General features: G+C 42.9%; 1 protein-coding gene across 4 annotated transcripts; it reads right to left on the bottom strand.

Annotated features, from left to right (window-relative positions):
- Nucleotides 1–13,381: 13,381 nt before the first annotated feature.
- Nucleotides 13,382–64,618, bottom strand: CPEB4 (cytoplasmic polyadenylation element binding protein 4). 4 transcript variants are annotated; one of them, XM_081134544.1, is made up of 10 exons: nucleotides 63,005–64,480; nucleotides 48,559–48,640; nucleotides 31,430–31,480; nucleotides 22,603–22,626; nucleotides 20,692–20,865; nucleotides 19,498–19,587; nucleotides 19,010–19,128; nucleotides 18,386–18,500; nucleotides 17,088–17,269; nucleotides 13,382–14,741 (listed from the first exon to the last, which is right to left on the bottom strand). In XM_081134544.1, the coding sequence occupies exons 1-10, from the start codon at nucleotides 64,127–64,129 to the stop codon at nucleotides 14,514–14,516; spliced, it is 2,190 nt and encodes a 729-aa protein (XP_080990670.1). In that variant the 5' UTR covers nucleotides 64,130–64,480; the 3' UTR covers nucleotides 13,382–14,513. The 4 variants fall into 4 exon arrangements, with proteins under 4 accessions (XP_080990670.1, XP_080990671.1, XP_080990672.1 ...); XM_081134545.1 differs by lacking the exon at nucleotides 22,603–22,626 and having other exon boundaries at nucleotides 63,005–64,618; XM_081134546.1 differs by lacking the exon at nucleotides 31,430–31,480 and having other exon boundaries at nucleotides 63,005–64,605.
- Nucleotides 64,619–72,089: the final 7,471 nt, after the last annotated feature.

The following is a 72,089-nucleotide window of genomic DNA, read 5'->3' as shown; positions in this document are numbered from 1 at the left end:
AGATGTGATTGTGTGAGTTGTCCATCATGGAATAGACCTCCATTTATTCGTCGGTTCCACAGCTGATGGACAGTTGGTTGTTTCCAATTGGGGGCCATTGTTAATAGTGCTGCTAGGAACACTCACATATACCTTTTGTTGAACATGGGTTGTAGGGTATGTACCTCAGTGCGGAATTGCTTAGGGTGTTCATATGTTAGGCTTTACTTGCTACTGACAAACATGTCAAAGTGGTTTGTACCAATTTACACTCCCACCAGCAGAGTGTGAGAATTCCAGTTGCTCCACATGTTCACAACCATTTGGCTGTCAGTCTTTTTCATTTGAGTCATTTTGATGGATGTGTATTAGGGTTCTCCAGAGAAATGAGACCATTAAGACATGTATATATCTAGGAGACATATATATGTATATACACACACACACATATATGTATATTACATACATATATATGGGGGGGGGAGGGAGGATTTTAAGGAATTGGCTCAAGCAATTGTGGAGGCTGGCAAGTCCAAAATCGTCAGGATGGGCCAGCAGGCTGGAGCCCCAGGGAAGAGCTGATGCTGAAGCTCAAGTCTGAAGGCCATCTGCTGGCAGAATTTTCCTTTCTTCCAGGGAGGTCATTCTTTTTCTATTAAGGCTTTCAACTGATTGGATGAGGCCCACCCACATTATGAAGAGTAATCTGCTTTACTCAAAGTCCACTGTTTTAAATATTAATCTCATCTAAAAAACATCTTCACAGAAACTTCTGTGACCAAATATCTAGGTACTGTGGCCAAGCCAATATGACACAAAAGTTAACCATGTGGTATTTCTTTCTTGTAATTTGCATTTTCCTGATGACTCAATTGGCCATTTGAATAGCATCTTTGATGTTTTAATCTCTTCTCTATTTACATATGGGGTTCTCATTCATTGGGAGGAGTTCTTTATATATTCTGTATATTAGCTTAGTTGTATTGCAAAAATTTTTCTCAGTTGTGACTTACCTTATTTGTGCTAAGCATTTACATGGAGTATGTACTTTAATTCTCACGATCACCCTGGGAAATATGGACTGTTGTCAGCCCCATTTTACAGATAAGGAGGTGAAGGCACAGGAGAGGTGTAATAGGTCAGCCAAAGTCACAGCAGGGGGGTCTGAGAGCAGGGACTCAAACCCAGGCTGTATGGGCCCTGCATCCATGCCCTTAGCCCCTACTCAAGACTGTCCCTATCACAACATCTATCACACTGGGTGATAGCTGTCCCTCTCCTCCCTTTCACTGAGCGCCATGCCACCCCCCCCCCCCCCCAACTGACCAGAAGAGAGAAGAAATGAATGGCTGACTCTTTCAGAAGCCTTTTTAGTTGCTCAGCTAATATCACCCACCAGGTGGCAGTCACAGCTCCCAGATAAAATTGCCTCTCTTCCCCTCCCTTCCCCACCTTTACGAAAGAACTCAATTCTTATTTTTACCAAGGAATAGCCTGAATTCCAGCCACAGCTCTTTCAGGCACTCGGAGAGCATGCATTTCCAACCCATGTGCACCTGGGGGGGGTGGCCCCAGCTGCTGGTCCAGGGCGCCCGGGTGGGTGCAGGGCATGCTTGGCTGGTGCAGGCGTGGGAAGACCAAGAGCAACTGCGCCAGCTGCCATTTCAGTCCACAAAAGACAAGATTTCCTCCCCCCCCCCCCCGCCCCTCATCAAACAGCTGCAAGGGCTGCAAGGAAAGAAGGTGCATATTCCTAGTCCTGATGTCCACGTGGCCAGCAGCAGGCATGGATGGGGACATATGGTCCCCCGAGGAGATAGTCACATGTGACTGTCAGAAAACGGCCTTCCCACCTCCCCTGCCCCTGATGCTGATCCTTCACCCCCTGCTGGTTCTGCCACTGGCTTCTGGCAGCTTCCACCCTGTTCCTGAGTGTGGGGAGGGGACTGATTCCAAGGGGCAGGGGCTGGAATGGTCCTTCCTGCTAAGCTGACTTCAACTTTCAAAACACTAACCCCAGGATTTGTCCGAGAGGGAAAAGGGCCCAGGCCAATTCCACGGTTGGGGTGGCAAGAGGGGAGGTATTTTTTTTTTGAGTGAAGAAATTGTGATATATTTTAAATTCTTACATTAAACAAATACATGCTGTTAACTTGCACAATACAACAGAACAGAATTAGGCTTTTTTCAAGAAATTACAGCAGCTTGGGGTGGTTTCATATTGAGGTATAATTGTTGTATGACATTATATTAGTTTCAGGTGTACCACATGAGGATTCAATTTTGCATATACTTGGGAATGATCCCTACAGCAAGTCTAGTCAACATCCATCACCACACATAGTTACAGTTTTTCTTTCCTTGTGACGAGAACAGGGCTTATTTTAGACTGGAGTCTTGGTGCGTCACAAGCAGAGGGTATGAGTGTGGCGCCCACGCCTAAAGGAACATCTGGCTCCGGTCTATCGGGACACCTGTCGGGGTGTCCATGGCCATTGCTTAACCTGTGCATAATGTCAACACACTCCGTTTTCTGCCCTTTGTGAATGAGGGGACCTTGGGCTCCCGGGGACCTAGCCTGACATCGAGTTTGTTAGGACCGAATGGATGGGAGGAACCCACCCTATGGGGAACTGAGAATTCTCTAGACCTGGTGGCAGGGAATTCTGTCATTTCCTCCTTCCCCTGCTGCCTCACACCACGAAACCAACACACACGTGCGCTCACACACACGCACGCACACATGCGCACACTCTCCTAGCCCCGGGCTTTGGAGTCGCACGTCTCAGATTAGGCGGTCTGCGCCACCCCTCTATCCTGCCTTCCTCCCCAAGCCCCTCCAAATCAGAACAAGGCTCCATCAGAATCAGAGCCCGGTCAGGCATCTCAGTACCCACGCTCATGCCGTGTCACAGCCTGGTCTCTCCTGCCCGTTCCCTAAGCAGAGAACTTCCAGGGCGGCAGAGGCCGAGAGGGGGCTGGGCGCAACCTGCCTGCCTCCTCAGCAGCTCCCTGCGGGGTGCAGGCGTCACGTTTCACTGGGGCTCAGGGAGCTGAAATGACTCACCCAGCTCACATTGGCGCACATGCACACACACCTGTGTGCACCCGCACATGCATGCACATGCACACACGCACACACAGGCACTCACACACATGCACCCACACCCGAGGGCTCAAATCCAGGTCCTTCTCCAGAACCTAAATGTCAAGAGGACAGAGACTTTGTCTTTTCCCCACAGTATCCTCGGGGCCTAATATTTGTTGCAGAAATGAATGAATGAAAGAGCAAACTCCTGGTTAGAATTCTCTCTCTGGGACTAAGGAAAATTCTAAAACATAGTCTAATCCAGCCTCTTGCACTCTCTGGCTGGTCTGCTGGGGTGTCAGAAGGACCCAGCTCTTTGCTGCCCCCTCACCCCCCCCCCCCCCCCCCCCGCCCCATCCCTGCATCCCAGCACCTTCCAGTTTGGAAAGTGCCCCCACAGCCCAGCCGGGCTCTGATCTCCAGGCACCTACGCTCACCCCATCCTTGACCCCGAGGTTCAGAAACCGAGCTTTTCACAGGGACTGTCCTCACTTCTCCCACATAGTCTGAGTGCTTTGGGTTCACCGGAGAGCCTGTGAGAAATGCAGAGCCCCTGGTGCCCTCTGCGGCTCCGGCCACCTTTATCAGGCATCCGATCTCCATCCGCTTCTCTGTGAGATGCCTGCCGCTTGGGCCCCACTAGCTGTCAGGCCGTCCTCCTGAAGCACAGCTGTCCCCTCAGTGGCCCTTTGAGAGCAGGGCCAGGGAAAGGCACTAACGTCCGGATCCTGCGAATCACTCATTCAGCAAACACTTATTAAGCACTTATGATGTGCGAGGCACATGACAGGCCCTGAGGACACAAGCTTGAGTCAGATAATAATTGTCTGCCACCCTCACCATGAAAAACCAGATAAAGAAATGGCATACAGCTGATTACACTGTAGTAAGGGCCAGTCCGGAGGAGAGCTGCTGATAAATTGTGATGATGGTGTCATGGGGTGGGGGAGAGGAGCTTGGAAAGGGTGATCCAGGAAGATTTCCTGGAGGAGGTGACCTCTGAGCTAAGTCCCAACCAAAGGACGAATGGGGAGCTGCTCTGTTCTGAGTTGCAGAAGGGGCCTTGCAGTAGAGGACAGGAGAGCGCCTCACGCCCAGTGACTGGAGTGCAAGAGGGAGCGAGGGAGCGACAGGAGAGTGACAAGAGGGAGGAGAGTGACAGGAGACAAGGTGGGGGAGCCAGGCCAGACCCCGCAGGGCCTCCGGGCGGGCTTGGGAGAAGGTGGGAAGCAGATGGAGGATTTCAGCCAGGCAATGGCAAAGCCAGGCTTCTGTCCCACCCAGGTCCAGGGGACAGGAATGGGAACTGCAGCTGCGTGAGGGGCTGGCCAGAGGCTCTGCTACAACCCTGCAGGGTACGAGGCAGTCACCTAACCTGATCCTGACCACGGCCCTGGGAGCCTCGGGTCATGGTCCCCTGCCCAGGAGACAGCGGGGCGGGGCTTGGGTGGGGTATGGAATATCTCAGAGAGGGAGGGCACTTCCCCAGGGCAGTTGCGGCCAGTGATGGCCAGATCTGGGGCGGTCATGGCAAAGGTAACGGGCACCTCTGACGTTCGTTGTTTAAGGGTCTTTTCTCACGATGGCCTCACCCAATCCTCACCCCAACCTGACGATGGACATTATCATTTGCCCTTCCATCGACGAGACAACTGATGCTCAGAGGTTACCTAACATGGTCAAAGTCATCTGGCCAGAGGTGGCGAAGGGACAGAAATCCTGGGCGTCTTACCCCAGTGCCATGCCACTAACCCCATGATCCCTGTGCTTGGTTTGGGGGACAAGCCCAACTTTGACTGACTTCAAAACCTGAGTTGCCTCCACTTTCCAGGCGCACCTTGTCCCGGTCCACCTCTGTCTACATTGGCTGTTTATATGGGGACATAATTGAGAACTGAAAGTCTGTTTCCTAAAAGGCAGCATAATTGAGCTGCCAGCCAAGGGGCTCAAGGCCTAATTTCCAACTCCCGTTCCTCTTTTCTTGCTTCTTTCCCCAAAGAGAGAGATTCTCGGCTCCTCTACAAGTCGCCTGCAAACGGGAGTCCCCGGGCAGTCTTCAGAGGTGGTGCTCACGTTGGTAGCACCCCGGGGTTGCCCACCACGGAGGTGTCCTGCTCCTGAGACGGGAAGAAAGATAGCAAGAAAGGGAGTGGGCACCTGGCCGTCTCCACGCCTTCTCTGCCACCTCACGCAGGCTGGATGGGCAGAATCCGGAGGAAAAGGCCACGGGGCAGAGCGGCCTGAGGCACAGGGACGCTGTGGCCCACTCCTGCCCCACCCCAGAGGAGGGCTGCTGGTCCTGACTTAAGCAGGACACCTGAGGGGACTAAATCTGAGTCCCATTTGCATCCTTCCAATTTTAGACTTTCGTCTTTGTTAGATTTGACTCTATCTGGCTGTGGCCTTAATATCTCCCTCGGAAGGACACGTTGCCGCAAATCGGTGTTCAGACATTCTGTGTGGGTTCTCCCAGGCTCCCCAGTGTCACATCTGTTCCGGGACAGCTGTTCTGCTGCGGAGGTGACCAAAGCCACGTGGTCCAGAGCTCCGGTGCCCTAAAAATGGAAGCTTCTCTTTCTAAATGGATGTGTATAAATAATCAGGCATATAAATTCTCAGCAGATATCTATTTTAATGATTCTGACTTCTTTGCCCGGAAGCTAACTATTCAAGGGCTGTTTACAGTTCACCGGGACACACCAGCAAGGCGGCCTCTCCCCGCCCCGCTCCATTTCAGGGCTGCTTTTCTGAGATCACAGAGAGCCAGTGGGCAGAGGCTCAAGGCCGAGATGCGCTAGAAGAGGCCTGATTTCTGCAGAGAATTTGTTCAATTAGAGTTCTATAGAAAGAAGTAAAACCCTTCCTTGGTGGTGGGGTTTTCCTTGAATCTAAAAAAAATCATATATATATAAATCTGCCTGCCTGCCTGCCTACCTATCCACTCACCCACCCACCCACCCACTCATCCATCCACCCACCTACCCACCCACCCATCCCATCTATCCACTTACCCATCTACCCATCTCTGCCTCTACCCACCCTCCCACCCACCCACCCACCCACCCCTCCCCTCCATCCAGATATTCTTTCTTGGCACCCATGTGATTTTGGTTGGTAGGTATACTTCTTACCCCCCTGACAATTTAGTGGACGACATAAGGACCACAAGGACTAGCTATCACACCGTTGTTAAAGACATCCAGGTCAAACAAACTCCTGTGTAGGGAAATGGTGTTCCAAGGGGTTTGTACAATGGTATGTATCCTTTCAATACTGAAACTTCCATGTGCCTGTGTTTGAATCCTGGCTCTGCAGATTGGTTAACTGTTCTAAATCTTGGCCACCTTAAAAGGAGCACAGTGACAGTACCTATTTCATGGGGGTGGGGGAGGTTGAAGAGAGCAGCTCTAGCATGATGCCCTGTGCTTGGTAAACACTCCATCGACGCTAGTGGTGGTTATTGTTGTTATTATTATTCTCACTCCCAGAAGTGATAGTTTCTGAAATCTTGGGGCTCACAGTTGTTGTTTCCTGCCAGTGAGGCCAATAAGAACTGTAGAGCTAGACCTGAGCCACCCCGGCTTGAAAAACCAAAGAGCTTTCTTCTGGCCTCTTTCCCTATGACCTTGAGCCAATCCCATAACCAAAAATCAGTTCTTAGCGAGCAAGTGGCCTCCTAGAGGACTCATGTTCTCTCTAGCAGGCTTTGCCTCATCACCCTGTCTCTACAGCTCCAAATGTGATAGCCTGCACCCAGATGAAGTTTAGAAATGAAACTTTTGTTTTAAAAATAAACCCAACCTTAAAACCCACCTGTCCATTGCTATTCCAGGGGCAGGGAGGTGGACAGCGGAAGACCCTGGGTCTGGCGGGTGGGGACTGGAATCCAGGTTCACCACAGACCAGGTGTGTGCCTCCCAGGCCCCCAGCCACTCCGTGAGATAGTCCATATTCTGTTCAGCACACCAGGTCCTCAGATTACGTAGTTTCATCCAATGTCGTTCTGTTATAATGTTGAGGAGATGCCGTAGGGATTTTAGCTCTTGCTTATATCAAGGAGCCTATGGTAAAGGTGGTTTCCTGATACGGTTTCGCTTAGAGTCGCAGAACCTACGGAGGACACTGAGGACTCGCTGTACCCAGGGGGCACTAACGGGCCCAATGCATGAATGCATGCCAGTGCCCGGGCACCAGCGATCAGTGTTCGTTTCCGCTTCCAGAACCAAAGCAGTCGCTCACTGCAGGGAGGAGAGCTGAGACCCCCAGCCCACGAGGCCACCCCACATGCGCGCAGCGGGTCAAACCCCCCACCAACAGCCAAGCACACGGGGCCGCTCCCCCTCCCTTGGACAGGAGTGGGAGTTACGCTCCATTCGCTCCAATAAGGAGCCTCGGGCCTGGGATCCTGCCTGAACCCTTTCGCGTGGCTCCCCAGCCTTCAGCCGCCATCTCCCTCCCTGGTGTTTCAGACCTAGTTTTCACCGCCCCCACGTCTCTAGTGGGTTCCAGGGGTCTATCTTGGCTATGGTGTGTGTGTTTTTTTAATTCTCTCTTTTGGTGCTGCAGGGGGGTGGCAGAAGAGTTGAGAATAACCTCTTTAAGTGGTGACATTTGCTTGATTGCACTGTTTTTCTGGTAGCACAGTGTCGCTATGGAAATAGAAGGCCACTGGAAAGGATCAAGACAGCTCAGCAAAGCCTTCGCGTTCCTGTCACTGCTCACGCCCTCGCCCCAGCCACCCACGGTCGTTTTCTGACACGCCACCGGACCAGCCGTGACAGAAAACATGGGTGTTTGCACACATTGAACTTGGATGCTGCCGTTCGCTTTCAACTTCCTTCAGACAAACCGTACGTTTCCAACTCAGCCACCCCACTGAGTCACAGAGTAAGACGCTGTTTTTCCAGCCAGTCAACAGCGACACCCAATTTGACCAGAAAAAGATTGGGACTTAAAATATCCCGACAAGACACAGGAGCGCCCAGCCCACAAGTTCTCTAACAAGAGTCCAGTTGGGCTCCGCGGGATAAAGAGTGTGTAGGGGGCCACAAACGCCTGCCTTCTGCCTTCTTGAGTTTATGCGAAGCCAGGGGCCCCTATTCTCAGGGCATGGGGGTGGCTGGGGCACATTTGCAAAGGAAAAGTTTGGAGGGAAATGATATGAATATGAATGATCAGGGACAGAAAGGGCGTCAGGGGATGGCGGGGTCAACGCACAGGCTGCCCGTGTGAGTGGGATTTGTGGCCCGTGAGATAAGGGCCGGGCTGGCCAGGGAGCAGCGGATCAGAACAGCTCTGGCCAAACCAGCCGACCGTCCATTCTGTGGGGCAGCTTCTCTTCCCTCCTGTGGTGGGAGTGGAGGGAGGAGGGAGTTGTGCAGCTGAACTAGAAATGGGCCAGGGTAGAGCCAGGCAGCCGCATAGAGCCCCAGTGGGCAAGGCACCAGCTCTGGCCGGGACTGGGACCCCCGTGGGACCAGCGGGAAGCAGGGCTCTAGGGCTTCCTGACCCCGGAGACACATGATGGAGCCCGTTACCTGTAAACAGCCTGCAGTCAGGACACTCAGGGGAACCCTTTAAGCGGCCAATGGTTTCCGCACTGCAGGCCCCTCACAGCCTTCCTAACCCAACTGCACATCCCGACCTTCCGAGACACAGGGCCTTGTCTTCTAAGCGGATTTCATGACACGGCTTTTTAGTTTTTGTCATTTCCTGTAGTAAGGACTATCTCAGTGCTCTGAAGATTATAATCTGGCAGATAAATATTAGCTTTTTGCTGTTTATTATTCTGACATTACATACTTCAGAAAAAATTACCCTGGAAATGTTTTTCAACTCATTTTGTTAGTTAAAATCAGAAATTTTTGGTTCCTTAATTTTTAAAATCAGGAACTTCCTTTTCCCATGACTTCTGATCAGACTTTAAGAAAGTATTTCTCAAACTTAAAAAGAAAAATCCCTAAAAAATTTACTTATTTTCTTCCTGAACTGGGTGTGGATACAAACCCATTACCAAAAAAGGTTAAGAAATACTTGATTATTAAGAATGGGCAGAGGGCTTTCCCCCAGGCGGGTTTAGGTGAACTCCCAGTGAATGAGGCCCAGGCAGCTTACCCCCCTTTCCAGACTCACCTCTCCGATTCCAAACACGAGAGCACTGCACCTACAACTATCTCAAGACGCAGTTGTTACCTCACTTAGAGTTGATAGAGCACTTACGTAAAACAACTATTTCCTGAAATAAACTAAATCAACTCATATCGTGCCGTCCACGTCCCCCCACCCCACCCCCACCTCCGTCCATGCTGAAGTCATCTTAGGATGCCCTGGAATATTATCACCTGGTGACCTAATGCCACAGATGCCACCCACATCCCCAGTGTCCCCAGAGCTTCCGCGGCGGCCTCCACTGGACTTTGAACATAAATTTCGCTACTGCCAGCCAAAGCTTCTGCCCTGGCCCACCTCGGGGATCCAAGCGCTGCTGGATCAACCCTCAGGAAGCCCACAGTTGGAAGAGTTGCATATCAGAAAAGAGAATTTAGAAGCAGAAGACCGCTAAGTCCATCTATCTCAGGACAATTACTGCTCCTTCTAGTCTTAAGAATACTATATTCAAGGTAGAAAAGAGCAGAAATTAGATTTGACAAAATGGGACATTTCCAATGTGATGCTTTCTGTTATAATAAATCCTCAAGTTCAAAGTTTGAAAACGCAGTTTAAAATAGCAATACTGACACATTGTAGTACTCAGCAGTCCACAATTAATGAACTATAACAAAGTAAGCCTTCCAACTCACATGCCATAGAGATGAGAATCCCCGAGGCCACATCCTGTGAGTTAGCATCTAGGGAGGAGCTGAAAGTCAAAGGAGACTTGTTAGCCAAGGGCCTCCTGTAGGGTGGCCAGAAATCCAGACTCCCCATTGACAAAGACCCACAGTGAACCTCCCGGACACTGGCCTTCCCTGTCAAACAAACACCTGTCCCTCACTTTTACTGGACAGCTGGCCTCAAGCAGATGACTGAACGCATGGATTCCAGGCTTAGGCCTCAAAACATACTACGGACTCCAGATACAAAGACATGTGTGGGGCCCCATGGGAACTGACGCACAGGTCAGAGGCGCCACTGACATTCACGGGCCCACGTGGCTGCGTGCTCACCACTAAGGCCCATGTGACTGGGATCTTTTCTTACCACTTTGTTCTGTTGTGGCCCAGGAATGTATTCTTCATATTTTTAAAATGTTATTTTCCCAACCATGGCAGCATAACCTACTTACGTTGAAAATAAATAAGTATATTAAAAGGAAGCTGAGTTAAAAGTTTTATTCATTCAACATCTCACATTACAAATATTTAAAAATTATATGCATACTGGTATAAATAGTCATTTGCAAACTATTTAATAACATTAATTTTTCCACTAGCACTTCAACAAATGAACTCTTTTAAAAAAGGAACTGTGTTATATAACTTAAGAGTAGAACATACAAAAATAGGAACTTAACGTGAAAATGACTTTAATAAAAAATGAATTACCCTTATTTAAAATGCTATAATAAATACTACAACCTCCCCATACACAGTAAAAACTATATGGAAATTCAGCCAAGTAGTACAATTAACTGACATACTTAAATAACTTTTCCTTCTGGTAATATGAGCAATACACTGGGGAAAAAAACATTAGGGATTAGTAAAAACTAGACACCCACTTGCTAAAAGTTTCACTTCCAAAAAATATAACAAAAATCTGATGAAAATTATAAAAACTAATTATACTTTAAATTTTAAAAATATAAAAAATAAAACAGTTGAATACAATATTGTCCCAATTCTTACAATGCTATCAATCACAGTAGCTTTAAAATAAGATAATAAAATAAAGCAAATGACCAAAACCTCTTTTATTCCATTTTTAAAAATAATCTCAAATGTACATTAGTAGAAAGATTGATTTCTGATTCTTTTCTTTAGAAACGCCAGCAAGAAAGAGGATTACTCTTAACAGTAGAAAATGACATTTTTAAATGTCTGCAATTAAAAACAAAGAATCACACTGAAAGATCCCTCAAAGGTCTGAAATAAGTATTGCACATCACTTGAAGTTAACTTGCCACAATTCATCACATTCAAGTTTCAAATCACCTAACAGAAGATTCAACTCTTCAAAACAAAAGGGGTGAATTATCAAGTCTTTCCAACAGCACTCTCATAAAATGCTCAATTCGTTCACTGCAAGTTTTATTTTGCATTCTGCAGAGGTCTGTGTATGGAGAAGTATATATTATACCAAGGCGTGGGGACCAGGGGGGGAGGGAGAGGGCTCCTTTACATAGAAAATAATCAGAAACACTTTATTTTACATTGCAAAAATAACCATGTAATTACTCTGTAACTACATTGTAAGTACATGGCTGGTGCCATGCTAGTGCGCTAGAACTACATGCTTGGTAAATTGAAGTGATACCCTAAAATCTGTAAACTAATTACATGTTAATTATGTTTTGAGTTACATGGTAACTCCCAACTACAATCCCATGTAATCTGAAGGACATGTAATCGATAGAGTTCAGAGTAATAGATAATAATTGTTGATGCCCTGTAAATTGAAGTGTAACCAAATAATCTGTAAACACACTTGTCACACAATCACAAGTAAATATTAGTAGAATAGCGATTTCTTACATTAGTCATGCATGCTAACATTACACACCTGGCCCACGCAGGCTGGTTGTTTCTGTATATATAATTTAAAAGAGCAGACATCTCTGAATCAAACACTTAACATCAATTTATTAATATTAAAAATGGCTAAACATTCACCAAAAAATGTCTGCGTTATGAATAATTTTAAAAACTTAGTAAGAAGCTGTAGACAATTTTGTCATTTTAAATTTCTACCCTATGCTTATGCATTTAATTTTTTTTTTTTTAGGAACTACAGTGTTATCTGTCATTTTCATGCGAATTTTTTTCATTAATTTGTGACTTTACATAGACTATCTCTTAAAGTCTAGGTCCACCAGTAGCTGGTGCTGGGGAAGGATGTTTAAGCAACATGCTTTCTCTTTTCTGCAGACTCTAAAATAGCATTGCCAGTGCACAACATTCATAATCCAAAATGTATGCAGAGCACTGAAATGTATAAAAAGCAGAATATAAGAAAATAAAATTTATTAAAATTATTTATATTAAAAAATGAAGTATATGAAGATCTCTCAGTAATAAAAGTACAAAAAGCTACTCTTTGCAATATGAAAAATTGAGGTATTGCATAAAGAGATATCCCGTCAGTGAAAAGTGTGCCTAAAAATGTTCACTGTTGGAAAAACAAGATATACAAAAGTAGTGCATAACAAATATACATTATGTGCATGACAAAATAAGTTAGCTACAAAAACACTGTACCGAAATTCAGCAGGTCATGTACAAAGGGAGAAATTATTATTCAAAGCTAGTTCTCAAACAGTGTTATTTCTGGTTAGCTCATCACACCTGTTTACTGAGTGGGACCAGCACAACAGCGCACCCCAAGCCACCTACAAGCGTGGAAAAGAAAACGAGGCAAAGGAACATTCCACTCAGGACTATGGAGCTCAGGAGGAAAGGAGAAAAGTCCCTGGGCAGCTACACGGGAGCGGCCCCCGCAGGGCCGCCCGCACCGCGGGGCTTCCCGAAAGCAGCTCCTGCTCGGCCTGGACTGCTGGCCAGCGAGGCCTGGGCTCCGCCCGGAGCGCCACGGGCATGTGGTCCATTAAAGCCTGTGGGGGGAAGGCTGCTCTTCCTAGGGAATGGGCAGGGTGGGGGGCGTCAGCCAGGCGGCTCCACCGGAGTGCTGGGGCAAGTCTTTGGTTTTGAAGGATCCCAGATGGTACTGTTAGGTAGCACAACTAGCAAGATTGCCATTAGATTTTTTTTAATGTTTTGCACACTGATAATAATCCTTTTAATGGTGGATAGGGCATTTAATAAGATCAAGTCAATTAAAATCAAAGTTACTTCCATGAGCAGGGCTTCAAGAGACTATTTTAAATTCACCCCTGAAGCATACTGTTCCACACATAAGAACGCGTTTCCAAGCTAGAATTTTATTTATGAGGAAGCATGCATTACTCGATGAAGGTGGCACTCCAAACACTGACTATGTCCCATGCTCGGTTCGGAAACTGTAACGGTATTTTATTGTATAGGAAGAGGGAGATAAACATACGGAGCTTTGCACAGATTTACACAGTTACTTAGTTCGACAGTGCAGAACACTTTGCAACTACTCGACTTTTTTTTAACTTTTTTTTTTTTCATTTTTCTATGTTACAACTAAATTACAGGATACCCAGAGTAACTTGAAATCTAAAGGTAAGCCAATCAGCAGCCAATTTGTGTACTGATTTTGTCTTCCAGTTTTGGCTACAAGTGTCCTATAACACAGAATCAAAACGAAATCCTTGAGGTATCTCCAGATCTGGGTGGGTTGTATTTTAATGTCAAAATGGAGAGCACAGGCTGACACCTGATAAGCGTTAGTAAATTAGGATATAGAGTTTCTATAGAGCATCAAAAATAAATGTATGCATTTGTTCTTCGGAGAGGAAATGCTGGTTTTCCCACCAGTTGTCGTCAACTCTAGCTTTGGTAGGTTTCCTGGGGCTGTGACCAGACAAGTAAGTTTAAAAATAAAGAAGTTCACTCCCCTCAGTAGTCAATTTCCCCAATTTTTACATTCTGCATTTTAACAATTGTTTAAAAAAAATAAACCTAGCTCTGCCTACTTGACTGTTTTGTTTCTGACGTGGAAGTAACTTGAGGCAGACTGAAACCACACTCGGCCTCCAAACCCTCACAATGAGCGACAGCGCTGCTTCAATCTTGCTTGTGCACTTGCGTTTGCTTGAACATGCTCCCTCCTGTTAATAATTGTTAACTTCCTCCACTGCTGTTAAAAGCACAAAAAGGGGACGGAAACGGAGAGAGGCAACAGAGACGAAGGAAAAGAAAGAGGCAGAAGCGTTTCCCTGGGGGACAAACTGTGAGGATAGACTAATAGTGTTATTGTTGCATGGTTATTTTAATAAAAGTATTCTTATATGTTATATTATTAACAATAATTTAATTAAAAACCCAAAATACTCTATTGTTTCATTTCTCTCTTAATCTCTCTCTCCTCTAAGAAAGTGTTGCAGGGAGTTTGGACCCTCTTGCGCTCCAGCAAGAGAATCAAACTTCGCAGCAACATGACGGCGACAGGAAAAGGAGGTCATACACATTGTTTCCAGTGACACAAGAATCTACAAAACACCTATATTATAGGCCATTCTTTTCATTATACTACTGGTAAGTTAGGGCGGCTACAAAAGGGCATGCCGGCGTGAAGGGCTGAGGGGCAGGGCTAACAGAAGAGGGCACTTCTCCGAGGCTGGAAGCGAGCCCTGCGCTCTCCTCTAGGTCCAGCGGAATGAAATATGCCGGGGACGGTCGCCGCCCTCCTTCACCAGGGGCTTGTGGAACTCCCTGCCAGCGCGAGAATGAATGGCAGCCCAGCAATATTCACAGTAATACTGCAGACAGGTAACATTAGCGCAGAAAAATGGAGCAAACTTCCCCCCGCAACGGGCCCCCTGACATTCATCACACAGCTGATCATCCAAGACGTATGGCTTCACTTCCACCTGCAACCAAAATAAAAGGAGGGAGTTGACATCCCAGCGCCTGGACCAGCTGCTCCTCGCCGTGCGCAGTTCCGTCCCCGGCTGAACGCCTGTGCCAGGCGCCCAGAGGAAGGGTCAAGGATTCTCTTACTGAAGTTAAGAGAGTCCACCTTTTGAGAAGCTGCTCAGGTTTTTATACCCATCATTTTACATTTTTCTCATATTAAATCAACACTTTTCAAAGGAAAAAAGGATTACACCAGAAATAAAGTGAAGGCAGTGAGCATTATGAAAGTAAATCCACGGGAGAGTTTTCACAGACACAAACCAGCGTTTTAATTAGTGCTGGATGTTCGTTATATGTGGAATTGTAGTTTAAACAACCCCAACTAAGAGCTTCCTGTTCCACAAAATAGCACCTCCCTAGTCAGATCCTGACTCCACAGCGCAGCTTCCAAGCTATGATCAGCCTGGGCCGTGGTTTCCAGTCAGTGCACACATCTTCAGTCAGAATCACAAAGCCACGACTCTGGGACATGAGCTGCAGCCATATTGCCCACAATCCCAAACCCTGCGCTCTTCCTGTCAGTGAGAAGGGTGTGCTTGAGTCTAAAAGCCAAAGGGGCACTTAGGAAACTGGGCCTGTTCCAGTGCTCAATAGGCCGACCTGTCATTGGAACCTCTCAAGTATTAAAAATAGCCTGGCCATTAATTCGCCCAAGAATAGAATGGTTGTTTTTAGTCTTGGAGAGACTCGGGGTTGAAACCCCTCACACCAGACTGTCACTAGCACTGTGCCATCTGGTTCTGATGAGGAGCCCTGAAAAAGATGAGCTGGGAGAGTGACGTGGAAGACAGAGGGGCAGACAGAGCTGGAGCACCATTAGGCTTCTGGCACCAAGGCCCTTCCAGAACTCTCCAGAGAGGCGAGGACACTGGTGGAAGATCTGGGTCGCAGAGGAGGGAAAATTAAGCCTGAAATTCTAAAGAACAACCTTCCAACCCTGAAACCTGAGTGGAATGCACAGTGAGGCCAGAGACTGCTGACTCAGATGAACGTAGTTTTTAGTGTGAATGAAACATAGGGGGCATGTCAACATCCACCGTGGCTAACGCTGCACCTTCCTCTGTGCTCACAACGGAATCTATACCTTTCCTTAACCCGTTCACAGTACAGCACAATGGCCACTAGGACCTTAAGTCCTGCACTGCCACTGACACAGAACATACATGAAATGAAGTGTAAGCTGTGCATGTAAACCGCTACCGACTTCACAGTTTCTGCACTGACTCGGGAACAGCACAGTCCGATCAGTCGTTTCTGAGCGCAGAGCCTCGGAGCGCTGGATACTCGGCCAGTGCCGTCTACCCTGAAACAAGGAGCCGACGCGAATGCACGTCGACGCATTGCTTCCTCCACACCCGCAAGGGCTGCCTACGAGAATGTGAGCTGAGCCCAACACTGTGCTTCCTCATGTGGCCGACCCACTCCGTGTAAACTCCCGTCTCACCGCAAACTAGGAACCAACCAGATGGCCACTGGCAGGCAGTCACAGACCGCTCTACTGCCAGCCAGTGAACTCTGAGGACAGGCACTTCTTGTCCTTGGCATGAAAACACTCATTGAATGCATGGAGTACAAAGATAAGAAATCAATCTGAGTGCAAAGAAATGAGATACATACATAATGGAGAGTTTCAAATACAGTGCATCAGAAAACAGAGGGAAGCCATCTTTGAGGTTCTCTCCAGCCTTTGATGCAGAAGATAAACCCAACAAAGAGGAATCTCAAGTGCTAAGAACGGTGCCGACCAGCTCCTACCTAGTTTTAGGCAGCAGGATAGGCCACAGATGAAAAGGTTGTGACTTCTACTTAATCTGTTATAATGAAGTATTTCTAAGCCATGCAGACCTAGAAGCATATTTATTCAATCATTTGTTACCTAGTGCCATTGAAAAATAGGGCTTGCTGAGGAAGTCATGTCCCGGGGTGAAAAAAAAAGGTCAGGAGACCTCAAGGACATTCATGTTTGTATACTTGATATCACACAGTAGAAAAGATTTGGTAAATATTGAATGATTGACTATCTGAATAAAAGAATAGATGTAGGTGATAGCTTAGGAAAAATTAAATTGACTCAAGAAAACTGATACAGTGATCTGGTTAGGCTACTCAAAAAATGAGGTGACAGAAAAAATTCCTAGGAAATTCCCAGATGTGTTACAGAGCATACACCTAATTGGTCCTATAGGCGTAACTGTCAGCTGTCAGTTTATTGTCATATAAAATTCCCCCATTCCAATCTTGGTAAAGACATATTTAGAAGGCCATTCCTAGAACTTCCCAGAATGCAGTCTAGGACTTACCCGTTTATCTATCTCTCCATGCTGCAGCTGAACAAAGCGGGCACTGATAGCAGCTATGTAGCTCTGTTGATTAGAGAATGCGACTCGCCCGGCTCCTTTTGGGTATTTCAGCTCAGGGTCCGTATCGATCCCAGCATAGCACACGCCTCCATACAGCCGATCCATTATCATAGCAAGTTCCACTAAATCAGAAAGAGGCAGAGAGGGGATCTGAAATCAGGGAACCTCACCTGGCTCCCCAAGGTTTCATCAAAGCAGTTCATCTGTACTCAGAGCTCAGGTCATTATAATAATTATTAAAATCAAATGTTAATACAACCACTTGTCAATTTATCTTTTAACTAAGGGCGGGGCTCTGCTGGGTATGTTACTTATGTTCTCTTTTAATCTTCACAGCAACCCCATGAAGTAGGTAATAATTTCCTGGGGAAACTGAGGCGCAGAAAGGATGACCAATCTGTCCAGGTCACAGGTGGCTGAGTGGTAGTGCTGGGCTTGGCACCCTGGTCTGTCTGCTCTATACCATGTTGTTGCCATATATTTACTGGTTAACAATGTATGGCTAAATATAAATAATCATTTGTTTGGAGGTCCTTCTAGCTTATTTCCATCAAAATCTTGTTACCTTTCTCCATAGTCTAGCTCTTTGCCAATTTTTCTTATAAAAACTTGAAATAATAAATGTGTCATCTATTATACATTACAATTCTGAAACTTCACTCTTGTTCATTTTCTGTTCTTTATCTTACTTACACTATCAAACCTCAAATGAGTTGATTGGGGATGAAATTTCTTCTGTGAGTATTACGCTAACAACACAATACGCTGCTGAGAACCACATTATGTTTCAGAGCCCAGCAAACAGCTGACAAGCAAGCGAGGATGTGGAAACAAACAGTAAACATCTCCACCCAGCATCTATTCTGGAAGGGTGGTGGTGATTTTTCAGATGATGTTGAGAGTGATGGTCATGGGAACTATAAGAAACTGTACTAAGGACTTCGCATTGGTTATCTCACTTAACCCTCAGAACAGCTCTATATAAAGTAGCTACACTTATTACACCATCTGACAGATGAGGAAACTGAGAATTAGAGAAATTAAGTAATCCGTCCAAAACCACTCAACTATTAGTTGAGAGCAGAGCACATGAATTCAAATCCAGACACTCCGATTCTAGAGCTCTCACTGTTAGACATTAATTCAAATGCTTACGGAGACGTTGTCCTGAAAAACTTTTGTAAAGTATGTCTTATGCTAAAAGATAAAGAGGGTCTTTGTTTGTTTGTTTAATCTACCTGCTCGTAAAGGTCGAGGAACACCACCAACAAATATAGTTTTCCGTGGGTCGAGAGGTTGGGAACCATCCATCACAAAGTCACTGTCACTGAGGTTCCAGGGCCGAATCTGTACCTAGGGAGCATGCAAACCCAAATGTCTCACTCTCAGCACGGACAATTTATGGGGAAAAAAAGTTTAAAGTTGTTGCAGAGTATTTTATATTTTTATTTTAAAAGAAATAATTCACATCATTACGAAGCAATAAAGCTGTAAAACTAGAAAAGGTTTAAAATTAGGTTTAAAAAAAGGTTCATTTCATTTTTAAGAGTAAACTGAACAATGGTGGAAATGTAATTGCCTATTATAAGCTAAATCTATTATTCATAGAAAACTCAGCTACTTTATCAAGTGAGTCTTTTAACAGTAAAGATTTTAATTAACCAAAAATTCAATGTCAAAATAATATGCACAAATATCCAGAAAGTCAATGTTAGGAGCCTGACAACAGTGACAAAACTTCACTTCTAAGCTCCTTACAAACGTGTCAATGAACAGGAACATCAAGATATCTGGGGGGTTTTCAAACGGAATAGAGATGGGGGCAGAAACCAGAAGCTATTCTCATGCCAGAGTGCACTTACTGGCTTGTCTTTGATAGTGGGACTTGATACACACAGGTAGAGCTTTCCATCTTCTTCAATGCATGCATCAATGAGAGCCTGCACCGAGCTTTCATCTTGAAAGAGCAGGAATGCATAGCCTGGTGAAAAGGGAAAAAAGGATTATATGTTCGCCTAATTTTTCTTGTAATTCTTCAAGAGAAAGCAAACAGAAACTGAAACTAAGGAAGGAAAAAGGAGTTAAAATTTTTAAAAATTAAAACTTAATATTCCTACCTAAAGTCTGATGATCTCAACATTAAGTTCAGTTTGATCTCTTGAAACATTTTTTAGAGTAAAATTAAGTTGGAATTGAAAGTACATATTAAGTAGAAATTTTAAAGGCACTTTGGGAAAAAAGAAATTTAACAATGGGAAATTTTACATTGAAGGTAAACATTTATTTAAAAAATGCTAAACATTAAGCCATAAACCATACACATACATGTGCAATGCATCTTGAGAATTACCTTTCGGAGGGAAGTAGGATTTGCTCTCTGCCTTATGAGGCCAATCCACAATTAAAGGTCCGAAGCGACGGAAACTAGCTGTGATCTCATCTAATAAACAACAAGCAAAGGAGTCGATTTCAATATTTTTGTGGTCACTTTGGGAAGTAGTTTAGAAAAGACAGTTTCAAATCTCCTATTTATAAGAGCAGTAAAAAGAACTCCATGTCCTTCGTCTCGATGCCCCAACTGTTAATACTGTGCACATTGCCTCTTTCCCCTTCCCCCTCCCACCTGTACCTCTGCATGTCACTCTACCTACCAGTCTGCCTACCCACCTGTCACCTTCTTCTGACATGATGTTCTATAACCCACAAGGCAACTGCTGTTACCTGCTCAAAACAAGGCCACTGCCTTATGTACTGCTACATAACCCCCTGATCAGGGAAGTCAGTGTGCTACAATGCCCAATTCACAGACTTTCTCCAAGTTTCAAACTACCCCAGCAGCATCTCTTTTCCTTTCTGCCCTAGAACACGAGCTGTGTTTCGATGCCATGTCACTAGGGCATCGGTCTTCTTCAGTCTGGAACAGCTCCTCATTCTCTCCTGTCTTTTGCACGCTTGAGAGTCTTAATGTGTCGGTTATTTACTCCGCAGGACGACTCTCATCATGGCTGTACTGTCTCCTCACAACATACTCATGCCGTGCATTCCAAGCAGGGTTCCCTCCATAATAATACTGTGTCATCCTATTCTCGCTGGGCATGTGAATTTGATCACCTGGTCAAGTGGGGTCTGCCAACTTGGTGTGTTATCCCCCAACATCACGTTTCCTCACCAACCTTGGCATATGTCAAAGACGTTGGCCTGTACCAGCTACCATGAGAGTCTACATCGTTTTGGAAAATACATAACTGAATTTGGCTGAGGCAAAAATGCAGTTAGCACTTAGGTCTGCCCACAACAGAATCCTTGAGATGATTTCCTTTGGTCCAATCACTTGCTTCCACTGGCCCCCCAGTCCTGTCCCCTCCCTTCTGTGAACTAATCTTACAGGATGTGACAGGAAGATATGGCAAGAGACCAAAGCAGTCAAGATGAATACCTGGATCCAGGTAAGACTGTTGTTATCTTAAAAGTAACCTCTATCTATGCACTTCCTACTGTGTGCCACAGTCTGGGCACCAGGCCTTGGCGCTCTTTCCAAATATACCTTCATCGATGTCAGGGGGCAATCCGCCCACGAACACCTTGCGGGAATACCGCTCCACTCTTTCTCCATTCTGGTGCGTGAAGCAGTGAGGAGAGCCCAGGCCACTAGGAAGAGGCTGATCCCCACGGCCATCATCCAAGAATCCATCTTCCATTGGAAACAGTGAAGACTGACCTGGAACAAAAAGCAGGAAAGAAAGCTAACAGAAAATGTTCCTGGCTGCGGGTAATCTTGCACAACAAACAAGGCAAGCAGCTGATTCAATAAAACTGCGCTTTTAGTTTTCTAGCTGAATAACAAATAGGATCCCTGAGATATGCTCTTGAATTTCCATCACCTTCAAGTCCCCACTGAGCCAGGGAGAAAGGACATGGTTAAAGAGAGGGCTGCTCAGCTATCCCACTGGGATCCGGAAACTTCAGCGAGGTCAATGCAAGTACAGAGGAGAGAGCACTCCTTTGAAAGCAGCTGGCAGCACACGGCGGTGCCTTGGCAGGGCCCCACGGCCACTGGCAACCTAGACACGTACATAAGTATTAGATTTGACTGTCAGATGCTGGATCACTAAAACTTTTTAAAGCATCCAGTAATATGGCCTGCATTATAATCTCTAAGAATGTCCTTAAAATGAACGTGTCCATTTTAAAGTGAGCACTCATCTTAGTTTACATTAATTAATGGGAAACAACCAAAACCCATTAAATGCTGTTATCTAACTTCGCTGTCTAGCCTAATAGAATTTAAGATTTTTAGGCATGCTGAAGACATATTTTCTTTCAGCTGAGTAATAATCAGCTGCTACAGTGCTAATTCTAACAACTAGTCATTAAGTTCAATGTTTGAAAATCCTACCATCTAGAACATAGAAGCAGAAAAGACCAGAAATGCCAGTATAAGCTGTATTCTTTCCAATTGACCTGACAGCAAAACTCAAACTCTGAAATCATAAGCAATGCACAGTTACAAATAAGTGCAGGCTCTCTCCAGCACCGGCGCTTCTCAGGCTGCCAGTTAGTGCAGGTCCCCCCGTACGAGGGCCTCGCTGATGGACCTGCAGAGGTGACCTTAAGTGCTCTCCCCTCACGGAAACACCCCAGTGTCCTTCGGTTGCCACCTTCTCTTCCTTCCAACTTTCACTACTAAACACAAATAACAGTATATTTGTCACAAATTCATCCTGTAAAACCACAGCTCAAAGGACTTATATAATGAAGATGAAAACATGACTATAAAATTGGAGGCTATCTCCTGAATGATCTTCGAAAATCACTTACATTTTGAAGCGGAGCTATTTAAAATTGTTTTAACTTATTTCCTTGTAAATGGCAAACTAATACAGACGGCAAAAAATAAGATCTATTCAGGCACCTCTAGGGAATGATTCCTTAAAATTCTCTATATTTCTAGAGCTTTCCCTCAATGTTTGAAATTTATTGGATTAGCCATTTATTTAGCTAATCTCATTTTAAACCAAATATATTAATGCTGACTTGGTAAAAAAAAAAAAAAAAAAAAAAGCAGAGAAGGTATTCAAGTATAATTGAACCTCTAATATAATCAGGTATTTTGAGATTATTTGGGGTGTATTTTCCTTTTTAAAGAGTCTTAAATTTTTTCTCCTAAAAAATTCCTTTCAGAAAGAAAAAAAAAGGAAACAAATCTTTAGATATAGATAAATTGAGTTTATAATATAATATAGGGAAATTATTTTGGTTCAAATCCAAATCCTACCATTGTGACTCCTTGAAATGAGAACGTCTATAACGTTAACTACAATGAGTCAAGTACGTATGAATCAAACCTGTGTTTCATTCCCCCAGTCCCCCTTCCCCATGAGGGTTAGAAATTGAGCAAACTTGGGTCCTCTCCAAATACAACTATACATTTGAAAGTTAGAAACAATAATGTTACCTCTCCTTCGCCCATATGTCCTTGCTGCATGTCAAATGAGAAAAAAACACACAACTTTTCAAACATTGTCAAAAGAATCCATTGTGATTTCATCTACCAGCTTTTGAAATTGAAAAAATTTGGCTATATATAATTCTGTCTCAAAAACAAAGAATCTGGATGGTGAGGCCAATCTAATACTTTCTTTCTTTTTAGTTCTTCAAGGACACTTGTTTTAAGGGAAGCTTTTTTGCTGTAACTGTCACTCAAGGTCCAAACTAGTAGGAAACTAAAGGAATATGTCCATGATCTAAACCAACTACTATATTAATCTTATTTTCCCTCAGATTCTCGGCTAACTAGTAATTCAGTAAATATCACAGTACTTAATACTTGGCTATTTCACCACTACAAGATAAACAGCAATTTTATACTATCTCTCAATTAGTCCCTAATAAAGAATATCATAATGAATGAAATCTTAAGGCAGTTTATAAACTTCACTTTGGCCAAAGGTTTCTTGACCCTAATCAAATCTTCCACCATGCCCCAAATGTTAAAAAGCAAAAAATTTTTGGCATTTTATTGCCAAGCAGGTTGCAGCCAAGAAGAGAAGTATATAAATAAATTTATATAAGTATATGTATTTCCCTGAATACTCAGGAAAAGGCAACATAAACTTTAAATCAGAAAACTCTTGAGAAAATGTCTTCCCCGAAACAAACTGGCATTTATAAGGCCAGCCTGTGCAAAAACCTCAGTTCTATTCAACGAATGCTTCTGGAGTGCTCACCTTGCAGGGCACTATGGATAAGCATACCCGGCCCTGACTCCACGGCCAGGGAGTAAATAACGAGAATGCAGCGGGCCCGTTTGCTGTCATAGCTGCGTGACAGGTGCAACGGGAACAGAGGTGGAGGAACAACCGGTTTCAATGAAAGGGGCAGAGAAAGGGGTGTGTGGCATTGGAGATGAACCTTAAGAGAAAATCAGAGAAAGGCACTGCAGGGTGGCAATGCTGCAGACAGGGTGCCGTATGCTCAGGGAAGGGTGCCCAGAACAGAAGCAGATGGAGCAAATGGGGTCTGGGCTGGAGATGAGGTTTACCCAGGAGGAAGCGGAGCCAGCACAGCTTGGTGATACCTGAGTTAGGAGTGGAACTTAGTGGTACCACATGCGTCTTTTCTGAAATGGAATTACGTCTTGCAGCAAAATACATTTCTACCATTGCTAGATAACACTGGACCACACCAAAGTACTTGGGCAAATGAATTAAACATAAAATCCCCATCAGCTGTTAGGTTTTCCTCTACTAGATTTTAAGTTTGGAGAAAGGAAAGGTGTTCTTTTACTTAGTCAACCTGACAGAGGTTAAAAAGACAGACACCACCAAAGCAGATGCTTGTTCAAGAACATTCTATTCCTACAGTTAACTGCTCCAAAGACACAGGAGTTTGGGGAAACGAATGATTTGAAACTCTGGGTTGTGTCCATCTTAAAAAGTTGACTGATGTTGCCTGGATTTCTGAGAAAACAAATTTGAAAAGAGTAGGCTTTTAAAAGCTACAAAATTAACTTAAAAACTTCATAGCTTCCATTATTTCAAAAATAGTTTCAGGAACAATGAAGGCCACAGATCAAAAGCAAATTCAAATACTCTCAAAGTCTTCAAATGTGTACTTCCAAACTTTGATTTTGTGCCACAAAATTAAGCTGGTTAAATTCTGATATTAAATCCTGAAAACTATTTAGAAACATTTTCCCACATTAAGGGAAAATCAGTTATAGGCATACGATGTTTATAATTATAAAAGCTGCTCATTCAACTAGGGAAATTAATATAAATGAGTTCCAAAAAAATAAAACAATGAGCAGTAGCTGGTTTGACTCAGTGGTTAAGAGCGTCAGACTGTAGGGTTCTGGGTTCGATTCTGACCAAGGGCATGTTGCAGGCCCAATCCCGGGCCCCAGTCAGCTTGTGAGTGGGAGGCAACCAATTGGTGTGTGTGTGTCTCTCTCACGCTTTCTCTCTGCCCCCTTCTACTCTCTCTGAAAAGTGATGGAAAAAATATCCTCACTTAAGGATTAAAAAAATTAAAATAAAACAATAAAACGAGATTCTAGAGCACAGAAAATGGGAATGTTTAAATGTTTGAGCTCCACTTATTATAATGCTGTTAACACTATACATTATTTTTAATGTAGATTTTGACATATGAGACATATACAGGAAAGTACACAAATCACAAATGTACAGTTCAATTAAATTTCTATAATGTGAACACACGTATGCAAGCAGAACCCAGGTATTAGCAGAATGGTCAATGGTGTGATGTCATCTCGTGGATGTAAGACAGACGAAGCACCTTTTCCTCACCAATTCCAAGTTATACTTGGTGCAAACACATCGTGATGAAATACTTGTGACACAGATGGATCCTCACCACTTTCCCAAGGAAGCTGTCTTGTCAGACAGATTTCCAATCTCATGATTATCAAGTGTTGCATATTTTTGATGTTTCTCAAACGTTCAGGGAAGTAGCAAGTAAAAAAAATTACTTTAAATAAGTTTTAAAAATCCACATTTGGAAAATGTCTAAGTCAGCTAAAATACACTGCTCAGAATTTTCCTTTAATTACCAAAGAGTACACTATTAAAAAATTTCAAAAATGCATGCTATTGAATAAAAATCTTCTAGTCCCCATCAGGGTTAAAATGAATACTATTTATTTATCTACTTTCACTTTTATTTCTTAGTTTTGATGTATAAAGTCCTCAATAATTTAATGTTTAGTACTAACATGATTCAAGAATATTCTAATGGGCTGGAAAAATTATGGCTCTAGGTTTTTGTAACTTCTGGACACATGTTGTTATTAAACCTATTAATAAATACTTAATTTCCAAAATGTCTTTACAGGATTACTTAAAAATGTCCTCTATTCATTATTAAATTCCCTCTAGTAAAATATTCCACTAGTTTGGGATGCTATACTTACAAAGAAGATACAGAAAGACTTAGGTCTTTTTTCAATATACTACATATATATCATGATATACAAATATACAATATATAAAATATGTTATTTCATTATAAAATGAAAATATTTATCTCTTAAAAGTATCTTTTTCTCATTTGTTAAAGTCAAAAAAGAAACGAAGTATCTGCAATAGTGATACATTTGGAAGAAGAAACACATAGTATGTAGCCATTGAAAAATTATGGCACATATTCGGGTGCTGATACTAAAGCTAAGATGTAGTTTGCATGAGGTGCCTAAGTGTGTATTGTATGATTCTTATTGTATAAATTCAAAAATAAAGAGAATATAAACAGATGTGGGAATACACTTGAATCTTTTCCCTAGAAACAACCACAAGAGCCTTTGTGGGGAGAAACTGGGATGGGAGAAGGAAGAAGGGTTTTACTTCTTGTTTTATGCCTGTGTGTACTATTTAAATGTATTACTATCGTGTACACTGTTACTATATTTATAAATGGACCCTTTTTGGTTTTCTACTTGGTACTTATATCAAACACAAATGATCCATTTGAGAAAAAGCATCCTCTCCTCCACAAGAGCATCCAGTCACTCTGTAAACAGCAGGACTTCTGGCCACGAGGGATCAACTATTCCTGGGTCCAGTGGGCAGTGGAAGGCTGGTCCCACTCAGCAACTCGGCCACCTCAGGCTCTCCATCTGCCTCTGGGTCCCCACGCTGAGAAGGCAGAGAGCAATGCTCTTTGGCAAAACAAGGGGAGAGGGCTCAGAGGAAAAGATGCTATCAAATAACTGATTTTTCCAGAAGGACTAAAAAAAGTATGTGGGGAATTAGTCAAATTAGCAAATCAGTTAAAAAAAAAAAGTAAATCAAAGGCTGGAAGCTAACAGAAGTTAGTAAGTTAACAAAAGACTAAACATGGTAGATCCAAAATGCAGACAACCATTTCAAAGACCAGGGCACACAATTCAATGAAGATGCAAAAAATCATTTTTAAATGATTTTATACATCAACCCCTAACTTAATGGGCCCACTGTCACAAAATTATTTTAGATTTATGCTTAATAGTTTGAATCTCCTGTATCACACTGACTTGCATTTACTCTAGCTTATTGGTACAATCCTCATAGAATCTTGATGAGCTATATGTTCCTATTTGTAAAGAGCTATCTTAGAGAAGGGCGGAGAATATAACTCTAGTTTCTGCATATTCCAAACCCTGTCTCTCATTTATAAAAATGGAGAGCTCATGAGAGAGTTAACAATACCATAGATGTATATAATGGTTAGTCAAATGCTCAGTAAATAATAATTTTTTCCCTTCCTCAAAAGTAAACTAGTATATATGTGAGTGTGTGTGTGTGTGTGTGTGTGTGTGTGTGTGTGTGTGTATTCTTAGGTTAGTCTTCAACAATTTCTCTCAGCTTTTCATTATATTCTAAGGCTAACAATTATAAAGTACCATTAGAGTTTACAATATATTTCCCATTATCTTTCTCATGAAGGAATCTTTCAACATGCTCCAATTGTAGCAACTAGAACCATATTATATACATTTTCAGTGACTATAATCTACATCTCTCCTCGGTAAATTATACCCTCCATTTTCACAGATTTCTCCCCTCCACCCCAACCCTTGAGTGCACAATCTTCCTCCTTCCATTCCGCAGAACTCTAATTAAGAGACCGTGTTCTATGCTAACCTTGAAAAGATCTCTTACTAATCTGCTCTGAGACAAGCACATATTTTAGTTGATGCTTCTAAGTGCAAGATATCCACAGAGGGGGGGAAAACCATACATGAGCCTGTTAAAACCTAACGTATTTTGTTGTTCTAGAACTTTCCCTGCAGCAAGGTTCACTTTTTCCCCTCCAAGGTTCATTTTTGAAGCAGCTAATCCCGAGGGCTAAAGCAGTGGAATGGAGGCTGGAGAAAAAGGGACAATACACATGCACTTTTACAGGCATGGTGGTGGCTGCGTGCTAGTTTTCTTAGGCAAAATGAAGCTTCAAACTGGGCAAAGGAAAAGAATGATTTAATCTGTCTCCTTTCTGACTTAGCTGAGAAGCTGAGTAGATTTTAGGCTTGCTTTTATAAAATGGATATTCTAACTATAGCCCTATTACATTAGATTTAGGAAATCTTTTCCTGTTATGTAGGAAAAGCCATCTGTTATGAGATAAATTATTTCTACTCCTCAAAATCCCTGTGCTGAAGTTCTAACCCCCCATTCCTCGGAATGTGACTATTTGGAGAGAGGGTCTTTACAGAGATAATTAAGGTTAAATGAGGCCGGTGGGGTGGGCCCTATTCCAACATGACTGGTGTCTTTATAAGATGAGATCAGGACACAGATATGCACAGAGGAAGATCATGCAGACACACAGAGAGAAGACAGCTCTCCACGAGCCAAGGAGAGAGGCCTCAGAAGACATCGACTCAGACTTCCAGGCTCAGGTACTGGAAAGAAATTTCCATTCAAGCCCCCCAGTCTGTGGTACTTGTTAGGGCAGCTCTAGCAAACTAACATGTATCCAAAAAGTAGCTAGAAAGCTTATTCGTCTTTATACATTTAGAACTCAAGGATTCCCCCTCAAAAAAATCTCTAAAACTAATAACCCAGAAATAAATTGAATACTTCCCTAGAATGTGCACTACAGCATTCTTTGCACAGTTATCAATTATTATTTGTTGAATTACACTGGCACTATCTTCAAAAGACATGAGTGGTACAGAAAGGTCACTGCGTAGAATGAAAACTGATGATTGAGAATGGCAAAAAAACTCAAAAACAAACAACAACAACAAAACAAAAAACCAACAACAGTAACTGGACCCACGGCACGTGCAGGCCACTTTATCTTTGTACATGCCAACCCCAGCATCACGCCGGTCTAAACTGCTGAAACTCCTACACTACTCTGGCTCGTTTTGCTTTTATTTATTTAGGATGTAAACCCCACATTTTTCCAAAAAGCTTTGAGATTGCTTGAAAATTTCAAAACAAGTCCTAAATAATTATCCCAGTTGACATTCAAATGTTCATGCGAGAAAGAGAATAAACAGCTCTTCAACCGTTTTATCCAAACAAAACAAGAAATGGCTTTCAACTCAAGAGTCTTGGAGAAAAGGGCCTGGAAGCTACAGCTGGGACAGGCAGGGTGGCGCATGTAATCAGCTTTGCAAAGGCGGTCAAAGCCTGACCAGACTACTTATGGTGGACAGGGAGCTCCTTAAAGTTCTCAAAGTCTTAAAACTGAATAGTGGATGTAAAGGAACACAGTGCATGCCATTAGGCTTTTATTCTCAGTTTTAAACTGAAAAGGAATTAAGATGTGAAGGGACTGCTTTTAAAGGTGAATACAGTAAGTCTTAGGTCATCTCCCTTGATAAGAGACAAAGCAAGCATGTTCAGCCAGACGATTTTTACACATTCTTCTTAATCCCTTCTGTTGCGTTTTCCCCTTATAAGCCTTTAACATTAACATCCCCAACCAAAAAAAAAAAAATGACACTCTATTTTAATTTTATTATGTGCCAAGTACTACGCTAAATGATTTACATGCATTAATCTTTACTCCAATCCTATGAGATGGGTAGTATTTGTGATTTTTTTAGTTTACCTTCTTAAGCACAATTAATGTATTACAACAGACTTGTAATATAGGTGATCCCCAAACCTGAGCTAAAGTAGGAACAAAGCTCCTAAAAATCAATACATGATGAGATCAATCTGTCTAGAGAAGCAATCCACCATAGAAGATGTTTCATAAATTTGACTAAAGAGAGTGGGCTATACCTATGCCTAAATCAAGGTGACTAAGAAATTGGCTCAACACCCCTCCACCTCCAACTTGTTATATTTCATAATTTTTAATCCATCTTCTGATATAATCTACTTAGCTAATGAAGAAAAAATAAGTCTATCAGTCAACTCCAGCATCTAGTCTACCCAGAAGTTTTACTTCCCATTAGAAATGCATAAATTGATATCTGCTCCTAGTTGGTTATTAGGAACTAACATTTGATCAAATCCGACAAAAGCAAGTGCTGCAGCCCTAGAGCACGATACTAGATCTGAGACCGACAGTCGAAGCCTCACACTCTGCGGTCTTGCTGAGGAGCCGGCACTCTATTTTCCGTGTTTTCTTTCTCGCCCTATCTTTCCATTGAAGCGATGGGCACCACATAAATACAATCTCCACGTATGCAATGGTAAGGAACATCTAGTCCCCTTCTAGAGTCTATGGACCAGAAGAATTTCAAAACATAAATATTTGGGGGGAAAGGTTACTTTTACTTTTTTCTTTTCCAAGTAAGGGTCATCAAAAAATGATCTCGGGGGGGTGGGCAATCTCATAATAGATTTTTTAAGCAAGTGAATTTAGCTTTAAGGGAAACCCACTAGAGTGTGTTTATTTCTCTCACCTCAACAAAGATGGACCCAGGGAACTTATTTAATTTGGTGGCTTCATGAGGCTTGGGACAAGAAGAATTGATCACTTTGTCTAAGATCGCACGGCAGCATCTCAAACCTGGTTTACTGCAATTTCCATCACACACCCTGACCCTGCAATGTGCTCCCAGGAAGAGCTACAAAGGCAACCCTTACATGACCCCCTTATCCTGATGCCACTGTCACTGCTGGGTGTCGTTTTCAGTCTACACACATTTATGTGAAATATTATATTTTGGCCTTATTTCTGGCAGCGGTAGCATGAAAAGACCAAAGTCTGGTGAACAAGTAAGGTTTTTATAAACCAAAGAGTCTCCAGAGGATCTGATGTGCCCACAACCACTCTCATAAATCAAATCTCCTAACTTTTCCTGGAGTGACAACCCTCTGTCCTACAGAACACTGATTTTCAACACTAGCCAAAAAGAGGTCCAGTCGTAAAGATAATTTTTAATTCCCCATTCACAAGGGACCGTAGACAAGGAGTAGAAGGGGGTGTGTGTGTGTGTGTGTGTGTGTGTGTGTGTGTGTGTGTGTTGGTTTGGTTTTTGGTTTTGCTTTGTTTTTTGGAATGATGAAAATAAAGCTATTTAGTCAAGAACACTTCATAGAAGTGGTGGGACTTAAAATGAGTTTTGGCAAATGGAAGGCAAAATGAACACACAATAGTAAATGAAATCCACTCAACAGTGAATGCGTAGAAAAGTACACCAGGCCTCTGTACTCCACCCAATTGCTTTAACCCATGGCACTACCCAACAGACCATTTTTGATTCTTTAGTCCTTCTGTGGTAGGTGTCTCTTCCTTCCCTGGGAAATTCAGTTTGCTTCAGCATAAGCTCAGAAAAACAGAACGCAATAGCACAGTGGTGATATTTGGAATTACAGTCCACTTGGCTATTAAAGACACTGCACAGGCCATGAGACTCCATTTTTCTTGTTCTCATTAGACAGCAAACAGTGAATGACCTTGTCCTTTGCAATGTCAACCCCTGTGGTCTCAGGCTGCTTTTCCTGGTTTCAGATCTCTGATTACCCTGGAACATTTCTCCAGCCACATGGAAATGGCTTTTATGTTGACATTTCAAAGGTCACTCTACAGAAGCTAAAGTTAGATTAAGCCATCCTTTTTATGTCATTATGTAATCCTCACTGTGACCAATTTCAAGACAGAATTGGTTGGCTCTCAAAGTTTAAATTGCCACAATTTGGAGGAAAAGTAATTATTCATAAAATACCTGAGAGATTCCTACAACGTTCATTTGTCATCAGAGAACAAACCAATGCCATTTCCTCACTTGTTGGAGCTTAACTACTGTATCTGCTCACCTACGCTAACGCGTTTCAGTCTGTGAGCTCCACTAGGGTAAATCCATGATCACTTACCATTAATAAGCAGAGAGCTATCGGATCCTGGATATGAATAGTTTAGACGACCTGAAGGTAAAAGAAGGCCGTTACTAAATTTCGTTTTTCATGGATGGTTTAAGCGTATTCAATAACAAAACTGAGTTACTCGTTCTAATAGGTAATGTATTTTAAAAGCTATATTTGAGATAAAACTGTTGTGCTAACAACCAGTGAGTCGGCAGACATATCAATCAGCATGTTCACAAACATTCAAAGTGGGCAAGTCTGAAACCAGGAGGTAAAACAGCCCTCCTGCCAGTCATTCTCATTTCTAAACCCCTATCCACACTGATTTCTTCATACCATTATGTTCTAATACCAATTCAGAATAACAAGCTTCCCATTTTTTGCCCCATTTCTGTGAAAAAATTTTCAAATGTACAGATATTTGTTGCTTTTTAGAAACCTGTAACTAGCAGTAGTATTTTTCTATGATTCAGAACAAAAGTGCCAGGCTTATGCCTACATGTACAGACATGATAATGGGTTTAAACTCGAATTTTGGAGAATCAGACAAAAGATAAAGAAAAACATATCATTGTATTTACATGTGACAGGAAATATCAAAGCATACAGCACAACGCCCAGAGCACAGCAGGCACTCAAAAAATGCTGGCTTAGTTTCACTTGAATTTGTTTTGAACCTAAAATGGGCATCCATGATGCCCATCCAAAAAGAATCTGTGAAGGTACTAAAACTTTTGGAGGATGCGCCAACTTCTAAATTGGTTACAGCAAATAAAGGGGGTGGGGGAAATGGCACTAGAAATGGTTTCTTCGTTTATAAGGAATTATATTTGTTTGGGAAGAATTTCTACATGTAAGTTGAGGCATCCAGACCACAAATCCTCACTGACTGCACACCATGTACCTAATTCTACGCTACAAGTTACAGAAATCATTACGGCAACACTTTAAAGTCTCCATATTCCATGTGCCCACTGCGCCCACCTTCATAAAAATGGTGGCGAGCCCTCAGCAAAGTCTTGCTCATCTAGTGAATGGGCTAAACTGCTTGAACTATAAGCCTGGGTCATCTGAATTGTCACAAGTGTGCTTTTTAAAGGCGCAGACTTGAGATGCTGGAACAGGAGCATGACCCTGAACTGTCAAAGCTTGGGAGGGGCGAGCGCTGTTTCTGAACCACTTATCTCGAGGTAGCAGCTGACCTTCTGCAAGGGAGCACAGCATACATTTTACAACTAAAACCCACCGGTGATGAACTCACAGAGCCATCACACACAGCATTCTTATTTTTCATAAAACACTGGTAGAAAGATGATGTAAGTCAATGCAGAATCAAAGTTGTGTGACTGCATTAGCTGAAGTGAAGAGGAAACAGTCTGCTACTTCAAAGGCGATTCTGGGGTATCTGAATAGCTGGAATGCCACATTCCAGCTGAAGTCCGGGCCTGGCCTTCCCGCATGAGCTCTAAAGCTCTCCTGGATGCCAAGCGAGGGCCAGCAAGGGTGAGAGTGAAGACCAACGACCAACAGGCTGGCCCAGTTTAAGAAATCAAGCTCTGCCTCCTCAGAAAGTCACCTCTGGGTGACTTTTCAGGAGAGGGAGAGACTGTTTCAGCTTGACGGGCACAAAAGTGCCCCTTCACTCAGTTCTGTGTCTGCCTCACAGCGAACCTTCCAGGGAGAGCCGAGCCTCACCCCCAGGTAGGTGACCTTTGAAGTCTTTCTGCTCTTCAGACATCTGAATACAGCCATTCTAGCCTTCAGCAAACACAATGGGGCTCTGAAGAATCGCTGGCAAGGTCCACAATTTACCTCTGAAAGGTGATACTTGTTTTTAATTTTTGACCTGGTCTTACGAGTCTGGTCAGGTTGGAGTCAATTTTGACCTCTGAATAGCAAATACATCTCGGATGTTTTGTTAAACATCAGTAATGCGAAATGCTTTCTACTTCAATTTTAAAATAGAAGCAGTGACATTTAAAAAGAAAACAACACATCTTTTTTCCCCCCCAACTTTCTTAATGCTTCCCTAACCTGTCTGCCCTCTCTTCTGCAAATTCTTCCCATGATTAAAGCATGTGGAGCCATGCATTCATGACGTCCATCAGGATAACGCCTCGCACTTGCTCTCTGGAAGTGCGGCGGGACTTCCTTCCACGAGCCCTCCACAGGCCCCACTCCTTTCCCTTCTGCTCTAACAGCCTCTCTGCTCAGTGGACGCCCATCCCCACGGGCACTTCTGTATCTTCTATTCCACGGCTACACTGCCCACAATCTCCTCCTTCATCTGGAGGCTATTTCTCAAATCTTTTTTCTTTCAGATTCACCTTTGTAAGGGCGCCATTCCCCAAAAGGAAACCCCCCTTTCAGACCAGCTCGCCAAATTTTATTTCTGGCTACACTGCACCAGCCAACCTTCTTAGGTAATTATTTCAGCTACTGGCAAACTTGCTTATCTCTCTTACATAATAACCCCTTTAGGAACTAGAGCTTTGCTTTGTTTAACTAGTACCTTGAGTTTCCTGTCTGGCACCAGGGAAGCACTAAGTGAATTCCTTCCCCTGAACTCAGGACACGAGCATCTCACTGGATAAGCGAAGGAAAATAAAAACACCTGCTGTATCTAAATACACACAGAACCCAGGGTTGTGGTTTCTGTCCCGTTGGCTTTTTGATAACGCATCCTATCTATAAACATAACCCAGGTTTCGGCGCATTTAGAATTGAATTCCTCAAGGGAGAGGGAGGGCATTAGGACTTCAGGCAAGAGGACGTATTTGGTAAAGAAAATTCAATCTCTGAATCCTCTTGGTATTGATTGTGTTACAAATAGAAAGAAATACTGCCTGATCAGCAGTCCCAATCTTAGATGCACTGACAGAAAAGTCCGTCTCTGGAGCCCAGCTGTGGCATCTGGAGCCTGGCATACATCACGCAGAAGGCACAGGCTATATTTGGTGACATGACTCAACCTAGCCAAATATAGGCAACTGATACAGTGTGACTCTGGGGAACCACGCTACCAAATTCTACAGCCTTGAAAAGAGCCACACTCCAACTAGGCACTTCTATGCTAGGCATTTGCAAGTTGGGAGAGAACCAATATTTACCAACCAGACTGACTAAGGATTGCTGGGGCCGGGGAGGTGCTCAAAAGAACAGTACATGCTAGTCATGTTCTTTTAAGACACTAACTAAAGTAACCTACTCAGTGAGATGAAAGGAGAAAAGACTAGAAGAAAATTAATATATTAGCAGTATATGTATGTATTACTTCAAAAATAGATAAAAGTTATTTTCTAAACAGCAGCACAGATGTTATTGCTCCTGATGAGCAGGAAATGATACAGTAAAGGCTGCCCTTTCAAATAGGCAAACAGCAAAAATATCAGATGCTCTGCAGAGCTATCAGATCTCTTGCTGTGACCTTCTCTTTTTCAGAGTCATGCCAGCATTGCTGGTGACATGGTGAGGCCAAGGAATGACAATGGGGGACAGCTACCAGGCTGTCCAAAATACATACAGATAGCCATGCAGTCCTCGAAAGCGACAAGTTCTGTGAAATTCTAAGTTAATGTTTTAATTGACTCACACAGTAAAAATGTAGATACTCCAAAGAAAAGGGAGGGGTCTTTAGTGAAGCTCATTACAAATTTCTAACAGGGGAAGGATAAGTGTGGGCTTAGACCCATTTCTAAGGTAGATCTAAGATTTACGAACACAGGGCACACATGATTTTTACATTCACATGCATTTGTTGTTGCTAATTAGAAGTGCTCCTATTACCTTGCTCCTGCTAATTTTATTTAGTTCATGCTAAGTATGCCAAAGCCAGACTGCGTTAAATAATTTTTTAAAGGAGGTGCCCACCTGCCTTCCCACATCTATTTTACCAACACTGCCAGAGAATTGTAGCAAGGTGGCGCTGTGGGGACCTAGAGGATGCGTAGCAAGGCTCAAGAAATGTGTAATGAATTCAGTTCTGGAATACCAACTTTATGCTTATACAAGTGCAGAAAACATATCAATATGCACTAACAAAAATGTATTCGATATGTTCTACTGAATGACATAAAGATAACTATTTTTAATAACTGATTCTATTGACCTCAAAGTAACTCCCCAAATCAAAACCTGTACTCTTATTCTCCCTCCTGACCTATCTGTGATGCGACCAACTCCCAGAAGACATCAGCATGCAGTATCACGAAGGGGACTGGCATCAACTAGAGAGGCTTCCCCCTGCCCCCCCCCCCAAGAGCCATTTAAATTGATAAACACACACAGAGAGTTTAGGCCAAACAAGACCCCTCTCCAGGACAGAACTGGCTTTCAGTTTAAAAGCCAGGGCTTATAAGAATACTGAAGTCCCCTGCATATCTCTCCGGTTCATCTCTCCACACTGCCATTTCCTTCCCACATTAGGCACTTCAGACCTTCAGACCACTGGCCCTTCAACGTTTATGTCCGAGTTCCTCCCTCTGTCTAGTCTAGAATGCCCTCCTCCCTCTCTGCCCCAATAGCTCACCACTCAAACCCCCAATCTCTCCCCAGGTAGCGTCTCTCTTAGGCCTCACCTCCTATGGTTAGTTTTCCTACGGCAAGCCGCCAGCTCTCTGGCTCAAATAACCCATGTGCTCCTTAAAACACCCCTGACACTTATGACACTGTATTTAAATGATCTATTTCTAAACTATCTCTTCCTCGGGCAACAAGATCTTTAAGGGCAGATTCAGGGCTCTTACATCCCAGAGCCTGGAGCATATAAAGGTGCTCAATAATAGCTGCTGAATGAATGAATGAATGAATGAATGAATGAATGAATGAAGCAAAGCAGCAATGGGTGGTCCCTCTGCCACAGAACATGCAGTGAACAGGGTAGAGAGTCTGACCAATTCTATCTTGTGACCTCAGTCACATTACTCAGTTTTTTTGAACCTCAGTAAAATAGGGAAATTTCCATTTATCTCACAAGGATGTTGGGAGAAATTGATGAGACAATTTTTGCAGAATGCCCAGAAAAATCCCCAGTATGGTGCTCAATTAATAATTCCTTTCCCCTCCCCAACTATAAGCCAGAGATAACCACCAATTTTCCACTTGTGAGAGACAGAGAGAGAAAGGATGCCTTTTAGCCACATAAGACCCAAACTGGAACCCTGGAGGGGGAGCGGCCATCTGGGGGAGTTTCAGCTTCAGAGAAATGAGCATTTGCTATAGTGTTCTGGTTATAGCAGGACTCTAATTCTTTCCTGGGGGAGAGAAGAGGAAAAACCCTAACTTGTTACTTTTACAGCAGCAAAATGGCAAAGCAGAAGGGTTTTTAAAACTGAAAACTTCAAACATTTAACTTAAAATGTTTCCTTTTAATAAACTCTGGAAGGATCTTCCTCTTGTAGCAAAGCTCACGTTTCATTTTTCAATTGAGATACGAGAGTTGAAGCACAGATTGTGATTGTGGTAAAAGAAAAGAGCATTTATCTGTAAGATAAGTAAAGTCAGTGGGATGGGTTTCTACAGATCCTGGGTTTCCAATAAAAGGACCGCTTTGACTCTAACTCAGGGCAGGTGCAGAGGTATGAGATCTAAAAGCACCTCAGAATTTCAGGCAGAAGGGAATGTCTAGAGAGACAGCAGCAAAGAGCTGACCTAATTAAGGAATTCAAAAGATTTCCTCCTGCCAGTAAGCCTAATAACAAACCAGCGAGCAGGAAGGCTATTTTTATCCCCACCAGAGGACTCTGACTCTGGATGCTACATTTAGAGGACAGAGCAACAAGATAACTTGCCTTAAGAGGATGTTATGATACCAGTGATTAATGGCAATTTTTTTAGCTTTAAAAAACTAGGCATCACTTTTATCCAAACTAAATCAGCCAAAGCCAGTTTGATTTTTTTTAAGGATAATATAATAGGGGGAAATGTGGAAAAACAGACCAACAGGTAGTAGTAGAAAAGCTTTAAGTAATTTAGGGGGGAAAAAAGCGAAGGCAGGCCCAGCCAGTGTGACTCTGCGGTTGAGCATCAACATAGGATGCAGGAGATCGAGGTTCAATTCCTTGTCAGGGTACATGCCCCGGTTGCGGGCTCGATCCCCAGTAGGGGGGCGTGCGAGAGGCAGCCCAATCACTCTCTCATCATTGATGTTTCTATCCCTGTCTTCCTTCTTCTCTCTGAAATCAATATAAATATATATATATATATATATATATATATATATTTTTTTTTTTTTTTTTAAAAAAGCTAAGGCAGTAAATTGAAATTCTCCTGCCTTGCCAATAGGCTGATTCAGAGCAGCATGTGTTCCACGGCCATGTTTTAGAAGAACCAGTGAAAGAGCATCAAGAAGTGTGAGTCGCCCCAGAGAAAATGGTTTTGAGAGATGGCTCTCTGTGCCGGCATGAGCTTAAATAAAACACCAAAACAAACAGGAAATCCCTGGAGGCCACAGGCTAAGGTGTTTGCAAGTGACAGAACTGTAGAGAGATGAGCCACTCTTAAAACTGCCTACTGAAGAACCAACCCCAAAAGGCAACCTGCAAAGTCACTAACTGGCTTTGTACATTCACACCTATCATCAACTCTAATCACTTCATTAATATGCATCCCGATGACTTTATGGCAGCTCAGTGAAGAAGGTGCTTGAATTTCATACACATCTAATTTTGCCTTCAGTTATTTCTCAGAAGGCCCGGTTCCTACTTTCTCCTGTTGGTACTCAAGGCACCGAGTCTTCCTCTTATTTTATTTATTAGCCTTCAAAGCTAAATAATCAACACGCATTGAAAGGTATCTGCTAACTATTTGTAGGATAAGCTGCTGTGAGGCAGGAGTCTTTGTTTTTCATTCCCTGATATACACCAACAGACTAAAATAGTGCTTGGCACAGAGCAGATGCTTGGCGGGCTGGGTGGAGGAACAGCCTCCCGCAGCTTTATACTTACACATATTCCAAGTGCAGGGCAGGAGGGTGGGGAGGGGGGAGCGCAGCGCATCTGAATCACTTGGGGAGCACACATGCTCAGGTCTCATGACAGACCTGGTGAATCAGGACCAGGGAAAGAACATGCCAGCCTGGAAAAGCTTCCCCCGAGACTCTATTCCAACCTCCGCCCCCAATAAGGCCAGTCTGGAAGAAACCAGTGGGCATGTGATCTGAGCCTTTTACAGGAGTTTACAGTCAAACACAGCTCTAAAACTCTGTACCCAGTCTCCTAAAGAGAAATTAAGAAACTTTGGTGCCTACTCTCTGTCTAAAGCATACTGAGACAAAAAGGGTTAAGTTTTTGTTTTTTCCCCTCTTAAGTGCTACACCATCAATACCTAAGCTACTGACCAGGAGCCAGAGGCTGTGTGTTCCTATCTTGACCCTCTAGGTACCAGCTAGTCGATCGACTCTACAGAAGCTGTTGTATCTCTCTGAACTTCAACTTCTTCGACTGTAAAATGGAGATCACAGAACTCACAGAAAAGGTTCTTGGAAAGCTTTAAGTTAGAGATAATTCTCAGAAGAGGCACAGAATAAAAATCAGAAGTGGGTGTCCTTTCACTTGGAACTGCTTCCTGTACAGAATATCTGCCTCAACAAGAGAGAAATGTCCACCAGCGCCAAGTGTGTCCTTTAATCTGCTACCTGGTACATGGAGTAACACAAATGTCTGTGGGATTGGAACTCAAGCAGAAGCTAGGATGTAAGATGCTTCCACAAACCATGTGGCTTAGAGAAGGCTGGCTCCCCCTCCTAACGAGGGCTGCCACGTTACCCAACTCCAGAGGCACTCCTCTTGTCATGCGGCTCCCCTGCCCCTGGCATCGTGCCCAACGTTGCCTGAAGAATCCACTCTCTTAGCCTTGCCTCAAAGGGCAAAAGGGTGTCAGAGACAAAGTTCCAAAGTGCTATCTGGTGGAGATAATCACCTAGGGTAGGGGAATGACCCCTCACTCCTCCCTGTCCTCCTCACCATTTCCTCTACTGAACCCCGTTTTCTGCTCTGCTCCTGTCGGCTAGTCTAATGGTAGCAGGCTGAAGCTGACAGTGAGGGAAGCTCTCTGGAGCAGCTTCATAACCTTGTATAATGATTAAGACCCACTTTGGGCAGATGTTTCTGAGGCTCCCCACCATGGCTGAAGCCCCCCCCCACTCCCCTGAGTATTGCCAAGCAACACCACCTTAATGGTACAAGGCTGCTACGACTCTGGCAACACCTCTACATGTATTTTAACTCGTGACACCAGCAGCCACATGCTTTGGAAGGTAATCATGCACACGCAAAAGACACCTATCATCCAACTGGAGTGCCTGGTCCTGGCGGGCTTGCAGTCCCAGCAGATCATTCCCATGGCTGAAAAGGCCCGTGACCCACAAACAAGAACAGAAACACTGCATGTGGTCAAGTGTAACAACCACTTCCTAAACATAGTAATATATCCAGGCCTAGCTCAAAAAGAAGAGATGCAGTCTAGAGCGAAGCCTTCCCTCGGCCGGCTATATTCAATTCATGGTTAGATCCCTCTACAAGCTACTCAGTATTAAATACTGCCACCCCTGGACCCATGTGAAGTCCACATGCTACGTTCAGGCATTAAATTCTCAAAACCTTCCATTTTGTCACTTAGGAACAGCGTGCCAGACACTGTACAAAATTGCTGATAATTAAAGACCACGAAGTGCAATCCCTCTGTTTACAGGTGAGGAAACCAGCATCCAGAGAGAAGTGACTGGCCTAAGGCCACAGCACTGCTAATGGCAGAGCCCCTTTAAACACAATCCTAATGCTGCTCTTTTCATTTCTTACAATTTGGGAAAGTCTGTTTGTCAATAAGCTAACAGCTTCTAACCATTCACAATAAAGAGATCACGTGGCTGACTTAAATATCTGTATGTAATTGACCATGCCTGACATTTATTATTTGAAATATTATAGCCGATAGAAATTAGATTTTTTTTTTTTTTTTAGGTTCTTATCATTCACTTAATCATGGCTATTCTTCTGAATTAAGATCTGCACTTGACTTGGTTTCTCAAGAATTAAAAAGGGTCCTCTAACTGGTTAATTCCTCCTTCTCTTTCCCGATGCATGGCAGCCACCATCAGCCCAATTGCGTTCCAGAGATTATGCGACTGCTTTCCCTTCAGAGCTTCACTGATGTTCTTAACGGACTGACCAGGTGGTACTGGAGGAAAAACAAAGCCTTGCTTTTAGCATGGCATGCGTGGTGTGGGGCTCTCAATTCAGTCAGTCAGTCAGAGTAAGAAAGCCAGGGGCAGCCTGGAATCTCACTATCTGATTCAGAAAGTAGTAACTAGTTTAAAACCAGCTAAAAATGTATTCCCTTTGCAAATTTTTACTGCTGAACAGCAACAAATTCACTGAGTTTTCTCTCTTTTCCCTCTTTTAACTCTGGTAGCGAGGACAGTGGCCACACGAGGGGGAAAACAGTGAGCAGTGAAATTCACAAATCAGGCATGTATAGCTGACAAATGAATCAACTGCATGCAACATTCAGGTCAGATTCCATGCATATCAGGAAGAAATAATTTTGTGCACAACTGTGTAACTGTTCTGTTCTTCCTGTTGCTAAATTGAAAGCAAAGAGAATCTTGGATATTTTTATGACGGCTATGAATCAGGGGGCAGTGCCTCCCTCCCTCCCCAGTCGGCAAAGGACACATTCAAGGATCGCATACAGGATCAAGAAAAGTCTTAAGAGCTTCACGACAACTCCCTATTGTATTACTCCAGAATCAAAAGGCTTTCATTGTGTAGATATTAGCCGTCAACTCTCTACAGAATTGTACAACATAGAAGCTAAAACAGAAAAATAGTGACACTATCAAAAGGTACACAATATACTATTATTAATTCGGACGTGGAGCATGAACAAAATGGGTCTCTACAAATGTCCTGGACCTCCTTCACTTTTTTATATGGCAGAGAAGTCCTTACCATTTAACTCTGACAAACTGCTGGCAAAGTCGGAAAATCTTACTACTTAAATGTCACTCAGATTTCTCAATTACTGTCTGTCCATAGGGTAATACCTATACTTATTAAGTTATACACAGACTTAATGTGAAATGTAAAACATTACAGAATAGCACTTAATTTGCTACCTGATTGCTGCTTGTTTTCTGAGTCTCAACTGCACATGTAGTTCATTCCTTTACCAATCACAGCCCCGAATGTGTGTCAAACAAAATTAAAGTTACAACAGCCATAAAACGTGTTCACCTTAATACAATGGTAAAAAAAAAATAATAAAGTTAATGAGTTAAGAGAATCTTTTAAAGAAATGTTTAGGATCTTTAAGGTTTCTAATAACACAAATGTTCACTGTCACCTTCTCCCCCTCCCCCTTTACCCTCACTTCTCACCCAGGTAAAATCAGAGCTGGACAATGTTTGAAGGTTACTACTCAATTATCACAGCCTCAAAAGATGTGTGCAATGTTCAGGATTAAGATAGGGGGCTGCTTAGGTAATTATGGACCTACATCATGGGTGACATAGACAAATTCCCCCTTTGTGACAAGTGCTGATAGAATTTTCAGAACAAATCAGAACCAGGGTCAGTATTCGATCACCAAGGTGCGGAGGGCAGAGGGTCGCCACTTGCTGCTCTCCAGGACGTACTATGGAAACACGCTGGGCCCATGAGGATCTGGACAGCACGGGAGCCTGAGAATGAGCCGAGTAGGTTTCAGGTCAGAGGTCACACAGTAAGGAAGACTTCAGTCCAATGCTATGAGCACACCGGTGCTCACAAACATCACCTTCTCCTCTCTTCCCCTTAAAAACAAAACAAAAACCAACCAACCAACCCCAACGCCCAATCTGAACAAGTAGTCACACTGGTCAGAATCCACACGTTTGTACACTCTGCCCATACAGCGCTATGAGGAGCCTAACAAGTCCTGATCAACAGTAACCAGAAAGGAGACAAAAGTGCAAAATTCAGAACGCACACTGCCCAGCAATACAAAGACAAATGCCCCGCTACCTGCCCTCTTCTCACTCACAAAGGAAGTTACCTCAACACAGAAGCCAGGTCCCATCCTATGGCACAACTCGGCCCAGCAAAAGAGAGACTGTGTAGGACTGTTCCATTTCAGCGGTCAAGACAGGGAGGATGCAGCAGGAGAGGAGGCCACGGCCTTTTTGAACAGCCACACACAAGGTTCATTGTAGCCGAGTTTAAATTGTCGTCTTTGCTGTGCGCCCCACACTGCTCCTTAAGAGGCTTCTGGAAGTAGGCCAATTTTCTACTCCCCAGAGATCTCAAGGGCTCCCCTGCCGTACTGCTTTGAACCACTTGGTCGCATCCAAACCCAGCAATAAAGAACAGGGGAGGGCAGGAAGGCTCCTCCCCAGCTGCCTGGCTGACCCTGGGGCTTCAAGGCACTAATATTTGAAGACCGCCCAATTTGCCAGAAGCCATCCGACACCAAGTGATGGTAATTTACTTGGAAGAAGATATTTGATTATGAATCCAAGCAAATGAGCAGATGTGCATTATCCATTTCTCCTTTCCGGCAGGTTGTCAGGCTCTAGTCAACTTCCCTAATCCTTATAGGAAAAGGATCTCAACCTTGGAAAGGTGCTGGCAACTGGGGTGCATAGTGCACAGTAGTCTTTTCTCAAATCACCACAGGCAAACTGATATAACTGGAAATAGGTTAAATACTGTAAGAAATTATACCCACCACCACCACTTGAAATAAATCATTTTTCTATTGTAGCAACAGGACTTATTTTAGAAAGAGCTTCTCCTTTAGAAAATTTTATTTATTCTGAAATTCAACTTTATAACTCAATGATAAAAAAGTTAGTCCGATTTTCAGCAACTCTCACAGCAGGGTTCTGGAGCTATCTCAGTCTACATAAGCCTGTATGCACTATCTCTTCTAAAACGTCTGTATCAGTGTGCGACATCTGTTCTCCAACACAGAGCCACATGAATGCAGTCTGGGACATAGGAATATTAGGAGAATTGTATATCAAAGGAAAATGTAAGGTTTCCTGGTTATTATTTATGGTGTTCTTTTTAAGTAGCACTAATTTCATTCCCCCTACTGTAAAGATACAGAATTTAAATAATTATCCCAACAGTCACTCTCTTACAATGACAAAAAAAAACTTATATAAAATTAGTACAACAGGCTTTGTGTATGAAACTTTCAACTGAGTTTCATGATTTTCTTCTAGAGAGATTATTATAAATTCTTTTGCTTAGCAACAAAGAAAAGAGGCACAGATGGATCCTCACTTGCCCACTCACTTATGCATTTGTTTCAAACCCACAACAGTGAAAAATAGGGGGGAAGGGCCCCCAAATTTAATGTGGAAAAAAAGAAAGAAAAAAATACCAAAAGGGTTTTTAAATGCAAGGTCACAATACCCTGGGCGCTCGGGAACTGAATACATAGCATATTTGAAGTAGATCCAGCTCCTGGATTCTTATTAAATGAACGCATGGAGCAAGTGAGGCGGCGCTGGCTAAGTGGGTAACACGCTCCCACTGCTTACTGTATGCAAGCCAGGTCTCTTGGGCGCCCTGGGGATGCGAGGTGTGAATGACTGGAGCTTTAACCAACTGCATTTCTGAATGCGGTCACTATCACTTACATTCAGCTTAGGGATTTAACATGTCTGACAGAGAGGTTGGGGTGGATGTGCTGAGCTCCTCCTTCCAAAAATTGAAAGCAAGATATTCTGTAACAATATGCAAAGAAAGAGACACCAATTTCACAATCTGCTGGGGGGAAATAAGATGATATTCTGACTCCTGACTTAATTAATACCTGAAGAACAATTGTGAGGTTTTGACAGCGTACAGACTGCCTTTGTTCCGCCAATAATTCTGCTGTCTCATTTGGCTCTAGTGAAATGAAGCAAATTGTATCTGAACTTGTTTCATATATAGGATACAAAATACTCGACCACTACTATGAAAGAGTGATGGGTCTACTCCATCTAACATATGATCATTTTCAAGCGCTATTTTTTGTCCTGATTCCAGTGCTGTCTCATCTGTTCCCAGTCCCCAAACGACCACTTGTGGTTGGTCTGTGTTCCTTTATTCCTGTCACACCCAGGAAAGAGAAAAAAGCTCCTCGGCTTTCAGAGGTCTCTCCTCTGAATATGCACTGGACGCAACACTGCTTCATGAGGCTTTATTTCGCTGTGTCCAGCCTATTTTTCAGAAGGCTGAAAACAGATGTGCTCACATGTGGTTTTAATCTAGTTCACGCTGCTCCATTTCTAAACAATAAGTACCAATTTCACAGGCGAGAAAAAATACAAACAACAGCAAGATACAATATTCCTCAATAATCATCTGAACATCAACCACAGTAAAAGATTCTCCTGTCCCGGTGAAGAAAGCACTTGCTAAGGCCAATAATACTGCAGCAATGCGCAAGCTGCCAGCTGGGAGATCCAAATCCAAACTCGGTCTGTAGCTCGGGCTCTTAGCTATGAAACTGGGTGTGCAGGAAAGAAAATGAAGTCGTCTCAGGGGAGGAGAACCGTGGACTGCCACCGGCTTTGGTTATGGAGGAGGCAATCCACAATTTCGCAGATAAAAATAACACTCAGGCTGATGAGAGCAAGGACGTGGAGATAAGGCAGAGGGAGGACCCTTTTCCTCTCAGAGCTAAACCTCTGTACATGGAGAAAGCGATAGGAGCCCTCAAATTCTCAGAAAAACTATTTTTAAATAAACTGTAAAAATACTAATGTAAATTATGAAATGAAGGCTAGGCACTCCTTTTGCATATTTATTAAAACATTAAAAAATAGATACAAGGTTTTCAACAAGCCAGTTACAACCAACAACACATACATAAAGAAACTCAAAAAACCGTGCTTGAAGGTTCCTGGGCATATTAAGCATTTTGCCATCTGTTGATGGCAAAAATAAAAATTTTAAACCCCACTACCTTAAGGGAGATTTTTTTCTCCCCAAAAGTAAAAGGCAAATTCAGTTTTCTGTTTGTTCGTTTTTAATTTAAATAAGATTGTCATACCAATTCATTCAACTTGTAGTTCTTGTACAAAATTCAGGCTTTATTATTTAAATATATACACACAAATCGAATTTCTATGAGGAATCACAAATGAAAGATAAAAATAAATGGGATAAATTGTAATATATTTTATGAATTATTTTTAAGATAAAATAAGCCCAAATATAAAATTTGCCTCCACATGGTAGAATCTTTTTAAAACAATTCTCAAGTTAATTCTTTTAAGTGAATTTTTATAGTTTTTTCTGAGTGGCATAGCATTCTCCACCAGTTTCATGGAATTCATGCCCATTTTCTGTTTTCCCTGTTGCTAAGGAAGCAGAGCACATGGAGAGCCTATTCATTTTCAAAATGGATGGTCAGGTTTTATATTATTATTTTAAAAGGATGATGTGTTATTTTTTTAAAAGATATTCAACTTTTATTATCACCTTTAAACCAAATCTCACAAAACGAGCAGAACCACTATTCAAAGCAAACATACTTTCCCAACAGGTACCCAAATTGATAAGAGAGTTTGACAAGAAATGGTCTTCCCCAGAGCAAAACTCCATTTGGTGGTGATAGACTATAGTGATATAAAGTTCAGATCCTGGTTAATAAATATATATGTCAAGCATAACTATAATCTGCCATTTCAGGACATGAACTCATCTGTGAATTCTTTATGGCTCTCTGAAGGAAACAATACACAAAGCTCATTTAATATACGTAAGTCACCTTGGCACTTCAACTTAAATTGAAACTGGCTTTCTCATTTGATAAGCATGAGGACAGACTGAATAGATGCTCAGTAATAATCAATACTGTTTATTGAGTGTCTTCTATGAACCGGGCAGCATGCTAGATTTTATAGACACATCATTATTTAATCCTCACAGACTGTGGTGCAGAATGGCCGTTTCCATCCACACTTCCTCTTACAGATCACAGTTTTATAAAACTTCTATGTTCCCAGACAAGGCCAATCAGATTTCACTTTTTCTGTCATCAAACTTAACTTTTGATTATTCCTACAGAATAAGATGACAGAAACGTAATTTAGGTAAAAATTGGTTAGAGGGTATTAAAAAGGGAAGGTAGACTAAAGGCAGAACTTTACACAAAAATCCAACAATAAGAGAGAAGAAATAAACCTGAGAGAGATCCTGGCTATGTCTAACAAACTAAGAAAATGCTACTGTTAATCCTATTAAAATGCGTGCAAACTCTTTTTTAAAAAAATGTATTTATTGTTGACGGTATTACAGATGTCCCCCAAACTCTTTTATCTAACCTAAATACTAGTTAGAGGCTTGCTTCTTAGAGCATCAAATTAAACTGTTTAATACTGCTGCTGTTTGTTGTTTGTAAACTGTGTTTTCTGTAAAAAAAGAATAGGCACTTATCATGAAAATGAGTTCTAATTATTTATTATCCCTGTATCTAAGACGCTCTCCAAAAACAAAAAAGAAAATGAAAAAAAGGAAAGTTGCTGAAGGAATCAGATGCATTAAGAATAGACAAATGTCTCTTAGCTACTTCTCTGTTCTATATTTTTAATTTGGAAATAATTACAGATTTGCACCAAGTTGCAAAAAGCAGAACACAGAGATCCCATGAACCCTTATCCAGTGTGGCTTAAAGGTGACATCTTACTTGCCTAGAGTACAAAACAGGGAACTGACACTGGTACAACCCACAGACCTCATTCAGATTTCTCCTTTAGCTACTTTTTAAGAGTGTGCAGTTGCTCTGGTCTAGAAAGAACCTTAGACTCTGCACATTTTTCTGATGGGAAAATGAGCAGAAAAGTGAAAGAGGCTGAAGGACTACTCAAAATCAGTGCGCTAAGAAGTGGCCAGAACGAAGCCAGTTCTGCGTGAGAAACCATCTTTCCAGAAACAGCGTGCTCGGTTAGTCACCCAGCAGAATGCCACAAGGACATCAGCGAAGACCTTCAAAATGATCTTATTTCAAAGTTACCTCATCAGATGGATGCATATTTTTTCACATACTATTTTTCATCTCTCCAGACTACAAAAAGCTTTCCTCATTAAAAAAATTACCATTATTCACTTGTTGGAAAATACTTTAACTGCATCCATAATATGATAAGCCAAACAAAAAATTTTTTGAAACTGGGCCAGGCTGGTCACCACTTGACATAACAGGCCACCTTGCCACCTGTGGCCTGGTCAGTGTGATCTGCGTCAGACACAAAGCAGGCTCGTAAACACTAAGCAAGTGTGTGAGCGAGTGTGAGCGAGGTGTGAATGAACAGACCAATGAACAAACGAGCAACTTAAGTGGGGTGAACAAACATGCCAAACAACCTAACATTTCTTAAAAAGGCTTTCAAGTAAAATATTTTCTTTTGTGGGGTAGTTTTCACAAAATCCGAGCCGGAAGGGCCCTTAGAAACACCTATTCTGGTCATTCTCAACCCTGGCTGCATGTGAGCACCAACTGGGACATTAAGTAATAATGCCAAGCCCCGCCCACCCATGGGACATGCCCAGGCGTCTGCATGTTGTTCTTAGAGCGCCCATTATAAAGTCCTTACTGTAAGGGTGACTCAAAATCCCTTGTTATGAAGGTGAAACTGAGGCCCACTCAAACTCAAATGTCTTACTGAAGAGAGCAGAGACAGTTAGCAATAGAGTTGAGACTAGAATCCAAGCAGGAATAGCACTATTTTTTCTTAATACATGGGAAATATTTCAAGAACAAAACATCATTTTAACTTTGAAACTGTTGGCCATTTCTAAAAATGTGAAACTAGGCTAAAAATCTATCCACATCTGATCTCTTCTTAGTGTACAGTCCCTGTTATGGGGGTACGGACATGAGGGCTAAGATATAAAAATATGAAGTGTATGGCTCACGTCCTTCCAGTTAACTGCCCACCCTAGGCAATGAGCACTCTGGTAGTTCTCTTAATCAATATTATGATGGGCCTACAGTTGGTGGCTATCAAATATTTAACAAAAAGTCCAACATGCATAAAATTGATGGACCTGACTAGATACAACATATGAATCCAAAATATGTGCCGTATTGTCAATCAGATTATATAGATAGTACAAATTTTAAACAATTAAAATAAAATAGTTACATTTTAAAATTACCTTTAATCGAATCATTTTCAGCTCTCATTATGTCAATAAGTGAACTCTCCAGGGAGTGCATGTCGAATGTCCTGGGGCGATCCTGTAACACAAACAACCACAAACCACTTTTTAAAAAAGCATTTAATTATAAAAGAGGACAATAAACTGCATGGGAGGGGACACAGATAAAAAAGTGGTGATTTTACTCCCTCTTTGTGCAACATACACTATCACTACATTTTATTTTGAACACTTACAAAACATTAAAACCACAAAAGTTAAGTACCTCGGGCTCAGCAGTGTGATTTGATGTCTAGTAATCATTTCAATAGAAGCATTACTTTTGCTAATAAAACAGAAATGATTAAAACTAGTTAAGAACATTCAGTAAATGTAGAAGTAAAATTTGTAATCTTTCTCTGCCGCTTAAGATCTCGATAGGGTGACAAAGCTGTCCAAAGTGGGTCCGGCAGTTACTGACTAGGCGTCTACATGTGCTATTCGGAACAGCTCCATTTTCTTACAAGCCACAATTTGAAAATAGTCCTCAAATGTCTGCAAGACCACTAAGAGGCAAAGCAGTCTTGATTTTGCTGCCATTAAAATTAAAGGGAAGAGAGGGTGCGGAGAACACCACTGGTCGAAACCCTGGCTTAACAAAATGCATTTCAGGAGTGAGTGAGGGATCTTAAAATACACAACAGCGCGACTGCTCTGGCATTCTTCTGGATGAAAAGTACTAGCGATAACTAAAATTAAAGCTTAGCTTGATACATGAAAAGTGGGAGATAGAAACATTTTCCAATTAAACTCTGAAAGGAGGCAGTGACACACACTTCTGACGCACCTTATGCATAAGCACAGACACACACAGACCATAGCCAGAGTAGTAAGAAAAAGGAATTTGACCAACAGGATTCCATAACCTTCTCTTCAGTGGTATTTTCTCTTATACTATTTTTTAACTCAAAGATCTTCATATGCAATGCACTGAGAAGGACTTTCAGGCTTTGTATAAATTCAGAAGGAAACAGTCTCAGCAGATTGCCGATGCTAAGAGCAAGGGACAAGACCCAAAGGCACAAGAACCACATCCTTGCCATCGCTGGCCTAATATGTACTCCTCCCCACCATCCAACCTTATGACCAATTATAATTACTATAAACTCCTTTACACTTGTCCAACATTTTATTTCTTATCATGCTTTGCTAAGTCAGAGTTCAAAAGCCACATATTTTGCTAGACCTTCTGTTTTCAGAGAGTGCCTAACATTTATCATTTTTAATTTATACCTTCTAGCTGATCTTTTCTGCCCACTTTTAACCTCTAATTAAAAACAAAAACTAAACTAAAATGTGTCTGTGCCATTAGGAACCAGGTAGAAAAGTAGACACTAATAATTCCTTAACCCAAGAATAAGAATAGCACCAAGCCTGGCCGGCGTGGCTCAGTGGTTGAGCATGGATTTAGGATCCAGGAGATCGCGGTTCGATTCCCGGGCAGGGCATGTGCCCAGGTTGTGGTCTCAATCCCCAGTGGGGGGTGTGCAGGAGGCAGCTGATCAATGACTCTCTCATCATTGATGTTTTTATCTCTCTCCCCCTCTCCCTTCCTCTGTCTGAAATCAATAAAGACATTAAAAAAAAAAAAAAGGAACAGCACCAAGATGGTTTTCCTACCCAACAACCAAAATGCCAAATCAAGAGCTCCTTGATTCCCATAGTTCATTCTTTGATTTTGCCTTTTTTGATTGCTAGTTGGGCCAAATATCATAACCACTGATCTGTTTTCTAGGATCTACTTCCCAGAAAGTAAACAACTATAAAATAGAAGCCTTGTTGAATGACAGCTCTTCTTGACTGATCTTGAGCTGATGACCAAAGCATGAAATCAGCAGAAATCGATGGCATGAGCTCAGACACTAGGAAGCCCCAACGCTACCACTGGCGTGTCATGTGAACTGGGGCACTTCCATCCTCTAGATCTCTCCCCTGATCCGAAAAAGGAAAGAGTTTGATGAGATCTCTAATGTCCCCTTCCTACCTCCAAAACATATTTGTAGTCTAGCTTTCCCATATCCTTAGTTTGTGCTCTCCCAAGAGTCACAGTTTAAATTATGATGATGATTATGGCAGGAACAAAAAATGTGAATGAGAATTACTAATCAAAGTTTATCACTTTTGCCCACAAAAAGCTGGGTGTCAATGACAGAGTAATGCAAAATAACATGCTTAAAAAAAATCTACTTAAAACAATTCATTGAGGGGGATGTCCTGATTTCAAAAGAAAGGTCAAAGAATCTATTATGAAACAAAAAACACCAGCAACTATATTTGCCTCATGACTGCTGGTTTCTCTAGGCAACCTACAGGTAGAAAAGCAGAACTGTCCTTTATTGAGCACCTACTAAGTACCTGCCTTATTCTAGGTACTTTATTAAGAGTGTCAAAATTAATCCTCAAACCTCCTTATTCCCATTTTAATGATAAAAATCTAAGAGTAAGGAAAAGCCACAGTTTACAGCACAGAGAGCTCACTGCATAGCTCAGCGGTGCAGTCAGGAGTCACGTCCAAGTCTCACTCCAAAGCAGGCAATGCTTGCTTGGATGAATGGTCATGGCAGTCAAAGGACCACACTAACCAAGGCATCCATTTGAATAAATGGGACTCTGCTCAAGGGTCCGGGGGGCAGAACTGTACTGGCTAGTGTCTGACAAACAGTAGGCACTCAGATATTACCCATTAAACCAAAGAAAGAACAAAATGTACCTCTAAGAGTAACACAGGGTGACACTAGAGATACTAAACACATGAGGAAGAAGCTTTATGTTCCTTCTTCCTGATGAGATGACAGACAGATGTGGTGCCCAAATTAGTGACCCATCAGAAAGGTATCTCTAGGTTATCTACTAACAACCACAGGAATAGAAGTGATAGTAACAGTAATAATAATAACAATAACAATAATGCCAGCAGCTAGCATTTATTTCACTCCAATGCTTTGCACGTCAGGTCTCATTTATTGCTCACAGAAAGCATATACAACATGTCATTACTGTCCCATTTCACAGATGAAGAAACTGAAGCTTAGAGTTATTAGTAACTTTATCAAAATCAGGTAAAAGTGGAGGCAGAATGTGAAGGAGGAACCAGGCCTTATGACACTAGAACATGTAGCTTAATAATCATGAACGAAAATAAAAGAGCACCAATTATTTTCAAGGCTCAGCAAAGCAAACTTGGTTACAGTGCTTGGACCTCATTTTATTTTGTAATCTTAATTGTTATATTTAATATATGGAATTGCATGTCAGTAACTGATTGGTTTCAGTTTCTGTCATCTCTATTTCACAGGGCAATTCCTAAAGGGAAAAGTCATACAAGTCACTATGAAATCAAAGTTGATAAAAATAGCTTTCTGAAGACACAAATTAGTATTTCAAAGAACAGGCAGGATCTGTCCTTTTATTATATACACCTGAATAGTCTTGTCATGACAAAACAGGAAGGCCTACATCAGCATGTGACTGACGTGACACAGCTTTTCACAACATTCCAGAAGCAGCCACAGCAGCACAGGAACCACCGGTCTATTACTATCAGAAGGAACAACTCGAATCAATTAGGCCACAAACCAAAATCCTCGCTTGCGGTTTGGGGTTTTGCTGTTGTTGTTGTTAACGTTCAGATGGATAATCTAAGCCAGAGTTTCTCATCCTTGAGAGAACATCAGAATCATCTGGAGGTCTTGTTGAAGCATGGGTTACTGGGTCTACCCCCAAAGTTTCTCTTTCAGTAGCTCTGAGCAGGACCCATGGGTTCACATTTCTAGCAAGTTTTCAAGTGAAGCTAGGCCACCACACTTTGTGGACCACTGAGGTAAGCAACTCCACTGAACAGGTTAACTTCGTTAGGTTCTTGGGGGTATGATTTATAGCTTACATCCTGGTTGAGCAGTCATGACACAGTCGAGCTTAAATATTCCACACAAACCATTTTAAGGTTTCCTTATTGAAGAGAAGTGTTCTCCCCCAAAACCCAAAACAAAGCCCTCTGTTCCACGCTCTAAGGTCCTAACTTGGAAAGAAATTACAATCAAGTTCAATTTCAACAAATAAACCACCATGACCATTCTATTACTGACTCTTGTCCTTTTATACTTGAGTTAGTATGCTTTGGCATACTAGACTGGCTCTAAAACAAAATATAATTGACTGCATGTAGCCACATCATTAAGAACCAAGCCAAAATTCAGCTACTCCCTCCATTCATTTTATTCCTGTAAAGACAGACATCAGAGTGATTGACACCTCTCAGAATGCTATGTATCTTACTAGCCTATGGAAGTTTCTCTTTCTGCCTTAAATGTTCCCTGGTGAAGAAGGGAAAGGAAAATATTTTGTTTTGAAAATACAGTCTATGCCAGTGTGTCAAAGAGGTGCCTAAATAAATAGGAAGTTTGAGATGCCAGTAGAACCTGTAATTAATCAAAGGTAACTATGAGAGTTTTAACCAAGATTTTCCAAAATGTAAATATTTTTCTTGGATTCAATATTTAAGTCCATAGACATCAAAAGTTGACTACGTGGCCCTGGCTGGGTGGATCAGTTGGTTGGAGCGTCATCCCATACATCAAAAGGTGGTGGGCTCGATTCCCGGGTCAAGGCACATGCCCAGGTTATGGATTCAATCCCCAGTCAAGGTGCATGGGAAAGAAACCAATGGATGTTTCTTTCTCACATCAATGTTTCTCCCTCCCTCCCTCTCTCAAATCAATAAAAAATTAATTAAAAGTTGGTCAACTTTCAAGATTCCAACTCCAGATGATCCACATATTCTTGTGCAGGGGCAAGTCCGTCTTTCCCTGTGTCCCCTAGCATGCTAACATCCTACGTGATATTGACAAGCTCTTTACAGCTATCTCCCCACTGGACTGCGAGCTCTCTTACCCCCGTAGTCACAGATTACAGCATGTGTGGCACACAGTAAGTCCACCATCATTGTCTCCACCAATATAGAAGTGGCTAACATGTTCCTCCTGGCTCAGTGTGCATCTTATATGAGCTATGTATCATTCACATAAATCAGCTCCTCACAACCATCATGTGAAGTGGGTTCTATTAGCATCCCCATTTTAGGCAAGTGAAGTTATGAGAAGGTAACTAATTGCCCTCAAAGTCACACAGTAAGCGGTGGAGTCTGACTTCAGGGTAGACTCTCAGAAAAGTGATCAATTTAAATGAACCTTGTCTAACCCAGAAATTTCAGTCTTTTAGGACCTGTAAGATACAAAATCCTTCAGTGCATACAGGGCCTGCATTCTGAGAACAAGCGTCGGAGGTTAAAGTCAAAGAGGTAAGTATCTGCACATTTAGGAGCATCTCATATTTCTAAGCAGCTTCCCTCGTCAGTCAGTACCTTCTCATTATGACCATTTTATTATGAAGGCAAAGAGTCCTACAGATCAAAGGAATGAATGTCCTCGGTGTTGTACCCTGGTTGGACCAATAGCTCCATTTGCTCCCATGTGAACTGACAAATGAGATCTCTCCAGAAAGCCTATGAGAAAATTTTCTTTTATTCCACCTTCACTAAAGAAACCATTTTCAGCATCAGAAATCCTTAAAGTGGTAAACATTTCTTGTCACCACTTAACTGTATTAAAAAACAGACTGGCATTCTCGACTTGATTACTCAGTTCCTGGATCAATAGTCCCCTTCTTCCTGTTGACCGTTGTTCTCACCTTGCTTGGCAGAGGGAAGTAATTAAAATCCACCCCAAGACCTGCGTTTAAATCACCACTTACTAGACAAGTGATCTTGACACTGCGGCATCTGACTGCTGATTTCATCAGCAAAATGAGGATAGCGCTTTCCATATAAAATTGTGGTGAGGAGAAATGAGATCACATACGTGACAACCTGCGCACAATGCCCAGCAGTTAGCAGACCCTTTCAATAAATATTCCCTCTGCCCCTTCTCTCTGATGCAATGGCAAAAGATCCTGAAAATGCAGTGTTGTCTGTATCTGAATAATTCAGCTGTTCTTTAATATTTCCTGTAACCCATTTTCACAGAGATCAGCAAAGTGAGCCAAAATCTGTAAACCCCAAAATATCAGTATATGATTTATCCTACCTAATAAGCTATTCAGGGCAAGTGGTCATTAAGGGAAGTAGGTAAATACTACTAAAATTCATCCCTAAGAAACGAAGTAATGAGCACCGTTCTGGCCACACCTCTGTCTGGCTCCTACTGGCTGTCAGGGCTCCTGCGCTCCATGCCTGCTGGGCCTGATCAGGGCCCAGTCAGCAGCAAGAACGGTCATCCACACGCACACTCTTTATTCATAAGCTGAAGCTTGTGTCCTACAGGGCTTGAAACCCATGTCATCTCTTCTCCTTTGTGAGCCTTGACAGCAACTGTCACAAAGCAGCCTGTGCCTAGTGTCAGCCTTTCTGGGCTCTCACAGTTCCCATCCCCCACATCCTTAGCTCTCTGGAGTCTTTGAAGCAGAAGGTACTTCTCAGCACTCAGGCACAAAGCAAGAGGCAACCAGACGTTACACTTCATAGGGAGAAGGAGCACGCTTGCCTTGGTCATGCACTCCCTCCCATGGACCACTGGAAGCACCAAATATTTGCGGGCTGAAAGAGAGCAAGAGATGAAGAGGTTTGATGCAGACCAAAGGCCCGCAGAGACCCCAAACCTCTAAATTCCTCTTAAAAACCAAAAGAGTCATCCAAAAAGCTCTCAGTCCTGTCCTGTTCGATCTTCTTTCAGAGACCCTCCAAAATCCACAGAAGCCTGTACCTTGGGACAGCTGGGATGGAGAGAAGAAAACTGGCCAATCTCCTCCCACGGTTTTGGTTACCAGCTGATGTGGTACTACTGCTGATTTCTTTTTTTGTGATGCCCACATGACCACCAGCATCGTTTCCCACCCAGAGGGTGGTTTCCTTCGAGACTGGCACCAGGTCGAGTAGTCAAACAGGCTGAGCAGATGCAACAGAAATATGGGCCTTGCTTTAGTTTTAATCTTTCTTTTGAAAACGAAAGAGAAACATTTTTTGTTTTTAAGAGGAAAAAAACCTCCTTATAATTTAGAAACATCAACTAAACCATTTACAAATGAAATGCTACAATACCTGGGAAATTCTTCGAAATACCATGAATGGGAGGGAGAGGGTTAGGAAGACAGATGGAAGAGGACTTTCCAGAGCTGGTAACTGGTGAAGCCAGGTGACATGTACACAGGGATTTGCTCTATTTTGTCTACTACTGAATATGTTTACATTTTTTCATAATAAATTTAAAAGACATGGGGGGAATATCTTTACTCAAAGAGGAAAAAAACCAGTTGGTCACTAAATTTTTCAGCATGAAAGTATCATCTAAGCTGATTCCCATTACTGTTTAATTACAGTGACTATTTTCAAAAATTATAGTTTAGTTTATAAAATTTTTCTTTAAAATTAAGCTCACATTAACACACACCCATTGTACAATGGTTTTCACATTTGAAGAAATTGTGCTATTTGCAAGATTTTGAATTAATATTTCTATTTGATGATTTGCTTTCTTATAACAACAGAATCTTTCGGAAGCTAAACATTAGACATTATTTCATTGCATCCTCAAGGACACTAGACAAAAAAAATGAGAAAATGAAGGATCAGAAAGGTTGATTGGCTTGCCCTAGATCACATTGCTAGTAAGTGGCAGAGCCATATTTGGAACCAGGATCTGAATTAGGAGATTTCTCTGAGTAGCAATATTCTTATATTGGTTTTGTTTTGGTGTGTTTTTTTTTGGTTTTTTAAGGTTCTTACAGACAGTAAGATGACAGCAGCTATTTCACTGACTAGCATTTGAAGTAATCCTCAAACACAACTGGAAGAACTATTATTAAAAGTATGTTATATAATATTTAAATACAAATATGGTTTTCAAATATATAACTCCGAAGGACTATGATTGGGGTATATCTGGTAAATATTCAGCAAACAGAAAGTGCCCAATCTAATTACTCCACAATATGAAAATTACTTGTACAGGTTAAGGCTTTACGTTTTAATCTTTCCGTCTGTAAATGTGAGAGAGCACCTGTAAGTGGCTGATGAGTGTTTCTTTGATAGGTAGTGGGACCTGCATTCTGCTACCCACAGGTTAAAGTTTGCCTTTTGTGGTACCATTCTGTTGCCAAACTTAAATAAGCACCTCTGTGTATAAGGAAGCTTGTACAAGTATGTATTTACAAATGTGACCATTAATAAAATATTTAGAAATGCCATTTACACATTGTTTTTGTTATACCTCAAGTTGAATGTTAGTTTACCTTAAAGTTTAAACAGCTCATGGGTTAAAATAAAAGGAAACTATTTGGGCCTGCTAATTTGTTCATAATGAGAAAAAAAAAAGTATGTTTGGTATCACTTAAAGATTAGAACAGATCAGAAATATATTAAACAAATCAAAAGAATTTTTATGAGATATCTACTCCTATGATTAGACCATAACATAGCAGGTGCTCAATAAATATGTGATAAGTAAATTAATTAAAATATGAAAAGGAAAACTCAATTCCAGGATAAAAGCTAAAATATACCCAATTCAAATCTATTGGTAGCTTTTCCTATCTCTTAACAAAAAAATCACAAATTCTTCATTAAAATATAGTTTTCTGTAACATATAAAAATGTTTCAAATTTCTGAAAATAACAACTATAGACAAAATCTTTCAAAATACTGAAAGATACAGGCTACCAATGCTAATGACAGTTTAGTTACGTATACAATGATAAAACTGCTCTTCAAGAAAATTAGTAATTCTGCTGAAGGTTTTATCTGTCCTGGGTTGCATCTAGTTTATTTGAAAGGAATTCTCTGAGAAGTAATAAGATAAGCAATACAAAGACCGTTCAAACTGTTCACAGACTCCCAAGCTACATTTGTAATTATTTTAATTTCATAATTTAATTCAATATATAGAGATCCATACTTTACACTTTTTTAAAAATTTAAGCCATCTACCATGGCCACTACTCAAGGCACCACACAATAACCCATCACCATCAGGTGTCATCTTGATGAGGAACTGTCTTCCTGAATCTGAGCAATCTACTCAGGGTCACATAGCTAATTAGAGTTCAGAGTCCAGCTTAAGTCTGGACCCGTACTGTGCTTCACTCTGCTACACTTCTGAACACAAAATAGCCTTTCTTGGTAATTATTCAAGTTCCACCTTCAGAAACTGATTAAAAATAGGATCAATGCCTTTATCTTTCTATCTACTAAGAATTTTCTGAAAACCTAAAGTGAAACTTCTGTTTCAATAATACAAAATCTGATGAGAATCAACACTAAATTAGAAGTAAAAAAATTATATACTGCTATACATTTATCATGGTAAAATACAGCACTTTAATTTCTGCAAGAACAATTTTCTTTGAACAAGTAAATATAAAATGAATTTTGTCAGGTAAAATTAAGATAAATGCTACAGTTACGGGCTCCCTGCCTTAAAGAGAAACACGTTACACACACGATCTTATCTGTGATGGGACCAAAAACCAAGGTAAAATAATAGTGCTGAAAAATGTGATGATGGATCCTCAAGCTTATTTTCTTTGTAGCAGCATAGAGAAAAGTCCTAAGAAAAATAAAATTAGACTTTAAAATTCAAAGTAGACATGTGAATGTTAAGACTACTTTTCCATTTATTTCTCATAAACACTGACACATATTATTCTCAAAAGCATAAACTCACAAACTAAGTATGCACCATCTTTCTAGTTGCAACTAGCAAAAAAGCACAACAGTAGGCTTGCAATGAACAGGGTTTTCCTGAAAGATGCTGAACAACGTGTTGATCCTATTCCATGGCTTCTCTAAAGACAACAAAATATAATAAAAAACTCTACCCAAGCCAAATTCTATTCCATCAGCAAAGCAATTAAACCCAGTTAAAAAGCTTTCTACAAAAAGGCATCAAATTGCATCTGGTAGGCTTTTCCCAGAGTCTCAATTCTGCTGGAGCCAGAACCATCCAACCCATATTTTACAGTAAAAAAGTTAGTTTCCCCTCTTCTCATGTAAATAAATAGTCAAAGACAATGTTTCCTTTGCAAAGATCCCTCTGAAAACTATATTAAAAACAAAAAATGTAATGAGGTTGCACTTTGGACAATTTAATATTCACCATGACTTTCAGAGCTGAAGCAACACAGTAAACTTTCTGTTTTAAAATATAAGATGGCATATATAATTTTAAGGATCAATAAACTGACAACACAAGGAGAGTTATTAAAGTGACATAAATTATTTGCCTGGTTAAGACAATAAATCGTGGTGACTGTGTCTAAAGTAAGAGCAAATAATCTCTAAGTCCTAAAATGTCTCCCTATCACTCAAATTTTAGTGCTGTTTTTGTCACAGATCCTGTCCCCCCTTTTTCTCTGCCTACTTCCTGGTTCTTAGCTAATAGAGGTGGGAACATAACGGAGCTGAAGATAAGAGAGTATCAGAACAGATACTACCCAATTCTCCTGTACTTTCCGTAAGGACAGAAGACCTAGGCACCCCTCCAAAGAAATGCTGTATTCAAATATAAATATTGGCCAGTGCCCCAACATACTATTTGGTTTGGACATCAGCATTCCAGGATGTGCTTGGTAGGACGGGGCGGATTTCTCCCCCAATGTAAAGGTCAAATCATGTCTGCAGTCACATGGATATGGATCTTGTTTCTTCATTTTGAAATTGGGACAATAAAACCAGACCTCACAGGGCTGAGAAATCTTACATAGGAAGTCAGATGACATATGTGAAAGCACCTAGCTCCATGCCTGGTATGTAATATGTACTAAAAACAAAGAAAAAAAGATTGACTTGAATACTAAGTTCAACATTTAAAAGTTGATAAATACATTCTATCATTTTCTACTTTGAAAATGTGATCTATAATCAGGCTTTGATCATCATGTATCAATTATTCTCCGTAAAAGTTTCCCCCTCATGCCCTGGGAGGTGTTCCCCCCCGCCCCCCCCCCCACCTGTATTATGCCTATGTGAAGAGGCGCTATAGTGTAACGGTTAAGAGCCAAATCTTGCGTGTGAATAGTAATAATAATAATTTCTACCTTGTATGATTGTTGAATGAATTAAATGAGTAAATACATGTAAAACACTTAGAATACTGTAGGCATGTTAGCTATTATTAAATATATATTAGTTTAGTTTTATCTGAAAACTGGATTTGAGGTATGTTATCTGAATTCACACAATGAAAGCTTTAAGTTAAGCAAAAACAGCTTAGAAACAAAGTTTAATACAAAAAATCCCAAAGTAGAATGTCTTGGTATATCAGTTAGCTGGAGGATTTTCACATATTTGGAATCTTTGCTCCTGCTCCATAAACAGCAGGTTAAGACTGGGGGGGGAAACCTCATTAAAAATGTTATCATTAATTTTAATTCACTGTATGTGCTCAAACCTGCATTAAACAAACATAAAAACCATTCTGATTCATTTCAAATGAAAATAAACACTGCCTAGTATTAGTTACATTTCAGGTAAATGATTTCCTTTTAATATAACAATACCCTATGCTAGCCTTTGATTGAACACCAATATTATAAAGTAGCTATGTAAGCTCTATCCTGTAAGTCTCTAGTAAATTTAAAGATCTCTCTTATACCTAAGGAATAGCAATTGAAATTGAATTACTAATATCTATAAAATTTCTTTCCTAAAATTAATAGTGCTCAAAGTAATAAATTTAAATGAGAGCAATGGTTTTTTTTTAAAGGATGGATTGTGGTAATAGTGGTTTAAATTTCACAGTAGCTTGTTTTAGGATCAAAAGGAACTTAGAAATCACCTAGGTCACCCCCCACATTTTATAAAGAAACTGTGTCCCCCCAGTGCTATGATACTGATTGATAGGGCCAAGACAACAACCTAGGTCTCCTGGCTCCAAGGCAAATAAATAGTCCTTCAAGTTTTTTCATATCAAATTTAACCAATTCATACCAACTCAAAACTATTTTTTGTGCCAAATAATTAATTCAAAAGAATTATTGTTAAAAAAAACCACACACACGCACACAGAGAACTGCATTCATTCAAGTAAGCACCACAGCAGTCAGTTTACTAACTTATGATATTTTAAAAACCCAATTAGGAATTTCTTGTTATAAAGAATTTTTTCAAAGCACTTATTTTTATTTGTGACTTTCAAATCACCCCAATACTAAAGCCGGAATACTTATTCATGCCTAAGTGTCCCCCTCCCCTTTCTCCTCAATCTCTCTAAAAAACTGTGGGGACAGTGAGCAGAAATCAGCAATTGACTTTCTAATCCTACCATATTTGAGCCAGGTATATTGACTCCTTTTTTCCAACCTCAGCATAATAGATAACAATTCTAAGGGATGAGTTAGTTTCTAACAATATGTTTTAGTATCAATCTTAGCCTATTTTATTATTTCAGAAACCAACTTAATAGAAACCATCTGATCGAAAAGATTTCACTCGTTAAACACATTCCATTAGCCCCATAAAAATATTAGTCATGTGCATACATGTATAGTTTATTCATTTTCTGAAATTTTTATTTTTCCCAAAGTAAGCCTTTACTATATAAAGTCAGTAAACTGAGAGTGGAAAATAAACCATGAAGTCATTCCATCAGTGTATAGTAGCAAAATAAAGAAAGAACAGTGTATTCAATATTCGATTCTGAGCCAATCTTAATCCAGTAAAAATGTATAAAATGCCATCTTAGATTTTTAAAATTAGCAATAATATATAAGTAATGCAAAAAAGTTACCTTTGCATTAAATATTCCTTAAATTTATATTCAAATAAATATCAAAAGCAACTTTTTAAAAATAGACTTCACAGGATCGCCAATGTTTTAAACAGCCTTTATCTGACCACTGAAACACAGTAATTGCTCTCTTCAGTTTGAGTAAAATCCCTTTCTGAAAACAGAAGCCAACAGCTTTTTTATACTTAGACAAAAAATTATTTAAAAAAAAATCTAAAACTAAATTTAACCAAATATTTGAAGATACATCCTAACCATTATTACACCTGAATTCTTGGCGGGGGTGGGGTGGGGGGGGTATTTAATTCCTTAGAATGACACAGTGTTTTCTTAGTAAACTTCCCCCACCCACCACTAAATAAGCTATTAATTAAAATAGATAATTCTGCTTGTAATTTGTCTTAGCCCTTGCAGAAAGATCTCTAAAATAACCCTCTAGCTATAGCACATGTATGTGTGTACACATGGATGTACACAGATATTTTTTAATCCTTATTTTTTTAACCTAGAGTTTGTACTCTTATGAGCTATGTGGCAAGTTATTATGGGCAAGTTATTATCTTTCTGATACTTAATTTTCTCATCTATAAAATGGGATAATAATTGAACTTACCTTGTCGGGTTGTTGTGAGGACTGATTCAATGTAGCTTATTATCTCATATAAATTTCCTAAACACATATAAATGATCATACTCCCAAAACATACAAAGTTAGTGGGGCATCTGATGTTCAATTAACTGTGCAATTCCCTCTATCTCGTATCTATCAGCTACTCCGGCTGCTCATTAATTCAAAAACATAAAACAATGTGACTTGCAGAAAAGGGGAAAATGGTGACAAGAAAGACAGTGATCCTGGCTGGATCTATTTTTAGGCCTGGTTAAATTATCTACACCCCTAGTGTTAACACTGGAAAATAAACAAATGGGGGAAAGGCATCATAAAAAAAGTCACTCTGAGATCTACAGTTTCATGGTATTCAAAAATAAATGGGCATGAAGAACACACTTAGGTCATTTCTCTAGCAGTCCTTGCTGACACAGGCAGGCCAGAAACTGCAGAGAGGTTTAAAAGGAAATTAATGAGTTCAGACTGTTCGCTGCACGGTTCAGAGAGGTTCCAGGTGTAAAATGCAGGCAGTGAGAAAACTACAATTTAAGGGTTGGTTTTCAGTGACTTGCTACCTTACAGTGGAGAAAACTGAATTTTTTTGGTCATATAGTTACTGCACATGGACAGAAAATGCTCCTCGGTCTCCACAGAGAGAGATATTTATATCTCTGTATTACTTACTGTCTGGTAAATAAGTAGGGAGAAACCACCCTGATTCTCCTGTCAGGCTGGAAAGGTCTCACAGTTAATAATTACGACATCACTAGCTAGCTACCTGGTATTAATTATGCCAAGTCATACAATTACCTATGGGAAGATTACAATGAGAAATTTACCAAAGAAACAGCTGAATATTTTGTTCCAAGGTGCACTACTCTCCTGCCAAAATGACGTCTGATAACTACCTCACATTCTAGGAAGAGCTCTGATAGGAACGTGGACAATTCGAACTCTCTTAGATGCCACACCAGGCCACTTCCCTATTCATCTTAACCTACTAGTGCGACAGAATCTTACCGGAAAAGGGAAGATGTTGTCAGCCCTGTTCAGGCTGTCTTCCATCCAGGACTTGGGCGCAAAGGCAGAGCTGGGGCGGGCGTACTTCTGGAGCTGAATGTGATTGCTTGCGAAATTTTTCTTCAAAGGCGAGATGGAGTTCAGGGGCGTTATTCCTCCATTCAGCCCTCTGCGGTGATCGCGGCCTTGGGAACCTCCCCAGCCACCATATCCACCACCTCCAGGGCTCCAGGAAGAAGAGGGTGTAGGAGAGGGGCTCTGGTAGCTGCTCCATGGAGAGGGGGGTTTGTTAAGATTATTCGCCAAGTGCGGCAGCTGGTTAAAAGCAGCATTTCTGTGTGTGAACGGCGGGGGGTGGGGACTGGCAGGAGACCTCCTCTGCTGCTGATGCTGGCTGTGGTGATGCTGGAAGTGAGGGTGATGAGGGTGGTGCTGGGAGAGAGGCCCGATCTGAGGGGAGAAGCTGCCTCCAAAGCCAGGGCTGACATGATGGGGGAAATTTTGAAACAACAGAGCACCGTTATTAGCCGAAGCGGCTGGGACCCCCCCCTGGTGAAAGAAACTGGCGTCTTCGTTGATGACTGTGGAGGAGGAAGGTGCGATGGCTGCTGACCAGTTACTGAAACCAGTGAGAGAGGAGGCGCTGGACGTCAAGGGCTGGGCCGAAGTGCCTAGCCCTGCAGCTTCTTGGTAATCAAACCCTGTCAACACTGGTGACTCCATTCTCATCTTCTCCTTCCCACTGCCGTTTTCTGAAGAGCTGTCCCCTTGGTTTTCTTCAGATTTTGCCTTCTCCGTTTCAGGCAGTATTCCAGCTTCCTGACCTGGGCTGGGGGACAGCTGCTGCTTTTCCAAGGGGTCTTGCTGCTCCTGTTGCTGACTTTTGGCTTTTTCTGACCCCAGGATCTCATCCTGGATGTTGTGGGTCGCCGGAGCAGGGAAGAGCCAAGCTGACCCGGCACTGCTGCCATTGGCAGCTGTGTTATTATTTATAAAAGCAGCAGGGCTGGGGGTGGCATTTTGGTGATGGTGTGGAGGCTGCAGATGTGGGTGGAATCGGACTGGAAAAGCAGATTTATTCCCAGTATTGCTTTGCACTAGCACTCCAAACCCGTAATCCCCCATTTATTATTCTTAGGAGGCAGAATCTTACAATAAAAAAAAAAAACAAAAAAAACCCTGATATCTCACTCCTTTGTATCCTCTGCCCAAAATTTGTTTGCTTGAAATGTCTTATTTGTAGCTAGCTCAAAGATTGTAGCTTATCACCCTAAATAGTTCCGATTTGGAATTCTGGTCTCTGAAGGGGGGGGGGGGGGACAAAAAACACCACAACTAAAAACCCCCAAATCTCTTAAAACACTGACACGAATCCAACCGGGCTTATTTCAAGGAGGGAATAAAAACGAAGCGGGTAAAAATCAAGTCTTTGGTTAGTAAAATAGGCGCTTTCTCTTTCCAAAGGAAAATGCACATGAATGACAGAAACACAGCTTCTCAAGCATCTACGGATGTAGAAGAATAAGCATTGCGCGGAGTAAAAATATAGATATATATAATTTAACAATCACATATGGTCTTCCTCAGCAGTTTAGATTCACTCACATAAAAATCAGACTCGGGCTGAAAGGGGAGAATACGTTCTTTTCTTGGCAGCTTGGTTAAAAAAAAAATCAGGAATAATTTAAGAACATTATATATTATATATTTATATATATAGATTATATTAGGTGATCTGGGGCGGGAGGCGAATTCCTGGTTGCGGGAGAGGAAATCAGCATCGGCTGAGGGGACGGTGGCCGCAGGGAGGCTTCTGCCGCTCCTGGTCCTGGTCCTGCGCTTTCACGGGGTGCAGTTCTGGCCTCTGGGGCTGTTCCTGAGGCTCTGGGTGCAGATCTTGCTGCGGTCGCTGTTCGTGGGCTCCCCCCGGCTTCCTTTCCCCCATGAAATGGGTTGGAAACGCTCGTTTCTCCCTCTTAGGGGGTCGCGATCGGGAGGGATTAGCGAGACTGGACGGGGACCAGCGGGCGGCCCGGGGGTGCGGGGACCAAGGGGGCGACCTGGACGGTCCTGCGGGCTCGGCCTCTTCCCCTCTCTGCGGCTCCGGGGTGTTTTTCCCTCATGGGACCCAGGGGCGGTTTGTTCAGTTCTCAGTTCGATTCTCCGCAGGGGGGGGAGAAGAGGAAAGAAAGGAAAAACCCACTAGTGTCGTTATCCTAAAAGAGAAGGGCCTCCCCCCGTTGCTCGTTCTCTTTTTTCCCCCCAATTTTTTTTTTTTTTTTAACTATAATTTAGAAGGCTTTTGTTTCTCCTCACGGTTGCTGGGCCGCCGCCGCCGTCGTCGTCGTCGCCGCCGTCGCTTTACCCCGGTCCCGCAGTCCCCGCAGTCGTTGTTGCGGACTCCGCCAGGCTCCTCTTCTTCTCTCCTTCTTCCTCCTCTTCCTCCTCTGCTGTCGCCGCTGGCGCCGCCGCCGCCGCCGCCACCGCCTCCCGGTGCCCGGGTCCCGCAGCCGCGGCTGAGTCCTTCTCCTCAGGACCGAGCCGAGTGAAATGACAACCAGCTGGAAAGACCGAGAGACACTTCCGGTTCGCAGAGGGAGGGGTGGAGTACCGCGGACAACCCGCCCACCTGCCTAGAGACCAATCAGCTGTTGGAATGTAGACTAGGCCACGCCCCCACACTTAGATTCCCCTCCCAGGAAGGTCGAAAAGTACCCTCGGGAGACGCCCCTTCCGTCTGCGCCTCGCCCAGTGAGGCCGGCAGCCCGGAGCCAGCGTCCCCACCCAAAGTGAGCGCAGCAGGTCGCCATCTTTAGTGTGGGCGAGGGCCTCCTTCGCTGTTTATCTTCCCGACCACACTTTGCGGGAGGAGCATGTAAGGACGCGCGGAAGAGAACAGAGTCCTTGGGCGCCACTGAGAAGAGTCAAGGTGTTGGGGATCGGAGTGGCGACCCTTGAAAACGCGGGGGAACGGAAGGACTGCCCACAGTAAAGGTGGTTCCCCAGGCGTCACGTGCTTGGCCCTAGCTCCGCCCCAGAGGGAGTCGTCGCAGCAGCCGTGGGCTGCCTGGAACTGCGTACGTCCCTGTCCGACCTGAATGTAGCCCTCACGCGCGACTCTCCCTGCACCTTCCACTTCCCCACCCCCCACCCCAGCTTGGCTTAGGTCTGGCGCAGCCTCTCAGTACAGCCCGGGGCTGAGCCCGCATCTCCACCCCCTTCTAGTCCACCTGACGCGCTGTAGCCCGAGGGACATATTCAAAACGAAAATCGTGCCGTCCTCACCGGCTCAGACCTCTCCGGGGGCTGCCCGTGACCTCGCCTGAGTTTGGCATTCAAGGCCTTTCCGCCGCTGCGGGCGGTCACTCGCAACACCGCACCCCCTGCACGCCAGGCTGCTGCGCGCACAGTGCTTGTCACCCTCCCTCCCTTCCCCTCCACCTGCCGAACCCATGCTTAGTTTTAGGAATCCGTCCCAAAGCCACCCCGCTCCGTCGTCGGATTTGCCCCCGAGCCCCCCGGGCCCCGAGTACACCTGCCGCTTTATCACAATGCATCGCCGTGCCTGCCGACGTCCGCCCGCCTCTGCTGGGCCGGGGGCTCCGGGAGCAGAGGCCCTTGTGGGTAGGAGGCGCCGGGGAATGGCGGCTGCAGCAAGGAGCGGGGGTGACAGCCCCCTTTCCGAGTCTGAATTACTTCGCTCCTTCGCTCACCGGCTGCTCGAGGGCGCGTCTGGCCCATCTTTGCACGTTCCCACCCGCGGCCGCCACGCGGCAGAGGTTAAGGCCGTGCTGCTCCGCCCGAGCGCCCGAGGATGCTGAATAGCGAGTGTTTTCCTTTGGTAGGAAATGAAAAAGAAAAAAAGAAAGAAAGAAAAAAGACCTGAGAGTGGAGGCAGAAGTGAGGAGAGCAAGAGCCGGGGGGAAAGGGAGACGCGAGACCTGCCCCGAGAGGCTTCTGGACAAAGATGGCGGCCGTGTGGCTCCACGGCCTCGGCTCCGGCCCCGCGGCCCCGCGGGGCGCCTGTTGAGAGCCGCAGCGAGTTCCTTCTCTTCCGTGGCCCCCCGAGCGTGGCTCTGACCCCCGCAGCTCTGCCGCCAGCACCCGGAGCGCGGGCGTGGGGTGCGCCCTGCTGTGTACCCCCCACATCTGGACGCGCCTTGAGGCCTCGCTGCTGCCTTGGGTGTCCCTTCCTCAGGTCAGTTCCCTGACCCCCCCCCCCCCCATCCTGTAGATCCCCTCTTTCTAATTACCGCGGGTTGTCAGCGCGGCGCCCTCGAGGGGGCAGAGATGGTGTCGGATTTGCCTTGGAGGCCCCGCAGCCAGCAGAAGCCCTGGCATCGAGCAGACTCAGGACACGTTCGCTAAATGAATGAATGTTCAGTGACACCCCCCCCCCCCCCCCCGATTGGTCGGGAGGCTTTTCTGGAGCTACCAGTTCTCAGGCTAAAACGGCAGCCGCGGCGTGGAGCAGAGAGGCCTGTCTTTGGAATCCACCCCCTGAGCTTGAACCCGAGCTCTGCCGCCTCCCGTCGCACAGCCCCGGGCATCGCTTCTGCGTGCCCCCCGCTTCCTCGGAGATGAAATGCGAATATTTCCTCCAGCAGTAGGTTGGTAAGTTACGTGCGATACACGTGCATTGCTGGGCTCGTAGGTTTTCAAAAATGTCAGTTCCTTATTAATATATTAAATGCGGAGAACGGCTTCACAGATGCCTTTGGCCCAGAAGCAGCTGCATGCGTGAGTGACTCCAGGAACCTGTGTTGGTTTGTAGAGGGAGGAGGCACCTGAGCTGCAGTCGGGGTGCTGCTAGGTCAGCCTGGTCTTGTAAAGCTGTAACAGGCTTGGCGGGGGTGGCCCAGTGGTTAAGCATTGATCTGGGATGAAGGAGATTGCGGCTGGATTCTCGGTCAGGGCCCATGCCCGGGTTTCGGGCTCCATCCCCAGTAAGGGGCTTGCAGGAGGCAGCCGATCAATGACTCTTTCATTCATGTTTCTGTCTCTCTCCCTCTCCTTTCCTCTCTCTGAAATCAATAAAAATATTTTAAAATAAAGCTGTAACAAGCGTGGGCTGTAGTGTTGGGCTGGGCTAAGGGATCAGTGTAGATACCGGGCTCCTGGTTAGGGACTAGGATGGGAGAAGGAAGCAGGAAGCAGTTCTCTTGGCTCAGTTGCCTCCTCAGAAACCCCGGATACCCAGCTCAGGGCTGCCCTCCTTGAAAACATTCTGGCCTCAGAAACTGTTCCAGTAACCATGACAACAATTCAGCAGCTCCATTTAGGATCTCCAAAGGGATGGTGTGTTGCAGATGAGTGCTGGAGTGAACACTCGGCTGGCAGAAGCGGGCCCCTCCCATGAAACGCACTCTTTGGGAAGCTTTGGGGTTGCAGACAGCAACCTCTGCCCAAACATCAAGGTGCTACTAGATTTTAAAAAAGGAAAAACAAAACAGACCCTCTCTTCTTATCCAGCAAAGGCTGACACACCTTCAGAGAACTTGTAGGCTGGTGACTGCATGGCCCCTGCTGGCTACTGCCCAGCCCCCTCTGGGGTTTGAGGTCAACCACACCCCAAACCCAGAGCCTCCCAGGAAGCAAGGCCTTAATATCTCCTTCAGCAGCCTCCCTTAAAGCTTGGCAGGTGATACAGATCTCACCCCATAATCCCACAGAGCGAACTCTGCCCCACTCTGGCTCTTAGGTCTTCCACCGCTGCCCCTGAAGCGTGCACCATCAGTCTTTTCCCAGCTCTCCAGGGGCACGTCTGGTGACCTGAGCAATCAGGGCCACCACCCAAGGCTGCCCAGGTTGCACAGGCTCCAAAGACTACATGATGGGAATGCCATCCCCCAGAGCTGTACAACGCGTCGGCCTGCTTCGGTTCATTTCCATAAGACACAGCGGCCCACTGTGGAATTAGGACACCCAGACCAAAAGAGCCACCAGACACCACCGTAAATTACATGAGCATGTGCTCATCGCATGCAGAAATATTTAAAGCAATGGATCCTTTTGGAGTTGGTGGCTCAGGAGCTTTCTGTAAGGGCACTGAAGGACATGCACGGTGTCCTTGGAGGTGCAGTGAGCATAGTGAGAAGGCAAGTCTGGGCAGGTATATGGTCCAGTCCCCTAAGAGATTAATACCCAGCAGCAATTGCCTGGCAGCATTAATAAGCGTTCTAATCTCATGGCAGAATGTAGAGTTTAGTGAAACTAAAAAAATGTAATAAGAATGTTCAAAAGTAGGTTCGGTAAAGGTAGGGGAAGGACAGAAACCACACCAAGCCCCCAAAGCAGGTTTCAGTAAGCCCCACCTCTGAGCTTCGCCCTGTTTCAATACTGGAAAGTATGCATGCTTACTCAGCAAGCACCATTGTTTTTTAAGTTAACTGCTTGGTTACATTTCTCTTCTTGTTTGTTGTTTTCTAACCCTGTGTATTTTGAGCAGTGTTTCCTCCTGTTTTCCCATTTAAGGCGTTATTGTTGACATGGAGTCCACAGTGGACAAGCCATCATGATGAGTGGGGAGGCCAGTTCCTCCAATGAGTGGCTGTTGAAGAACTGGTTTGGAAAGGTCTGGGACACAAACATGCTTCCCTTGAAATCTCCGTGTCCTGGCAAAGATTTGTGTAGGTGAGCTGGAACAGAGGGTTGACCCTCCAGTGACACGTGTCATAAGGCATGACTTGGATTTTTTTGTGGCTCCAGCCAACTATGTGGACAAGCTGCTGCCCCAGATGACCCCTTGCCACTTTGATTGGACCCACTCCACTTCCCTACATCAGAACCGTGTCCACACTGCCCAACAACTGCCATCTTGCACCCCGTGGCGAGGCTGGGGGATTGGCACCTGTGACACTGGAAAATGAACAGCTTTTCGGAGTTTGCAGGGAGATGCAGGGCCCAGTGGCCAGAGAGATGGGAGTCAGAGACCAAAACTGTGGCCCCACTGTAGCCATTGACTCAGTCCCTGGTCCAGTTTGTCCAGTTTGATGATTTCCTCTCGGCCAGAAATTTTACTACCAAAAGAGTTTCACTTCAGAACCCTTTAGCAATAAAGGTTCAAAGAAAGTCATCTATATAACAAACACTAAGGCTGGCCCTTTCTTTTTATGTCTGAATTGCCTGCTCCCAATTCTTGGAGTACGTATGTTATAAAGAACAACCATAAGAGTGGATTCGTGAGCATCCAACCTCAAACCTTAGTGTGCACTAGTCCCCATGGGAGCCCATCAAATGCACGTTCCCAGTCCTTGCCCCCAAGAATTCTGATTGTTTTCTCATAGTATTTTCCAATCAAGTTATAAGGTATAAGAGATTTTCGCAGAGTAATGTGAAAGCACAGAGAAACCAAAATAAGAAATGGCTAAAACAAAAAGTTCCTTCCTCACCTAAATGAAGATCAGGAGAGTCAACGTAGGGCTGGTGGGTGGTTTCAGGAAGTCATCAGAAACCAGGTTCCTTCCAGCTCATTGTTTTCCCGCCTCAATGTGTAACTTCTACCTTCTGATCTGAGATAGCTGATCAGGCTCCAGCCATCGAGTCTGTATTCCAGACGGAAGGCAGGGGGAGAAGAGGAAGGACATGACCCTTTTCTTTGAGAAAACTTCTCAGAAGACACACATCACTTCCATTCTCCTCCCCTGGGCCAGAATCTGGCCCTATGGATGTAGCTCATGGCAGAGGCTGGGAAGCACAGTCTTTATTTCAGGCTCATGCAATTAGTTAAAAATTGCTATTCTTTTGCTGAAGAAGAAAAGGGAGTGTACATCAGAGGGTGGGGTGCTTAGACCCAGAGATGTTTCATGACTTACCTGGAGCCTTATAGCCAAGTCAGTGACCTCATTTGGCAGTTGAGGAAACTGAGGTCCAGGAAGGGCCTTGTCTAAAATAACCCAGTTCTCAACAATAAAGATAAATTAAAAATAAATAAATAATAAAATAACTCAGTTCTTTTCTCCAGGTATCTTGACTCAGAACTCTTTCCTCTACCCAGTGGTCCTCAGATTTTAGTGCATCAGAATCATCTGGAGGACTAGTTAAAACAAATAAAATTTCTGATTGCATAGCTATGGGATCCAAGAACTTGGATCTCTAACAAGCATTCCAGTGATGCTGCTGCTGGTTTGATGAGCCACTTTGAGAGCCAGTGGTCCACAGGCTATCCCCAACTGGGTTTAAAAAGGGACCTCAATTCAGTGTGGCCAACTGAACCCATCACGTCCCTCCCAGCCTTTGTCCCCCTCATTTTCTCCAGTCACCCAGTGGCACCAGGATTCTTTCTGACTCCCTCAGTGGCTGATGGGAGTCATCCTAACCTCCTCCCTCTCTTCTAGCCTCTAATTGGACCCCTTCATGTTCTTTCCTCAGCATCTCCTCTTTCTCTCCATCTCTGCTTTTGTAAAAAGCCATCTTCAGGCTTAACACCTGGTGTTGCTCATGGAATCTTTCTACACGGAGAGTCTAATTACACGAACCCATTGCTTAAACACTTTCAGTGGCTTCCTGATGTATCACTGATGTATTTTCCAAACTTCAGTGATTTTCACTCCAGTGTCACAATTTTTGCCATATTGGCGTATCTCCTGCACTATCACTTATTTCTATAAGCTGCCTTACCTTTAAAGAAAAAAACTTAAATACAAGTTCAAGACAACTTGATTCACCACCCAAAATGAGAAACTAGTATCCCTAGCTATAATCAAAAGGTAATTAGCACAGTATAAACAATGAAAACAAAATACTTTATGGAATTTCTCCTAGATCTTATATGCATATCAAAGGCCTTCTTTCCTTTTGCTGAAAATGAGTATTATAAAGGTTAGAGTTGCTAAGGACCTACCACCAATCTGGAAAGGTCTTTACGTCATTTGAAGGACTGGAAGAGAATGGAAAAGGAACTACATTTCTCATTGTGGGATTCAAGGTCATGTACGGTCTTGTCTGTGTTCCCTCTGCAATCATCTCATGTCTCCATCAGGAGAGGACCCATCATCTGAAAAGCACTGCCAGGCTCCTTAACGTGGCACCCCATGCACCTGACCACCTGGCACCCGCATGGCAGCTCAGTATCACCTCTTGCAAC

The sequence above is a fragment of the Miniopterus schreibersii genome, assembly GCF_964146895.1.
Source record: "Miniopterus schreibersii genome assembly, chromosome: 4".
NCBI lineage: Eukaryota > Metazoa > Chordata > Mammalia > Chiroptera > Miniopteridae > Miniopterus > Miniopterus schreibersii.
The sequence above is the reverse complement of the archived record's forward strand: the minus strand, read 5'-3'. Positions and strand labels throughout refer to the sequence as shown.

What these genes read in the sequence shown, in the direction of transcription:
- CPEB4 (XM_081134544.1), bottom strand. Translation starts at nt 64,129, where the DNA reads ATGGGGGATTACGGGTTTGGAGTGCTAGTGCAAAGCAATACTGGGAAT. An exon ending in ATCCTACTTCCCTCCGAAAG is followed by an intron (nt 19,129 to 19,497) that starts GTAATTCTCAAG and finishes CCTTTTCACCAG; the next exon opens with GCTATGCATTCCTGCTCTTT. An exon ending in CCACTATCAAAGACAAGCCA is followed by an intron (nt 18,501 to 19,009) that starts GTAAGTGCACTC and finishes CATGCTCCCTAG; the next exon opens with GTACAGATTCGGCCCTGGAA.